This window comes from Enhydra lutris, unplaced genomic scaffold (assembly GCF_002288905.1).
Source record: "Enhydra lutris kenyoni isolate GAN:26980312 unplaced genomic scaffold, ASM228890v2 scaffoldscaffold22, whole genome shotgun sequence".
Lineage (NCBI taxonomy): Eukaryota > Metazoa > Chordata > Mammalia > Carnivora > Mustelidae > Enhydra > Enhydra lutris.
Genome location: NW_019154106.1, coordinates 6965237 through 7034846, shown reverse-complemented (window position 1 = coordinate 7034846; position 69610 = coordinate 6965237). Strand labels below are relative to the sequence as shown.

Here is a 69610-nt window from a genome sequence, read left to right as displayed (position 1 = left end):
ATGGGGTGGCAGTCAGGGCTCCTCTCATCAAGATCTGTCATGAGGTCCCCTGTAGGTGTCTGGTTTGACCTCCATGCGAGGCTCCTTCTGAACCACCACCATTTGGAGTTCGATGATCTTTATTCTGGAAGATCTAAAGTGGGTCAGAGCACTTAGGAGACAAGGCCCAATGAATAATGCAAGACCGAGTACAGCCAGGGGTCCGGCGAGAAATAGAGCATGTATTTGTGAGGCGACGGCAGGCAAAAGGAAAAAGACTTATCTGTTTCTTGTGCCTCCAAGACAAGTTTGAGGTCCTCTCTGGGTTCCCAGAAGGATTTCGGGGACCCAGGCTTGAACTTTAGGCACATTGCTGTTGGGAGTTGTCCCTGTGTGCGGGTCTTCCCAGACTGGCTCTAACAAGCACTTGGCCCCCAGGGTGAAGTGGGAGAGGTTGGTTATTTGGGGGCTGGGATTTGGGAAGCTTCTTGCAAGAGGGATGAGATGATTTATTAAATCAAAGACTTCCTTGTCTGTCAGCAGGTCATTGACAAGGAAGGGTCTCCCATATAAGGCGATAGGGAGTAGAGACACCCAATTTTTACTTGTCTCTTGTGCCATTTCATTCTTCCAAGGATTGACATCTTCAGACATAGTGTGATAGAGCCCCAAACCTTGGCTACTCCCTCTGCAGGGCCTGGGGGAGTCCAAGCCAAGGGATCTTCTGGGGCTTTTTTGGTTCTAGAGGGAAAGACCTTAACCCAGTAGGCAAGGGTGTCTACCCAAACCAGAGGATACCTGTCCCTTTGCCCGTCTTCCTCAGGGTAACTTCCTACTCGCTGTTTGCCTCTGGGGACTTGTGAATGGGGGAACTGGTCATTCTTCACGTTTTTCCTGTCCCAGAATCAGTTTCATAGACTCGGGAATCAAGGGAGCCGGCAGCTATGGCTGCCCCTAAGGCACGCCGGCCAGCCCCCAGCCCCCAGATGCAGCTCTTTGCTGAAGTGGCCCACTCGCTGTTGAACTGGGACCCGGCACCTGGATTAGGATGCCCGAGGCCATTCCCTTTCTGTCACATCCTTCACAGTGGAAAGACTTAGAGCTGGGCACTGAGCAAGGCCCTCTTGAGATTCTTAAAAGCTTTCTCTGACTCTGGATCCCACATTAATAGGTGGGTACTGGCTTGTCTGGGTGTCTTTGATCAACCAATAGAAGGGACCTGCCCTTTCTCCGTGACCATGTCCTATCATGTCCTGATAACCTTTCCAACAAGGGAAAGCAGTGGGGTCCTTAAGGTATATGGGGACAGGCACTGCTTATGTTAAGTCCCAACCCACCTTGGCCTGAGATGCCCAGACCTGGGAATTAATATCAGCCTCCATTACAGGGAGGCCATTGCCAGCCTGCCCAGGGGCCATCACTATGAGAGTTTCTCTTTAACTAAGAGAAGTTTGGGGCTTCCGGGCCTTAAGAAAGAGTGAGAGAGGCAGCTCTTCCTGCCCACAGGTCCTGTCCCTGTGCTTCAAAAAAAATCTTTTTGCACCAAAGCTTCTCAAGAATTCTTTCTTGGCTGTTGGCTTCAAACCCTAACATCTTTCCTACATCCCTGTGATGCAACAGCATTCGGGGACTTCACCAGCTGGACCCCAGGGCCTGATGCTCACTGCCTACCTGCTTGTACTCCCTGACCTTTGTCTTACATTTCTCCTTCAGCTCTTCTTTCCAGCTGACCTCAACTGCAGCAAATGAAACCTGAAAACACCCCTTAGGTGATGGGTGATGTGGGAAACAAAGGCAGAAGAAAAATTATTAAATTTCCTCACTACCCCACTGACAGTCCTGGAAACAGGCAGAGGACCTTCTTCCTCTAAGGACTCAATTGCCTCGATGATGCTACTTTCCTAAGGGCAAAAGCCAATCTTAGCCCCACACCCCCACCCCCCAAGATCCTGTAAGTCCACTTTAACATATAAAAATTCCTTTAGAAGATTCCTTTATCTCTAAACCCCACCAAGATCCATGTTAGCGATCACCTCCCCTCCAAGCTTATGGCCCACCGATATACATCTGAAGGGTCTCATGACTAAGGTTTTATTAGACGGTAATAAATCACATTTTGACAACAATAGCTAGCCTCCTCAAGGTCCTGGAAACCTTGCTTCCAAAATTCTTTAGAGACTTACACTCTCCCTAACCCCCACCCGACTTGAATGTATGTGATGGGCCACTTCTGACCCCACTGCAGCTCCTTCTGTCTATGGTCCTGTCCCCATGCTTTAATAAAATCACTTTTTTGCACCAAAAAAAAAAAAAAAAGAAAGAAAAGAAAAGAAAAGAAACGAGTGAAAGAAAGAAAGGAAGGAAGGGAGGGAGGAAGGAAGGAAGGATGGAAGGAAGAATGGAAGAAAGAAAATCAGATCACCCCAGGTGCATCCCAGAAGATGAGAAAAAAATCTGGCTAATGGGTCGCCCAGTGATACCCTTAACGACAACATCGCAATTGAATAGTTGGCCCAGGGCAGAGAGAACAGAAAGGGTGTCTCCTGTATCAAGAAGGAAATGGACTGGTTTTCCCCGTGTTTCCAAAACGGCCTGGGGCTCTGGGTTCCCTAGGGTGAGCTGTTGGGGAGGAGCCCCCATGGAGAGCCCCAGGACCCAGCAGTCCCAATCAGGGCTCTGGCCACCTGAGCCCTTAAGGATTAAGGTCCCCGAGGGCCTTCAGATTTCCAGTGTCCTCCTTGGTTTTTGTCACTGGGGGCATTCTCACTTCCAGTGTCCTGGGCAGCCATAGATAGGGCATTTGGTGCCAGAGCCTTCGGAACCTGGCAACGGCATGCAAGACCCCGACCAAAGTCGCAGACTTCCTCTGTAGCTTCTCCTCCTCACTCTCCTCTTGGTCTAAAGACCCACCAGCAGCTCGTCAGAGCTCTCCCAGGGCCCCCTTGGGGCCAGCAGCCAACTTGTGCACTTTTTCCTCACTATCTGGAGCTGATTGGGTCTTTAAGAATGACCTCGGCATGGGGAGCACCAGGAGAGACGGCTGTGTATTCAATGAGAGCCTCTCTCAATCTAAGAAAATTGTTGGGTTTTCTTCCCAAGTTTGGGTTGACGCTTAACTTACCAGATACCCTTACCAGAGACTTTGAAAGCCACCTCCTTAACAATTTCCCTAGAAAACTTTGAGACAAACAAGATTAACCACCAATTTTTTACCAATAGACCCAGATATCCTTTAAAAGCACAAACCTAAGTCAGGTAATCAATGCTTTAGCACTTTATCCTATTTGGAAAAGACCTAGATGTAATCTCATTTAACATCCAAGCAGAACTTCCTTAACAATTACCCAGGAAGACTCTGAGACAAGATTAGCCGCCATTTTAACGCGAGCTTATTTGACCTTCAGCAAACCTAGATGGAATCACTCCCAGTTCTAAACCTTACCAGCTTGGACAGACGAGGAGATGCTGTGTTTTTTCCCACCAAAGTGGAAATATGCAGTCCGTGTCAGGCCAGAGAAGACAGTGAATTTCCCCAAAACAGAGTTTTGGCAGGGGCTTGGGAATATTCCTTAAAAGTCTCCATCCTGAGGCAGGCCAACCACAATTGGCTCCAATTATAGCCATTAACCCGGGAAATGAATGAGGGATAGAAACCCCTAGGTTTCAATCCCTCTATGATGCAGGCTTGGAAGGGCCGGTGATATCAATTTCCAAAGGGATCATTAGGATCCTCATTGAGGTCTTGAGAGGGTCCCCAGTTGGGGTCTTGAGGAGGAATAGCAAGCATCCATCAGGAGATGGGTGAGCCATCCATGGGCTCACCCATCTCCTGATCCCCGTATCCTTCAGCAGTGGCCAGGACACCCCATTTTTCTGCTTCAGAGAGAGTCTGATTTAACAGAAGCCTTACATCCGAGTTTGGAAAACTTTGAGGTCCCGCCTCATCTCAGGTCTTGTGGCAGCCCCTCCCTTTGGTCCCCCTTGGAGCACTACCTGTTCTCGAAGAGGGTCAAGCCCTCGAGCACCAGCAGGGGTTCCAAGATAGGGCGGGACGGGTTCGGGGACCTGATCTTACCCCAGGAAGGATGAAGCCAGGCGGGATTCCCCTGCAGACTCCGTGTGCCAATCAACTTTTGATGTGGATGTGATGTTCCTTGGTTCCTCCCTACCCCCACTGCGGGGGTGGAGGTCCAAAAGAAAGCAGCAGGAGGCTGGGATCAATCCTACATGGCGAAGATCAGAACAAAAGAAAATGAGCCACCTTTTTCCCAGTTAACTCCCAGAAGGCAAAGTCACTCAGGTGGCCAAGTCTCGTCCTCCAACTTGTATTGTGGCCGTGCCCCAGAGCAAAAGCAAATGAGTTGCCTTTGTCCAGTTAAAACCAGGAAGGCATCCGAGTGAAGGATATTGAGTGATTTACGGGTCCGATACCCTTCCTGTAAACTATAATGCCAGGGAGAGATTCTGAAGGAAGAAGGGTGTTGGTCGGGGAATTAATTACTCATCTACAAGGAGAGAGGAAAAGGCATCCCTTACTTCAATTTCTTAAAGTTGATTAGGGAGACTTGGGAAGAGGGGACAAGGCATTCCCCACCTCCTCAGTTCTCCTCATCTTTTCCTGATGTGTGGCCCTACTCGCACCTCTGATGGCCAGAGCCCTGCCAACCCCCCCATCCCCACCCCCTAGCCCATCCTCTCTGAAAGGTTCTGGGAGAAGTCACACTTACCCAGGCTTGGCCCTACCTCCAGAGAGCAACCCTGGCTTCCCCACCCTTAAGACTCCTTTAGAAGTCAGTGGATACTCCAGACTTCTTTAAGTAGAGTTGTTCTTTCTGGCATAGCCACCAGGAGGGGCAAGATGGGGCACCCAGGGAGGGGAAATCCACCTGGGATAAGCCCTGATGGAACCGAAAAGTTGGGAGATCCCTTAGATCTTAGTTTTTTTGCCCTGCTTGGCCATTCCTTCACATAAGTGGTGTAACCAGTTCAAAGGGCATCCCAGTAATGCTCAGGAGAGGAGGAGTCAGAAACAGGAGACTGTTCCTTACCGGAACAGGGAACTGCGAGTAAGGGCCCTTGAAGGCCACCCAAGCTACTCACAAGAGAATGTCCAGAGGCCCATCCTGGACTTTCCCCTCATTCTCCTATGGGAGGAATCAGCTAAGAAAAAAGTAGTAGAGGGGATCTTTCTGGATGCGTGGATGGGCAAGTAAGGAACCAGGTCCCCTGAAGAGCTTTCAGGGGTCCAAAAGGTGGCCTTGATCAGGCCCCTCAGTGGCTGCTTGCTTTTCTCTAGGTCCCTCTCATCCAGTGATCTGCCCCGAAAGGAGTTCTGAGTCCTCGCCAAACTGACACTCCCAACTTCTTTTGTGGGGATCAGTTGGAAAGGAGCTCAGAGAGCCTGTCACCCAAGACAAGAATGGCGTCCGGGCTAATCGTTCTTACATGGCTGACGGGTGCCCATTTTATGTTATGTCTATTTCACCAAAATGTTTAGAATAAATAATTAAAAACAAAACAAAGCTAAAGGACAAAGTAGGTTTTTCGTACTCGGTAGCTTCGTGTGGTTGTTTTAATAACAGTTTTATTGAGCTATAATGCACATACCATAACATTTAACCTTCTAAAGTTCATAATTCTGTGGTTTTTAGTATATTCACGAATTTATGCAACTGTCACCACTGGGTAATTTTAGAGCATATTCAACACCCTGTACTAGGACCCCCGTATCTATCAGCAGTCACTGCTCATACCTCTTTTCCCCCAATACCTGGAGTACACAGATCTACTTCCTGCCTCTACAGACTTGCCTATTTTGGATATTTCATATGAATGAGAACGTATAATATGTGGTCGTTTGTGTCTGCTTTCTTTCACGCAGCGTAATGCTATCAAGGGTCAACCACACCATAGCACGTGTCAGTGATTCACTCCTTTTTATGCCCAATAACATTCCATGTCAGGGATCTACCGACCTGTTCATCCATTCATCAACTCTTGGTCATACGAGTTGTTTCCACTTTGGGGCGACTGTGATTTGTGTTGCTATGAACGTTGGTGTACAAGTAGTTGTTTGAATGCCTGTTTTTAGTTCTTCGGGTCGTACATCTACACAAGGAATCATTAGGCCATATGGTAACTTTTGGAGGGATGGCCAGACTGTTTTCCACTGAGATGGCACCGTTTTATGTTCCCCCCAGCAAGGCAATGTCTGAGGGCTCCAATTTCTCCACATCCTTGCCAAAACCTGTTATTTTCCTTTTTTTTTTTTTTTTTTAATTAGAGTCAGTGGGTATAGCGTCATCTCACTGTAGTTTTGGTGGGCATTTTGCTAATGACTAATCTGTGGAGCATCTGTTACAAGCCTCTTGATTAATTTTGATTCGTTTTCAGAGTTCTGAATAAAGTTGATTTTTATATCTTTTTTAAGTGTTCACATTGTTTTCGGGGGCAGAGATATTTGAAGGTCCTCACTCCACCATTTCTGAAGTGCCACAGTCCCAGGGACGCATGGGTGGCTCAGTCGTTGGGTGTCGGCCTTCAGCTGGGGTCATGATCTTGGGGCTGGATGGGGTCCTGGGATCGAGCCCCGCATGGGGCTCCCTGCTCAGCAGGAAGCCTGCTTCTCCCTCTCCCACTCTCACACTCTCACACTCTCACTCCCCCTGATTGTATTCCCTCTCTTGCTGTCTCTCTGTCTGTGTCAAGTAAATAAATACAATCTTTAAAAAAAAAAAAAAAGTGCCATGGTCCTGGGTAACTTCCCAGTGGAAAACTCTCATCACATCACCATCATCATCCCATCCTAGGGGCATTTCTACAACAGACAGAGTCTAACAACATCATCAGAAAAGGACGAAGTAAGCTTGAGTTCTCATCAGCTCATAGATTCTCTAATTCTTAGTTATTGTTCCCCATGTTGTCTCCTACAAGAGTCCAGCAGCAGGAAGGGTGGGAGGCTCGGCAGCCCTCCCTATGGTTCCCAGCACTGCGCTTTGCCTGCCCTAGAAGATTAAAAGTTGTTTGAAGATACGGTGTCTCCATCTGGTCTGGGGCTTTAGTCTGTGCTGTCCACTGTGGTTGCTATCGGCCACAGGTGGTTACCAAGATTGAAACCAAAACTGATTAAAATTAAATGAAATTTAAAATTCATTTCCTCGGTTTCACTAGCCACAATTCAAGCATCCAGCAACCATATGCGGCTGCTGTAGGGGACAGCACAGATCTAGAACATTTCCACCATCGCACTGCTTCTGATACTTCCTCTCCAGCTGTCTCTGAGCACGTGACCAGTGCTGGAGTCCAATGGCTGAAGAGGACCTGAGCATGAAGTCTCCTTCATTTGCAAACAGGCACCATCCCTGATGGGTGCTGATTTCTTTTTTTAAAAGTTTTATTTATTTGTTGGGGAGGAGGGGCAGAAAGAGAATCTTAAAGCAGACTCCCTCCTGAGCACAGAGCCCAACGTGGGGCTCCATCTCATGACCCATAAGATCTAGACCTGAGCTGAAATTAAGAGTCAGATGCTCAACCAACTGAGCCACCCAGGCACCCTGGCTGCAGATTACTTTGAATAGACAAGGTAATGTATGAAAAATGTGACTTTTCTGGGTCATTTCTTACTATTTGCTTTGTTCCAGCACAGTTCTGTGCCAGAGAGGATGTCTACAGAAAATACCCCCAGTGCTACTATTGTGATTGGCTCCTAGGCCCCAGGGCCATTTCTCTCTTTAGCAAGCACTCACTCGAGGGCAACCTAAAATCATTTGTCTTATAATCCTCTCCAGATCTCCTGGTTCTCCAGCCAGGGCTGTTACTAGCATTCCCTTTGCCTCTCATAGACCAGCAGCTGGTCTCAGGAAGATTTAGTAAGGATTATAATATAGACCCATTGCGCAGAAAGAGAGCAAATGAGAAGCCCAAGTTGAGAGAAGGGCAGCCAACCACTCACTCGGTCGTGGCCCAGGGCTGGCTTCAAGCAAAGGGACCCTCTGGCATTAGCTGAGAATGACTGAACACCGACTTCAAGCCATCGTCAAGCCAACGTCAACACCAACTGTCCTCACACTTGGGAGGGTCCCACATTTGGTTTAATGCTCTGCTGCCGCCATCTTGAAATTCTTAATCGTTTCTGAATAGGGAGACTTGCATTTTCATTTCCCCCTAAGCCCTTTAAATTATGTCGCTGGTCCCATCTGCATAAAGCCAGGCCTTTTCCATGGAAGGTGTTCATCTGCGAGCAAGAGACGGAACAGGCCAGAGAAGGGACATGGGGAGAAGCTGAGTAGGGCAGAGTCAAGAGCGGAAGCCAAGCATGACGGGCGGGGAGCCACGGAGCCTCCCAGGGAAAGGGGGCACTGGAGTTCAGGCATTAAAGGGGTAAATGCTTGCTTGCTGCAAGAATGTGACTCTTCAGGGAAACTCTGGGGACATATGACAAGGGTCTCTGTCTTATAACTTTGTTTTACCATAATATGGACAGTTTATTCTCTTCCCCAACTTTTGCCTAACTTCATGTAAGCAGGTAAAAACGAAGAATTGACAAGACTCCTTAATGTCCATTTGAAGCAAAATTTTCAATGTTTGAAAGTAAATTCAATCAGCAAACTTGCAATGATCACTTTTCATTCAATATACCTAACAAGATATTGTCTCTTATCAGCAAGCCATCCAATATATTTCTGATGTTTAGGGGCACCTGGGTGGCTCAGTTTAGCATCTGTCTTTGGCTCAGATCATGATCACAGGGTCCTGGGATCACCTGCTTGGCTCCCTGCTCATCGGGGAGTCTGCTTCTCCCTCTGCCTCTCCCCCTGCTCTTGGCATGCTCTCCTTCTCTCTCGAATAAATAAAATCTTTAAAATATATGTAGAGAGATGGATAGATGCTTAAAAGAGCAACCAAGTGACAATAGAACATAAAGGGAGACTTAAATCTTACACACAAAAGTGGAAATAGCTAAACATCACCTTTTATTTTAAAAGGGCTCAAAATTCTAGACTTTTTTGGGTTTGGTTAGGAAAGGAGGTATAACTGTTGAAATACTTTCATGAGAAGAAAACAAGATAAAGAATTGTAGGAAAACAGAGTGCCAGAGTCAGCCTGATAATTATGAACAATAAGATGTCAGAGTAAGCTCATTTTAACTGCGGGAAGAAATTGAATATTTGTTGTTTAGCAAGATAAGATGATGCACAAAACTTGAAGCTTTGATTCCTTGTAAATGGAGCTGAAAATGCACTCGGCTTTCTGGCCACTTGCTAGCTATCTGCATACCTTCAAGGTATTTGCTTTGTTCAGTACTAAAAAAAATCAGCTAATTCTACAAAACAAAATAAAACCAAAAGATGGGTGTCCTTGATAGCTCCTTCTTTCGGGCCCGCCTGACACACCATCACGTCTCCCCCAAAATTTATGCTATTCCCAGGACAAGCCAGAAGAATATTTAGAATATTTGAATTTATTAAACTGGCCAGTCCGTTCAGCCTGAGAAAGCTAGATTGTCTGAGCCAACAGCACTCCTCTGACAGGGCTCTAAGGGGGAGCACCTCAGATGGGGAAAGGCACCCCACCTCGGCCACCATCGCCACTCAATCACCAGGCTTGAGGGAGATGAACCTGGGAGAAGTCGCTCTTCTTTGGAGGGGGGGAGGGGAGAACACGGTGAAAACAGTCACTTCGGGACGCCTGGGTGGCTCAGTCAGTTAAGCGTCTGCCTTGGACTCAGGTCATGATCCTAGAGTCCTGAGATCGAGTCCCATATGGGGCTCCCTGCTCAGCACGGAGCTTGCTGCTCCCTCTGCCTGTTGCTCCCCCTGCTTGTGCTCTCTCTCTGACAAATAAAAAAAATAAAACCTTGGAGCACCTGGTTGGCTCAGTGGGTTAAAGCCTCTGCCTTCAGCTTGGGTCATGATCTTGGGGTCCTGGGATCAAGCCCCGCCTTGGGCTCTCTGCTGGGCAAGGAGCCTGCTTCCCTCCCCGCCCCTCTGCCTGCCTCTCTGCCTACTTGTGATCTCTCTTTCTCTCTGTCAAATAAATAAATAAATAAAATCTTTTTAAAAAATAAAATAAAAGCTTAAAAAAAACAAAACAAGGGGCGCCTGGGTGGCTCAGTGGGTTAAGCCTCTGCCTTCGGCTTAGGTCATGATCTCAGGGTCCTGGGATCGAGCCCTGAATCAGGCTCTCTGCTCAGCAGGGAGCCTGCTTCCCCCCTCTCTCTCTGCCTGCCTCTCTGCCTACTTGTGATCTCTCCCTTTCTGTCAAATAAATAAATAAAATCTTTAAAACAAAACAAAACCAGTGTCCTCGAGCTGCCCTTCAAGTGAGTGTTTGCTACCGAGAAATGAAGTTCATCCTGCCCATTCACATGATCCTTGGACACCCAGGCCAACTCCCACAACATCACCTTCAAGGACAAGAGAGAAAAACTGGGGCCCAGTTCAGTTTAGCCCTGGTTCTAGGACAGTTAACATTGTGCCCTATGGAAGATTGTCCAACAGATGAGCCACCAGACCTGAAAGTGGAGCTGGGACAGAGAATGGCTAATGTCATTCCCACCTTTTCCTGTTCATACATGATAGTCCCCAAATACGCAAGGCCCCTTTTCTTCCAAAATTGCTACAGCAGAGAAAGCTCGATTCAATTAAAACGTGTAAGTGGGCGGACCATAAACCCCGGGCCACCTAGCCCATATACCACCCTTGAGTGAACTTGAGAAAGGCACTCCCCTCCGGGCAGAGGTGGCCTCCTGAGCCCCCAGCTTGGGGAGTGAGGGGGACCTTTGCACATGCTGGAAAGAGTCCCAACCCCCACCACACCCTGGGGAGATACGGCTTCACATCACAGCTCAGCCAGCAAAATGTGGATTCGATTTCACCATCGCTTCCCCACCCATTTGATGGGCACCCTTGCTCAGTGAACAGCCTGCGCAGCTGCACAGTTCTGCTTAATCACCAAACATTTAGCTGTTCTACAAAAGGGGAAAGCAATTCACCTGGCCTGATTCTAATCATGTGCAATTTACTGACAATTCTTAAAACATCATGGCAATAACAACTTTTTTTTTTAAGAGGAGGACTATTGGGGCACCTGGGTGGCTCAGTGGGTTAGGGCCTCTGCCTTCGGCTCAGGTCATGATCCCAGAGTTCTGGGATCGAGCCCCACATTGGGTTCTTTGCTCAGCAGGGAGCCTGCTTCCTCCTCTCTCTCTGCCTACTTGTGATCTCTGTCTGTCAAATAAATACATAAAATCTTAAAAAAAAAAAAAAAAAGAGGAGGACTATTGATTCAAGAGCTTCTCAGGAAATTTTCAGGTTATATAAAAGGAAGTGAAAAAAACTTAGATAAAACTCAGAAAGACATCTGGGCCTTGGCCCAACAGCAGAGAAACAGCTGATATGGTCTGTACACTCAGCTGGAGGTGAGTTCAGCTTCTGCCTGCATGATCTTGGGCAGGTCATTTAACCTCAGGCTCCCCATCTGGAAAATGGAGATAAAAATGTGAACCTCAGGGCACCTGGGTGGCTTAGTCGGTTATGTGTCTGACTCTTGATTTCGACTCAGGTCATGATCTCAGTCAGGATCAGGAGATCGATCCCTACATGAGGTTCCACACACAGCAGGGTGTGTGTGTGGGGGTCTGCTCAAGAGTCTCTGTCCCGGGACGCCTGGGTGGCTCAGTTGGTTAAGCAGCTGCCTTCGGCTCAGGTCATGATCCCGGCGTCCTGGGATCGAGTCCCACATCGGGCTCCTTGCTCGTCAGGGAGCCTGCTTCTCCCTCTGCCTCTGCCTGCCATTCTGTCTGCCTGTGCTCGCTCTCTCTCCCTCTCTCTCTGACAAATAAATAAATAAAATCTTAAAAAAAAAAAAAAAGAGTCTCTGTCCCTCTCCCCCTCCTCTCTAAATAAATAAATAAATAGATAATTTTTATTAAAAATAGTGACCTCACAGGGCTATTCTGAAGATAACAGAAAGTAACATTCATTCAGCTAATACTTACTGAACATTTCTCACATCCAGGCACTGAAACAAAACTGTGAGTTTATAGCCAGGTTCCCTACCATTTGGTATGGGGTCAAAAATAATATAACATTTCCATTAGGATAAGAGTTATGAGATGGAGGGTGTGGATTGACCTGGTCAGGTGGGTTGGGGATAGTTCCTACTTAGTCTGTGATGTGAAAAAAGAATGGCAGCTACAAAGCAATGAGAGGGGTAAAGACCGACCCAATCAGAGGAGAAGGGCATGTGCAAGAGTCCTGTGGCAGGAAGAAGTTTGGCTCCATCATGGAAGCAAGGCCACTGGGGCTGGAGCGCAGTAATATCAGAGGAGGCTGGAGGGAGGTAGCTGGGGCCAAACTGGGCAGAGTCTTGAGGCCACGGTAAGGATATGGCTCATCATCCTATGAGCAACAGGAAGTGAAAGTTGAGTCTTAATGCAAGATGGGGCAAGAGGTGAGAGGAGGCAAGTGTGATAGGATTACATTGCCTTTTGAAAAAAATCACGCTGGTTGTGGAGTAGAAAATAGATGAGAAGGGAGCCAGAGTGGTGTGGAGACCAAATGGTAGGTCACTGCAGATGTGCAGGGGAGATGGGGTGTCGCCTGGACTTGAATGGTGGTGATGGGGAGAGGAAAAGGGGTTTCACTGGGGAAGAAGAGAGAAACAATGTGGTGGGAGGGGCCAAGAGCTTCATCCAGGTGACTCCCAGACTTGAGACACATGGTTCTAGATGGACATTGGTGTCTTTCGCTAGGACAGGCAATGCCAGAAGAGGACCATGTTGTAGGGGAAGGTCCTAATTTAGTTCAGGGAATACTGAACTTAAGATGTTTTCCCTCCAAAAGAAAGCAGTTGTGCCTGCACCTCTGACCTCAAAGGAAAAATCCACTACGATCCACTACAGGTAAAAATCCATGAGCCATCTGTGTAGGGGGGCCCCTGAAGCCACAGCTGTGGAGAGGGCCACCTCAACACCGCTTGGATCATTTGCAAACTTAATTAAATTGCTTATTCTTGTATTGTGTATTCTCGTTCTGCATTCAAGTCAACAAATAAATATTTTATTTTATTTTATTTTATTTATTTAAAGTCATCTCTACACCCAATATGGGTCTTGAACTCATGACCCTGAGATCAAGAGCCACACACTCTTCTGACTGAGCCAGCCAGGTGCCCCCTCAACAGATAAATATTTTAAAGTTTTTATGCTGTTCCTGAAGATTTTATATCTCTGAAAATATGGCAAGAAGTCATCTGGGCACCGAGGGCATGTGTCCAAGAGAAGCTTCCACCCAGAGAAATCTCTGGAAACCTGAATGTATTAGTTATACATGGCTGTGTAACAAATTAGTCAGAAAGTTAGCAGCTCAGAACAACAAATGTCTTACCCCACAGTCTCTGCAGGTGAGGAATTCGGGAGCCACTGAGCCGGGTGCTTCTGGGTTTGGGTTCCTCGTAAGGTGACAGTCAGGAGGCTGGCTGGGGCTATGTCGCCTGAAGGAGCTGTTGCCAAAAGATGCTCATTGACAGGTGGTGGCGGGAGGCCTCGTTCTCTGCCACGTTAACCCATCCACAGAGCTGCTGGAGTGTCCCCACAACATGGCACCTGGGTTCCTCAGAGCAAGGGATCCGAGAGAGAGACTGGAGCCACAACGGCTTTTCTGTCCCAATTTCAGATGTCACACATGGGCTTTTCCCACCACATTCTAGTCACAAAAAAAAAAAATGAGGGCCTAAGTCCCAGCCATGCATGACAGGAGGGCAATTAGGCTTCACCTATGGGAGGGAAGAATATCAAATACTTTGTGGAGATTTTTTTTAAACCTCTTGCTGAAATTACCTAGTTAAGGTCTTTTTTTTTTTTAAAGATTTTATTTATTTATTTGAGGGAGAATGAGTGAGAGAGAGCATGAGAAAGGAGAAGGTCACAGGGAGAAGCAGGCTCCCCAAGGAGCTGGGAGCCCGATGCGGGACTCGATCCTGGAAGTCCGGGATCATGACCTGAGTCGAAGGCAGTTGCTCAACCAACTGAGCCACCCAGGCGCCCCCTAGTTAAGGTCTTTGACACGAAACAGCTCCCTCCCTCTGGGCTTCTCCACGGCCTTTCACATTCAGAGGGAGTGGGCACTGGACCCACGTCAGCTGATTTCCCCGGCTTTTACACCCACCTGTTGTTAAGCCCAGAGCTCTCACTGCATCCTTCTGAGAAGACAAAGGGTGAGGTTCAAGTTGAGAAGTGAGGCCAATGAGGAGCTGGTTGTCTACACTGAGGTCTCCATGGCTTCCTTCACCTTCCTCCTCCTCAGAGAGGCCCAGGTGATGTCGTCCCCACTGAATTCATTTTTGAAAGTCTAGCTTATAAACACCTAGACTAGTTTTTAAACCAGAATACCAATGCACTTGTGGCCGCCCCAGGAATCCTCAGGCCTGAGGAATGCAGGTCCATTCAGAGCTCTACACTCTGGGCAGCTCCAAGGGGTGAGTTGCACACAAATACCCAAGGGCTCCTTCCTTGGGAAACAGGACAAAGGAGTAAAGGTGAAGGCCTTTGGAGAAGCCAGGATGTCCACTCCTGGCTTCCTCCAGCTACACTGAGGGCCTCAACACACAAGGTCAGTCCTGCCTGGTCCTGGACCAATCTGGACCAAGGCAAGTAGAATATTTATACCCTTCAGGGTCTGGAACTCAGCTACTCATGGGAATCCTGGTATCCCAGGTGCTGGCTTGGACAGTCTCTGTACACCAGAGCTGTACGCATTAGAGTGCACAGACAAAAGAATAGTGGTTTTTATACTGGTTCTATGCCCAGCATGGAGCCCAGCGTGGGGCTTGAACTCACGACCCTGAGATCAAGACCTGAGCTGAGATCAAGAGTCAGACGCTTAACCGCCTGAGCCATCCAGGTGCCCCCACGGTGGTTTTTAAAAAATCAATTTCACTCTCCTGTTATAGGTCAGACATAAGGCATCCAGGCTGGAAGGAATGTGTCTCCACAGCATCAGAGACCTAAGAGCATTCTTTCCTTAGCTCTGTCATCCTTTGGGCTTTCCTTTTGTCCTCACAATCCAAGACCGCTGCCGTCATGTCCCATTCCAGCCACTGGGAGATGGGGGCCTGTTGCTTCTTTCCCTTCAGGACACAGCCCAGAGAGTACCCACTTCTCTGTGACTCACATCCTTTGGCCAGAACCTGGTAAATGGCCACACGAGGCTGCAAGGGAGGCTAGGAGATGGAGGCTTGATTCTGGGTAGCCACTGGCCCAGCTAAGAAGCTGGTGTGTCTTGGTAGAAGAAAGGAAACACGGGTATAGGACAGCCAGCAGTTTCCACCATCAGAATGTAGTCTACTCCTTGCCACGATCACAATAAGGATAATTTATGTTTATCAAGGATATTCCAAGCACCAGGCACCAAGCACTGTGCAAGGGGCTGACCAGCTTTATACCCCAGTATAAAAAGGCACCACATGCCTGTGACTTTTCCTGCTTACACAGGAGGAAACTGAGATTCAGAAATATCAGCAACTCTTTCCAGTTCACCCAACAGGGCAGGTCAAAGCCTGCATTTAGACCACCCAGCTAATTCCACATTGAAACCGCGACCTAGAGCAGCGGTTGTCTGCTAGAAACAGAATCCAAGTCACATACATAATTTTAAATTTCCTAGTGGCCACATTTTTTAGAAGTTTCAAAAAACTGATTTATGGTATACATTATAATAAAAGATATTTTATTTAACCCAAGGTATTTTGGATATTATTCATTTCAACATGTAATCAATATAGAACATTATTAACGAGGGGCGCCTGGGTGGCTCAGTGGGTTAAAGTCTCTGCCTTCAGCTTGGGTCATGATTCTGGGGTCCTGGGATTGAGCCCTGCATCAAGCTCCCTGCTCAGTGGGAAGGCTGCATCTCTCTCTCTGCCCCACCCCCACCGCTCATGCTCTCTCTCTCTCTCTATCTCAAACCAATAAATAAGATCTTTAAATAGTAATAATAATAAAAACATTACTAATGAGATCATTTACGTTCTTCTGTGGGTCTCTGCCCCACACCCTAGTACCTAAATGCTTTGGATGTATCAACTCATTTCACTGTCACAGCTGACCTGGGGTCCAACAGTCCTTCCGCATGGTTTTCTTCCTTTTTTTTTTTTTAAAGAGTATTTATTTGAAAGAGAGAGAGAGAGCAAGCAAGTTGAGGGAGAGGCTCTCAAGCAGACCCCTCACTGAGCTCAATGCAACCCCGGGACTCAGGACCCTGAGATCACAACCTGAGCTAAAATCAAGGGTCAGACACTCAACAGACTGAGCCATCCAGGCACCGCTGGCAGGGTTTTATGCTCATTTGACAAATTAGGAAACTGAAGTGCAGAAATCAGTTAACCTCCCCAAGGTCACAAAGGGCTCAAAGCCAACTTGAGAGGACAGAGTGCAAATCTGCAGCCCCTCTAGGTCGGAATCTGTACTGGCGGCAGGACCCTACGCAAATGCCTTGTTTCCTTTGTTCCTTCAGTAAGCAGCGGGCTGAGAGCCTGCCATGTGTCAGGCACCAGGATCTAAAAACACACATGCCACATGCCCAGTGGAGCTTAGGGTAAAATGGGCTGGAGAGATATTGACTAACCCAAAATATTAACTAACACAAGAAATAAACATGAAATTAAAATTGTAATTAGGGAGGCGCCTGGGTGGCTGAGTGGGTTAAGCCTCTGCCTTCGGCTCAGGTCATGATCCCAGGGTCCTGGCATGGAGCCCCATGTCGGGCTCTCTGCTCAGCGGGGAGCCTGCTTCCCCCTCTCTCTCTGCCTGCTTCTCTGCCTACTTGTGATCTCTCTTTCTCTCTGTCAAATAAATAAATAAAATCTGTTTTAAAAAATGGTAATTAGGATCCCAAAAGAGAGATCCTGGAGGTCAGAGAAGACAGCCCCAAGATGAAACAGGAAAGAATTGGAGTTAGCTCTGGGAAGAGGGGACTGGTCCAGGTGGGGGCCCCAGTGGCGATGAAAAGCCTGGTGACAAAGGACCAGTGTGGCCACAGAAAGGAGAACAAAGGGTGAGTAAAGGTGGGGATGACAATGGCAGGTTGAGCAGCTTAAGGAACCCAGTGAAAGTGTTCTAAGCAGGAGGTGGGAACAGCAGGACCGTGTTTGAATTTCAAACAGATCTGGGCTGAGATGGGGAGGACCATGTGGGGAGCGGAGGCGGGGAGCAATAACGCCACACAAGGTTGCTTTAAGGAGTGAGGATAAGACAGAAGAAGCCCCAGCATGGTGCCCAGCCCCTTTGGTGCGGATCCAGCTGCTCTCATTACGCTCTTATTATTAGACTTTCCCAGGGTTTACTGTCCTTGTAACCCAGATCCCTTTCCGCCACAGAGAGAATCCAGTGCCTCAGACGTGATAGTAACTCAGTAAACAGTAGTTAATTGGCTCAAGGTTCATGGCTTTGTTTTCATTCTGTCCCCCACGCCCTAACCCCCCATCCAAAGAGCCCGGGTTTCACCTAGCAACCGACAGGGGATCCGGGAAGGACAGCTGGAGTAACAGTTCTGGACTGCGACACTCTGCCGCCACCTGGTGGCAATATGCCTACAGCGTAGAGCAATGGCTCCCGGCAGCATGAGCGACAAAGATAAATGAGGAGATAACACTAACAGTACACTGAAAGATGGCTAAGGTGGTAAATTTTATGTTGTGTCTTTATCATGATAAGCAAATAATTAAGGTATAAAATGAATTTAAAGAGTAAAATTAGGGGCCCCTGGGTGGCTCAGTGGGTTAAGCCTCTGCCTTTGGCTCCGGTCTTGATCTCAGGGTCCTGGGATCGAGCCCCGCATCCGGCTCTCTGCTCAGCGGGGAGCCTGCTTCTCCCTCTGTCTCTGCCTGCCTCTCTGCCTACTTGTGATCTCTCTCTCTCTCTGTCAAATAAATAAATAAAATCTTTTTTAAAAAAGTAAAATTAGTCCTTTCTCACTTAGGATATCGCATTGCTTGTCTTGGGATTCTGTTGCAACGCTCTCAAATTTTATTTCTCACTTAATACAAATGACGTTATCACATGACGGTTCAAAGTATTTCCATCCTAGCTCTGCACTTCCCTCAAGTCCTTTAAAATTTCTCTTTGGTGTCCTTGGACGGGGGATGGATGTGATGGTTTACTCTTATGATATATGTTAATTATTATGTTATGGATTATGAATATTACATATTACATTTATATACTGCTGCTGCAATTTGACTCAATTCTCTCAAAGCCACACTTTAGTCAGTTTGCAGTTTCCAAACACAATTATCTCAACCCCACGTTCCATCTGATTTGCGTCCACCCCTGCGAGGGAACGGATATGTGTGACCTACCCGCCCCGGTGTGTTACTAGCGGCAGTGTACGACAGGCCCTGACCTTCACCCTTTCTAACATTTCTAATAAATGTGAGATCCTCGAGGTCCCCCGTTTGCAATCCAAGTCCTGGAAAGCAATGACAGGAGCTGGTTTGAAGTCTCCCCTCACTGTTTCCTGAGGGCTCCCACAGTGGTTTCTTTACACCCACTCAAGGCTACAGCAAAAAAGACCCAGTCCACAGTCTACTCCGCTCTTACCAGCTGTGTGGCCTCCAGCCACTTACCTAACCTCGCTGCATTTATGGAATCGCTATCAGGAAGCTGGGATTAACAAGGTCTTCCTCACAAGAATATGCTAAAAACAAAATGACAACGGGCAGAAAAAGCATTGTCGCTTGTACAACACTCTGCAAATACTGCATGGCCACATCGAGACAATGATTGACTGTTTCTGCGGCAATTAAAGCATGGACGTGGGGTGGAGACCTGGGCTAGGCTGGGATCCACCGTCGCCAGAACTTTCTCTGGACTCCTCCTCCCTTTCAGAGCTTCTGTATTCCCATTTAGGAAGTAGAAGTAACTATTTCATGAACTCGGGGATCATACTATCATCACACGACATAGCAAAGGTCAAAGAAACGGCTGTCCCAGAGCAAGGGTGCAGTGAGTGGGACCCAAGAGCTCGCTCAGAACACAGGCTGTTCTGGAACCTCCCTGGGAAGCGGCCCATTCCTGACCTACCTTGGCCACATGGACCAGGAGGTGCCCTTCCTTGCACCACAAGCAGCCTGGGTTTTCACCCACAGATTTTCGCATGTTGCTGCTTGGGACTCTGCATTTTATTCTCTGACTATACAGTTCCTTAGAGATGACAAGCCACTCAAAAAAGTAGTGACAGGCACTCCCACTACCCCCCCCAAGCCCTTCAGGATAATAAGGTTTATTCCACAGCTTAACAGGAATTATATTAATTATATAGTATCTCAGATTAAATAAAATTTTGGACATTTATAGTAGACTATATTGCTTAGAACACACATAACCTTGTTTAAAATAAAAGTTTTATTGGGATAACTCACCCTATAAAGTGGTACAATTCAGCGGTTTTTATTATATTCACAATGTCATATATTTACACATTGGGCAACCATCACCACTATCGAATTTTAGAACATTTTCATTACTCCAAAAAGAAACACTATACCCATTAGCAGTCACTCCCCATTTCTTCCCTCCCCCAGCTCCTGGCAACCACTAATCCATTCTCCATCTCTATGGATTTGTCTCTTCTGGACATTTTATATAAATGGAATTATATATTATGTGGCCTTCTATTCCTATGTTCGTTCGTTCTTTCTTTCATTTAATATTTTATTTATTTGTCAGAAAGAGGGAGAGAGCACAAGCAGGGGGAACAGCAGGCTGAGCAAGGAGCCTGATGCAGGAGTCGATCCCAGAACCCTGGGATACTTAACCGACTGAGCCACCCAGGCATCCCTCTTTCTTTCCTTTTTTGAGAGAGAAGGAGAGCACACGCGGGAGCGCGCGAGTGGTGGGGGCTGGGAGGGAAGGGGCAGAGAGAGAATCCCAAGCAGAGAATCCCAAGAGCTCTATGCAGGGCTTGGGCTCAATCTCGCAACTCTGAGATCATGAAGGGAGCCAAAACCAAGAGTCAAGACAGTCAACTGACTGAGCCACCCAGGCGCCCTGCTGATCTCTTTTATTATAGCCTTCTTAGTGGGTGCGAAGCGACAAGATTTGCTTTATTACATTTGTGAGTTAAAAGAGAAAATCGTTGTCTTGTGGTTGTGTACAATTCAGCAGCCATTCCTAATAAACTCTGAGTAAAAGAGAATTGGAAGAAAACAACCAACCCTGATTATGCATTCTTAACAAAACCAGTAGCAATCACCAAACCACACGAGGCCATGCCAAAGCCACTACTCTTAGAAACAGCCAAAGGGCAAGATGCCCGTTCTGATTCAACTGTGATCTTTTTTTCTAAGATTTATTTTATTATCTGAGAGAGAGTGAAAGCGAGAGAGATCACAGAGGAAGAGGGAGAAGCAGACTCGCCGCTAAGCGGGGAACCTGATGCGGGACTTGATCCCAGGACCCTGAGATCACAACCTGAGCCGAAGGCAGACACTTCACTGACTCAGCCACCCAGGCGCCTTCAACTGTGACTTCAAGGTTTGGATCAATGCGCTGATGCAGGAAAATAGAAGGATTAGTATCAATATTGGAAAAGAAGGGGAAACAGATACCTTTATTTATAGCAATATAATCTAGAAAATCTGAGGCTCTTCTAAAACATTAAAATGAAGGGATTTGGCAAAAATGACTGGCTTCAAGAAATATGTACCAAAATACAATAGCTGGGGCGCCTGAGTGGTTCAGTCGGTTGAGAGTCTGACTCTTGGTTTCAGCTCAGGTCATGATCTCAAGGTCGTGAGATCGAGTCCCACGTTGGGCTCCGTGCTCAGCAGGGAGTCTGCTTCAGATTCTCTCTCTCTCTCCCTCTGCTCCTCCCCACCCTCAAATAAATTAAAAAAACAAAAAACAAAAAACACCCAATAGCTTTTCTTTGAACTGGCAATAACCAAGTAGAAATCAGTGTGGAAAAAATATTCCATTCACAAGACCAAGAAAAAATATTGCATCAATAATTTGAACAAAACCAGGATCTATATGGAAAAAGCTGGAAAGTTGTATTTAAGGACATAAACACAAGGCCTAGAAAAATGAAGAGATATCAAGATCCTGCTTGATATCATTTAAGTACCAATTCTTGGGGCACCTGGCTGGCTGGGTCAGTGGAGCATGCGGCTCTTGATCTCAGGGTTGTGAGTTCAAGCTCCATGTTGAGTGTGATTACTTAAAAATAAAATCTTTAAAAAAAAATCTTTTTATAAAAAATGTATCAATTCTTCCCAAGTAAATAAAAAATTTAAATACCTCCAATCAGAATGGCCTGGGATGGGCTGGAAAACATAAAAGGATTTTAAAGTTTAAAATCATCTCTTAGGGGCGCTTGGGTGGCTCAGTGGGTTAAAGCCTTTGCCTTCAGCTCAGGTTATGATCCCAGAGTCCTGGGATCGAGCCCTGCATTGGGCTCTCTGCTGGGCGGGGAGCCTGCTTCCCTTCCTCTCTCTCTGCCTGCCTCTCTGCCTGCTTGTGATCTCTGTCTGTCAAATAAATAAATAAAATCTTTAAAAAATAATAAAATAAAAATTAAAATAATCTCTTAAAAATTCTTTTAAAAATAGCAAAATGTCAGGATGCCTGGGTGGCTCAGTTGGTTAAGAGTCTGCCTTCGGCTTGGGTCGTGATTTTGGGGTCCTGGGAACGAGCCCCACATCGGGCTCTCTGCTCAGCAGGGAGCCTGCTTCCCTTCCTCTCTATCTCTGCCCACCTCTCTGCCTACTTGTGATCTCTGCCTGTCAAATAAATAAATAAAATCTTTAAAAAAAAACTTATAAACTTGCATATCCTGGCCTCCTTTAAAGATATGGCTTGGTGACTAAAATCTAAAAGTTGTCAGAAGGGTTTACAGAATGACTTCTTCAGAGAGGAATAGATGAAGGTTTGGAAGGTTTGGAAAAGTCTCCCCCCACCCCTCCTACTTAGAAAGTGATGTGATGCCTGGCATTCCAGAAGCCATCTTGGACTCTGAGCTGACCTTAAGTATGGATGCTAACACAAGCATAGTTGAACAGAAAGGTGGAAGGAATCCAGCCCGTGATGAACATGAAGCCACCACATCAGTCCCAGGCTGCCTATTTCTGGAATTCTTTTATCTGACAGAGAAATAAACTTCTGTTTATGCCCAAGTCACTGTTATTTTAGGACTTGAAGATATGTTCCTGATCCAAAACCTATCTGATGCACTACTATAATCAAAAAATTCTTATAATGACACAGAAAAGGCAACGAATAAATCAACAGAATGGGGAGAAAACATCCAAGAAATAGATCCAAGTATTTATAGGGACTTGATACATGAAAAGATCACAGTTCCTTTCACTTGGAGAACAATGTTTCATTTACTAAGTTTACCTGACATACTGGCTGTTTGCCTGAAAGAAAACAAAGATAAATCATTCCTCACAATATAAATAAAATTAATTACAGAGGAGTAGAGATCAAAAGATGATATGTAAAACAAATTAATCAAAGAGAAGTTAGAAGGAAACTTGCATAAATAAGCTTTGTTTAGGGAGACTTTATCAAGCAGAACAGGAAACCAAAAAGCCACAAAGGAAACAACGGTCATAAAAATGGGAGGGGCACCTGGCTGGCTCAGTTGGTGGAGTTATTGACTCCTGATCTCAGGGTTGTGAGTTCAAACCCCACACTGCCTGTAGAGATTACTTAAAAATAAAATCTTTAAACAAAATTCTAAAACTTTGGTAGAAGAAATGACAAAGTTAAAATACAGATTGGAAAAAGTCTGGGTGCAACACACTTGCTAGACAGTGGTTATCGTCTTTGACAGGTCTGCATTTTCTGTAAATGACAGAGGGTAGATATTTGAGGTTTGAGGGTCATAAGTTCTCTGTCACAACTACTCGAGTCTGTCTCTGTAGCACAAACTCAGCCATAGACCGTAAACAAATGAACACCGTTTCATTCCAATAAAATTTTATGCATATTGAAATTTGGATTTCATATCATTTCCATACATCTCAAAAAATTCTTTTTTAAATTTTTTTCAATCACTTAAAAATGTAAAAAATACTCTTAACTAGAAGGCCTTACAGAAACAGGCACCTGGCCAGTTTTGGTCTAAGGGCCGTAATTTGCGACCTTTGGTCTATGATATACAAAGAGCTCCTGCTACTTGGTCATAAAAGGCAAATGACAAAGGATGTAGACATGCCAACTGCAGAAAAGGAAATCCAAATGACCACTAAGCATTTGTAACAGGATGTGGAATGAGATTTTTCCTGTTATCTGAGCACAACATACGACAAATAATCGCACATTCTAGGGAAAGAGTATTGACATGCTCTTGAAAGCTTTCTATAAAACACGAGCATCAGCCTTTTGACAACTGGCCCCCATCACCCACCTCCAGACAGTAACAGGCAACTAATTCAGGAAAGGATTGACAGGGAGGAGAGCTGGGGTCAGACCTAGTCTGTTTGACCCTGAGAGCAGATGATTTAAATCTTCCTCTTCTCTACTACATTATTTTTAGCATTTATTTTTATCATGAAAGGAAACTATACCCAACATGGAAGGCCTTACATATTTCAGAATAGTTCCAGACATTCAATGACTTCCTCTTTTGCTTTTAATTTTTCTTTTTCATGCTCTACCGAGTCTGTCTTTTTATGTAAGGACAGTGCCCTCTTCACACTAAGTGAACACTATGTAAAGGTATTTCGTGGATGTAATTTATAGTCCCAAATCATCTGGCCTTACGAAAGGGCAATGATCTGGGTGGACCTGACCTAATAACAAGAGCCTTTTAAAAACAGAGTTCCTCTGGCAGGTTGAAGAAACCCCTAGAAAGGAATCCAGCTTGGCAACACCTTGATTTCAGCCTCACTGAGCAGAGAATGGAGACATGAAGACATGCTTTGCCCAGACAGCTGACCTATAGAACGTTGCTTGGGCTAATGCGTGGATTAAGCCACTAAATTCGTGATAAATCATTACATAACAATAGAAAATGATTACACCCTTTATTGCTTGCACCCAGGAGAACCACTCCTACCCTCCGGCCTCTGTACCTACCAGTAGAGGCCTTAGGGGAGAGTGAGGATTTTCCCTCTCCACCCACCCTTGAATGGGGAAGCAGACTCCGGTCAGCTCCACCTTGCCTGGCTGAAGCTGAGACAGGGTGCTCTGGCCCTGCCTGGCCCCTGTCCCTCATCTCATTCCCCGAGGTGTCCCCCAGAAGTCTTTGATCTCTGGTGCAGTCTTGGGAATCACCGCTTTGGTAAAACCCCATACTTTCCTTAGTTAGTCCCTATCTTTGGTTGTTGGAACAGTGTCCATTTTAATGTTGTCAATGAAGCTACTGCAAACATCTTTGTACCCAAAACTTTGCCTGGATTTTGGCGGGTTTCCTTAGGATAAGAAATGCTGAGTCAAGAGCAAATAAACATCTTCCAGGCTCCTCATATATACTGGCAAACTTTTCTAGAAAGATCCTACCAGTATACCACCTATTAGGGGAACACGATGTCTAAGGTTATTTTCCCAAGCTGAACCAACAGCTCAAAGACTTAAGAGAAACTTCAAGGGGAAGGCCACCTTTTCATTTTACTTCCACTCTCTCCCTCTTAGTGAACCATTTTCACTCCCAAGTTTCCAGTCGCCCACCGGGAACTGGGATTTCTACCGGGAAATCCCAAAGGCACCCAAACCTAACGTACGCCGAACAAAGGCATAACCTCACCTTTCCACCAAAATGCCCCAAGTTTAGAAAACAGACCTATCCCTGTGGCCTGGCCCAAGCTGATAATCATTGAAGATAATCAACCGGATTCCCTAACAAAGCCACTCTTTTAAGAGTAAGTGAGGGGGGCACCTGGGTGGCTCAGTGGGTTAAGCCTCTGCCTTTGACTCAGGTCATGATCTCAGAGTCCTAGGATCGAGTCCCACATTGGGCTCTGCTCTGCGGAGAGCCTGCTTCCTCCTCTCTCTCTCTGCCTCTCTGACTACTTGTGATCTCTCTGTCAACTAAATAAATAAATTCTTTAAAAAAAAAAAAAAAAGAGTAAGTGACGGCAGGCCGAGTGCAGACGCGGACAGAGACGGAACGACAGGCGCCGGGCACAGAGGCTCTGGGAGGTTTGCGGGTGTGTACACAACAGCGCCTGCGCACCAACGCGCAGGACAAAAAGATGACGAGCCTTGGTCACGGAGCTTGGCCCAGCAGGCGGTGCCAAAATATAGGCAACCACGGCTGGCACCCAGACGCGATTTAAGGGATGCGGGCCAAGGACAATGCGCGCCAGAGCCCAACTTTGGCGCCCTATGAGACACAACTGCGCAGCCGCCATGATGTAGGCGGACCACTGGGCGCACGAGCGGGCGTGTCGGCGTTTGTGCGCACGCGCCCTTGGACGCACGGGGGCGCGCGACGACTGGGAACAAGAAGGAAGCGGAAGGGAAGGGGCGGGGTTTAACCCGTCTCGCTCATGCGCGCGCCGTGCAAATATTTGGCGGGTTTTCGCTGGTTACGCTGTTCTGTTCCAGTCCTGGAGGTGCTCCGCGGTAGCTTTTAGGGAGCAGGACGTTCTCCCCAGAAGTGCGAGTTAACGAGCTTTCTGCTTCCTTCCTTCGGGCGCTTGGGGGCTCCTCCCACATTAAAAAGAAGTGTTTCTCCGTGGCTGAGGCCGGGGCCTTCCGACCGCCGGAGGGCTTGGGCCATTTGGTCCTCTTCCGTCTCGCTCTCTGAGAGGGTACCAGGATTCGAGGAACCTCGTCCTGCCCATCAGTCTCCACGCCGTGGGTTCCTGGAGCTCAGGTCGGCGCTCGTTGGGCCGGGCCCCCGGCTTCCCTGCTGGGTCACCATGAGCGTGTCCGCCCAGCGCCTGGTGGAAGAGTTGCAGATCTTCGACGTAGAATGCGAGGCGGCTCTGACCGAGAAATGTGAGTCCCTCGGCCCCGCGCCGCCCCCAGCCGAGGTCCGCGCTCCTGCTCGGTGTTCCCAGTCGCCTAGAACCCCACAGGGAACGCAGCCAAGTTTCTCCCCTCCGCTAGATCAGACCTCTTGGTGTTTGGGAGACGAAGAATTAAGCCGTCTTGCGATATGGGATGTAGGGACTTGGCAGCGTTTGTAGTGTCCTGCTTGGATCCCAGCTCAAGAGTAAGAATATGGAGCACGACTTTAAACCCGCGCAGTTTCGGAAAGGTGGAATTGGGCCGTGCCAGGATCACACTAGGCCCGGTGGCGCGAGTTGTGAAATTCTTTAAGCCTCCAAAACAGAACAAGAGACGTGGGGGTTTTGAAATGTAACTTTTTATTCGTGGCTCCTCCCTTTACAGCCTGGCTGTAAACTTCTGATCCATCACTTCTCATCAAAGCTGTCGGTGGTCTGTGCAGATAGGAACCCTTAAGGTGGGTTCCCCAAATTGAATTTTAGCTCTGATAAGCTGGGGAGCTTGTCATCTGTTTACAGAAGCAGAAACAGACCAGGAGACCGCTAGTCTGTGAACCCCAGTCTCCTCTCCTCGAGTGTGGGTGCTCCCTTTTACTGGTCAGTCTCTGGGGCGGAGATGTCAGAAGCAGTGTCTTGGGAGGTGTAGAGTTCTCAGTTTCAGAATCGTGATGAATGTGCCCCTGCCCTAACCATTCGTCAACACTTAGAACTTCTTTTTTAATGTGTAAAACCGAAATGCAAACATGTTAACTTACCGTGAGATACCAAAATTCTCCAAGGTCTTATGCCCAGTGCATTCTTTTCCAAAATGCTGTTGCCTTCATCTCACAGAACTACTTTGGCAGTGGTGTTAGAATTCTAGGCTTTGAATTCATAATTACTAACCTCAGTGGGACTTTTAAGTTTGCCACCGTCTCCTTTAAGGTAAATCCTTCCGTCCCACTCAAAGCTCATGAACTTCTTGTGTCACCAAAAAAGTAGAAACAAAACTTCCACCATTACATCTTCACACCTACCTCTCCTGCTGCCTTATTCCAATGAATAAATTCTCCCTATTCCTAGCAAAATCCAGACCCCCCACTTGAGTCCTAAATCCCATTCCTTCTCAAACCTTCTTATAAACATTGCTCCGGTAATTCTAACCTCTTACATGTTTTCTATTTTTCTCGCTATAAGAGTTTTTCTCCTGATAGCACAGTAGTGTGGTTCTTGCTCCGCTTTTAAAATACTCTGTTGAGGGGCACCTGGGTGGCTCAGTGGGTTAAAGCCTCTGCCTGCAGCTCAGGTCATGATCTCAGGGTTCTGGGATCAAGCCCTGCATCGGGCTCCCTGCTCAGCAGGGAGCCTGCTACCACCCCCTCTCTGCCTGCCTCTCTGCCTACTTGTGATCTCTCTCTCTCTCTCTCTGTCAATAAATAAATAAAATCTTTAAAAAATAAAATACTCTGTTGAACCCATTCCCTCTTCCAGTTCTTTCCTCCCCAATTACAGCAAACCTCTTCAAAAGGGTTGTCTATTGTCTGTATTTGCTGTCTTCAGATTTGTCCTCCTTAAGCCCATTTCAGTAATCTTTTTCATCCCCAGGGCTTCTCTGAAATTGCTTCTCTCAAGGTCACCAGTGACCTTAACCTAGCTAAACTCGGGGTGACTTTTCAGCTCCCATCCGGAATTAGCATTTGACGCCGTTCGTCATGTCTTTGAAACACGTTTGTCTCTTAGCTTCTCAGACACTACACCTGCTTGTTCTCTTATCTTGCTTGTCACCGCTTCTCAGGCTCATCCTGAGACCCAGATGCACACACTTCCTTAGGGAATCTCATGTGGTCTCTCGGCTTTTCATCCCATGTGTTGCTAATGATCCCCAGGTGCCTGTCTTAGCCTGGACCACTTGCTGAACTGCCAACTCCCCTGTCCAGCTGCTAGCTGGGTGTGTAATGGGCACCTCGAACTCCATGTATCTAAAAACCAAGCTCCTGTGTGTCTTCCCTTTCCTCATAGGACTTCCTCCTGCTCTCTTCCCCACCCTTTGAGGTGCTCAGCCTGAAAACCGCATCATCTTTGATTCTGTTTTTTCTTCACCATCAGGAAATCCCATTGGCTTTACCCTCACGAAGCTTCCTGTGTGAAGTCCAACCACTTCTCCCCACGCATCACTGCCCCCACCTTGATCCAAGCCGCCGCCATTGCTCACTTGCACTTTGCCACGGTTCTCTTAATTGGTTCCCCTGATGCTGCCCTTGCCCCCTTCGCTCTCTGCTTAACATGGCATCCAGAGTGACCCTGTTCACGGGAAGCTGGGTCATGTTACCGCCCTGTCCGAACCCTCTGGTGATTTTCTAAGTTGCTCGGAGTACTAACCAGGGTAATTATAGTGGCCAACAATCTGCACCCCCTTGAACTCCTCGTCTGTCTCCTTCCTCACTGTGTTCTAACCATAGTGGCCTTGCTGATCTCGCTTCTGCCTCAGGATCTTTGCTTGAGAGCTCTTTCCCTAAATACGGCGTGGCTCGCTTTCCACCTTCTCAGCGAAGCCTTCCCTAATCCCTGTATTGAAAATTACCAATCCCTGCTCCCAAACCCTTGATCCCTTCCCCAGCTTTCTTTTTCTTTTTAATCTTACTTATCTATTTATTTTTTTAAGATTTTATTTATTTGAGAGGGGGAGAGAGAGAGAGAGCAAGGGAGGGAGGGGCGCCTGGGTGGCTCAGTCAGTTAAGTGTCTGCCTTAGGCTTGGGTCATTATCCCAGGGTCCTGGGGTCAAACCCACATCGGGCTCCCTGCTCAGCGGGGACTCTGCTTCTCCCTCTGACCCTTCCCCCTCTCGTGCTCTCTCTCTCTCACAATCTCTCTCCCTCAAATAAATAAATAAAATCTTAGAAAAGAGAGAGTGCACAGGAGGAGGGAGAATTGGACTCCCCGCTGAGCAAGGAGCCCGACCTGGGGTTCCGTCCCAGGACACTGGGATCATGACCTGAGCTGAAGACAGCCACTTACCGGACCGAGCCACCCGGGTGCCCCCAGCTTTCTTTTTCTACACAGCACATTGAACCATCTAACATAGCACAGATTTTACTTTCTTGTTTTCTGTCTCCAAGACTAAGCTTTGTGGAGATAAGGATTCTGCTCTGTTGTTCACTGCTCTATTCTCATGCTTGGAACCGGGCCTGGCACCAGCGGGTGCTGAGGAAACACTGACTAAAGAAATCAAAGACTGTTTTCACTTTTCCCGGGGGGGAAGCTGCAAGAAACGAACCGTGGTCTCACCTGCCCACTTTCCCTTCCCACAGTGGTGGAGCTGTGCCTCCTGTACGGACAGAACGAGGAGGGCATGGCAGCCGAGCTGATAGCCTTCTGCACCAGAACAGGGAAAGTTGGCCTTACCCCAGAGATCCTGAACTCTTTTGAGCATGAGGTAAGAACAAGATGTAAGAAAACTAATAATGAAATTCTCCATTCCTCCTCTTTGCGGGGAGGTGGTGTGAGACGAGTGTGGGCTTCAGAAACACAGCTCAACTCTGGTCCCAGTGTGCACGGGGGCAGCCAACATAACGTCTGTCCCTGAGTGTCCGTTTCCTCTTCTGTTACTGGTTCTAATAACCCGTTTTTTTTTTTTTTTATGGTTATTGTAAGAATTAGACGAGAGTGGGTCAGAATCACCTAAAACGGTATGTTGGGTGGTATGTAGGCCTTCAGCAAATCGTTGGTGGTGGTGTTAGCTTTGAGCAGTTTTGCAAACAGTCCCAGGAGAACTCTTCTTTGCTAGCCTGCCGTGCATTGTCTTGACTTAACTATTACTTGGAGGAATTTTATATATTAGATTGTATTTTGAATGCCTATTATTACCTCACAGCTGTGGAGCGCACCTCCTCTGTTACTTGACTATGGAATAATACATTCATTATCTTTTATTCCTCAGTGTCTGAGCAAAAAATCGTCCAGAGCGCCCAGGGATGGTGGGCACGCTGGAGCCAGAGACATTGTTTCCATCCAAGAGCTGTATCCTTTCCTGCTGCTGGTCTTTATAGAAAGCCGGGTGCTGTATCTTGTAATTTGCGTAATTTAAAAACAAATAATAATAAGAGTACCTACTAATCGGCTTTCTTGTTTAATCGACCCTTGCCTTCGATTTTGGTGGAAATCTGTTTTTCCTGAGCACTGTTTGTAGAATCGAAGTGGAGGAAGAAGAAGAGAGCCTCTTGGACTCCTACACCACACCCTCTAAGGTCAGTCTATGTTGGAGATCGCTTCCCACGAGTAGCCTTTTTTTCTTTATTCTAAAAACAGTGATGTTCTAAGGGAGAAAAGGAGCCACCCATACAGTTCCTGCTGCCTTGCCACTTACACGTTGTCCTTTCCCATCACAGGCATAGCCGTGTTTACGTAATGGCAGTCCTTGGAGCCATAGAGCTATCCTGCCTTTTTTCAACTAGCATAAGCATCATAAAATGTTCATAAATACAGTTTCTCCATTATTACTCTTCGTAAAAGTTGCAGAGCGTTGTATCTGGTGGAGGTGCTGTAACTGAATGATTCATTTCCAGTGTTGGATCCCAGCGTGAGGGGCAGGCTAGGGTAGTGGAATATGGAATAGTATTGGCGTCAAAGCCTGTGTCAGAAGACCTAGGGGACCTTGGGTGAGTTGTTTTATCCCTCCGAGCTGCAGCTTCCTTATCTCTAAGATACCGATGCTTCCGTTCATTTACCAAGCGGCTGCTGTGCGCCAGGCTCTGTACCAGACGCCGGGAGAACAATGGTGGAGAGAACAGGCACAGCTGGGCTCTGTCCTCAAGAAGCTCAAAATAAATTTGTAGAAATCCATAAACACGGAGGAAGCCTTAATTTTTCAAAGTCAAGTTGCATCGTGAGGAAGAAGGCAAGTAGTTTAGATGTGCCTGTGGAGAGCAAGAAAGCCGAAATCATGCCCTGTGAGGTTGCTGACACAAGACAGGCACACGGAACCTATTACTTGGACACGCTGCAATTTTCCTTAGCTTAAAACTGAAGAGATAATATGGTCAGTGCTTGATTTTCCCCGTAGAGATGGTCCTGTCTTAGAACCCATGTCTATTTTTTTTTTTTTTTTTTTTTTTTTTGACAGAGAGTGAGATTACAAGTAGGCAGAGAGACAGGCAGAAAGAGTGGGGGAAGCAGGCTCCCTGCTGAGCAGAGAGCCTGATGTGGGCCTCAATCCCAGGACCCTGGGATCATGACCTGAGCTGAATGCAGAGGCCTTAACCCACTGAGCCACCCAGGCGCCCCTAGAACCCATGTCTTACTAAAAAGCGCTTTCATTCTTGGGTTTGTTCAGGCCAGGAACCTTGGAGACCTCCCTGAGTCTTCCGTCTCTCTCACGCCCTCCTCCCAGCTCATTCACCAGCCCTCTCCCCTTGTGCACCAGGACCTGTTGCCACCAGGTCCTTGGCACTGTCCTCTCCTGGATGAGCAGGACAGTTCCCTGTCCTGGCTGCTTTCTGCTGTGTCCACCTCTGAGCCGTTCACACAGCAGCCACCGTGTGCCGTGCTTCTTTCAAAAGCAAGTCGGGCCAGGTTTTGCTGCTCACCGCCCTCCGCCGGCTCCCCCATCTTACCCGACAACATTCAGAAGGTGTGTGAGGGTCTGTCTGAGTTCGCCCCACTCCCTGTCCACTTCCCTCTCCTCCTCATTCTCGCGGTCTCTCTGCTCTTCAAACACACCAGACATGTGTCCGCCTCATCTGTCCCCTGTCTAAGGGAACAAACCCACCGCCAAGAGCAAGCCCCTCCTCTTTCCCGCCTTTGTTTCCTTCTCTTGCTTTACTTTTCTCCGTGGCACTTACTAACATGAGGCAGGTTGTGTATTTACTGCTCTGTTTCAGTCTGCCTCCCTGTGTTAGAACAGAAGCTCCCTGAGGGCAGAAACGCGGCTGTGTTTGCTGCTGTTTTCCCAGAGCCTGGCGTGTTAATCGTTGTTGAAGGACAGACCTGAGTAAGGACGGTTGCTTGGCTCCCTAAGGAGCACCAGCCAGGATTGCGGACCCTGGTGAGGCTGCTTCATGTGACGGCCTCACAGCTCCAGCATGTGTGATCTGTCTGTATGTCCAGAGCTGAGCGTGCTCTTGGGGACTGACTCGTGGTCACCCAGTGCTCCGTGGACTGACGTGTAGGTCAGATGCAAATTTACTTGGTTTCCCAGGGGAGTATATGCCCTTCCAGGAACAGAAATGCCGTTCTAGGGGTGCCCATTCCTGCCACAGACGCTGAGTTAGGAGTCACAGCCGGTGACCACGGAATCAGAGTTAAGTGGGTTGGACTGAAATGAGCAAACAAGATGAAAGACGTGTGGAAAGCCCAGAGGAGATGCCACGTGGGTCTGGCCCAGAGGAATGTGAAATACCTAGAATCGTACCTATCCTGGGGAAACTGCTCAGCCATCGTTAGGCCATACATCAGTGGCCTCCTCACTGCGTAGTCATGGGGCCAAACATTGGCCTTTCCCCTCACAAACAGTGCACAGCGAGCTTGCCAGACCCTTGTTGGGTCTCCGAGGCAGGCATGCCCGTGGTATAGAGCCGAGTGTCCCAGTGGCCTTCTCCGATCATCATTAAATGTTTGACTTGTGCAGTTAACAACTATTCTGCCTCTGCGCTCGCCATAAATCCCCTGGTGATCATTCGGCTTTCCACATGTCCTGCCTGATCGGAGGGAATGGGTTAGCCTGCGGATGTGAAGTTCCCGTGCCACCAGCATCGGCTTTCTAGTAAATGAATAAATTGGCAACCTGGGCTATAATTTGGGTTTCTGTGTGGTATGAGAATGTGCTTGCCCCAGGATATGAGAATTTGATCTCGGTCCCGGCATTTCTCCCTGCAAAATGCCTAGACGTGCAGCATTAAAAGCAAATCTCTTGAGTGTGGTTAGAGTGAGCACGTCCCTGAGAAGTCCGACTGGAGTTGGTCTGTTGACGCCATCGGGTTTGGCTGCAAGCGCTGAGGACAAAGGCCATGAAACTGCCCTGTCTCCCATCCTCTTGCCATGTCCTGGGAGACGGACTGTCCTTCTCTTGAAATACCCCCTCTCAACCTTGGACCTAGAGTTCCACAGCCCTTGTGGATTACAGGAGTCATTTAGGATATTAGTTTGAGGGGCGCCTGGGTGGCTCAGTGGGTTCAAGCCTCTGCCTCCAGCTCACGTCATGATACCAGGGTCCTGGGATAGAGTCCTGCATCGGGATCTCTGCTCAGCAGGGAGCCTGCTTCTCTGTCTCTCTCTGCCTGCCTCTCTGCCTACTTATGATCTCCGTCTATCAAATAAATAAATAAAATCTTAAAAAAAAAAAGATATTAGTTTGAGGAAACACACCAAAACCGTAAAATCTTACCCATCCTTTGGCCCAGTAATTGTCCCTAGTCAGAATCTCTCCTAAGGAAGTAATCTGAATTATGGGGAAAGCCATCTGTGTGAAGATGGGCATCAGCATTATTTAGGATCAGCCAAAGGTACAAGCACCCATTCACCCAGCAGTATAGAAGTATTCACGTCAACTCTTGTGTGTATCAGTTTAATCACAGCTACTAAAAAAGGACAAAGTTGGCGGGAAAATGTTCATAGTTAATATAGTGTGGAAAAAATCAGTATAGGTAATATTCAAATAAAGGTTTATATTTAAACTAAGATTGTAAATATTAGAATTCATATATTTTTTAAATTGGAAAAATACGAAAGTAGCAGAGAGGAGTATTAAAAATTGGTTATTGTACAAGAGTGGTAGCATCAGGGTCTTTTTAAAACCTAATTTCTGTCCCAGCTACTTGATAATGGCCTTGCGTCTGTTCTCCAGTGTTTGACCCCAGTTGTCGCCAGCAGGCGGCTGTGGTGACATGATTTTGGTGCGCAGCCAGGAGGAGCCCAAGGGCAGGGAATCCTCTGCAGAGTAGCCGGCCTCCTGGTTGTGGTCCGGGCGAAGAGTTTACCCCTGCTCTGCCCCAGTCAGCTGTCCTAGACTCCAGGAAGCAGCAGACCTCGGAGCCGCGGGTCTCATCCTCCATCCTGGGTTTATTTTGGATTCCTGTAGATGAGCAAAAGCCCGAAAACAGAAGTGACCATCAGTGAGGCGTTTGCTAAACACTCAGACTACGAGCTCAACCATACTATCTTCCCGGAGTCATTTCCCTTCTCTAATTGTGAAAACGTGCAGGAGATTTTGCCAAAATGAGTAGTAATGTGGTCCCACCCCTTGTCAGGAAAATGTGTCTGTGCAGATTAAAATTTCTAGCTGTTCCAGAGCAAAGGGGCGGGGAAAGAAAGTGACCACATGAACAGTTTGACAGGACAGATTGCCGGTCTGGCAGTCCTTTCTGGGAAATGTTGATCCTTTTTCATAATTGCCTTTAAAGTGGGTACAGGATTCCGATGGATTTGGTGATGGCTGCTGAAGATTTCTATGTGGGATTTTGCTTGGAGATGGGGCCTTGAGAAGGGAACCAGCCCAGCCCTACCTTGTGCCCTTCACTTAGGCACCGACCGTGCTTTTCTTCCAAAGTGACCTTACCCTCGGGTAGCAACTTGGGTCTTTGGTGACTGGGATCTCGTTTTCTCTTTTGTTCCTAGGGTTCTCAGAAGCGAGCTATCACCACCCCAGAAACCCCCCTAACAAAAAGGACTGTGTCTACTCGGAGCCCCCATCAACTCCTTTCGCCGTCGAGTTTCTCTCCAAGGTACAGATCAGAATGAATCCAGCTGCCCAACAGCGGGCCGGCTCTCCCCTTTCTGTGGTGGTCGGGGGACTGACCCTCCGGAGTGAGGGAGTCTGTGCAGGTGAACGTGTGGCTCTGTGGTGTCTGGCTCCAGGGCTTACTGCTGTCTGCCCTCCCTGCCTTCCCTTCCTGTGTGGAAAATTACTGCGTCTTCCAGTCGTTAAGGAAACTCACTTTCCACCCACTTTTCTGGGGCTCATTTTCCAGATCAGGAACAGATACCTTCTCCGGAAAACAACCTGTCTATTCAGAAGCCCTTGAGTCTTGGGAGTCTTGCCAGGGGAGACAGATAGGTTTCCATCTGCCTCTGTTAGTTCTGTTGTTGTTGGGTTTCTTCTCCTTGTTCTTCTTCTTCTTCTTTTCATCTATAGTATCAACTTTTTCTTTAAGATTTTATTTATTTGTCAGAGAGCACAAGCAGGGGGAGCGGCAGGCAGAGGGAGAGGGAGAAGCAGGCTCCCCGCGGAGCAGAGAGCCCGATACGGGGCTCCGTCCCAGGACCCTGGGATCATGACCTGCCTGAGCCAAAGGCAGACGCTTAACTTACTGAGCCATCCGGGCGCCCCCACAGTGTCTATTTTTTGAAAAGAAAAGCACATTATCTGTGTTCATCTTGTTGGAAAACCTGCTTATTGTTCCTCTCCCAGGTTACAGCTAGTTTCTGAGAGTTTGCATGTCACTGTGCGTCTCCGCGGACTTCATTGGCATTTTTCTCCCTGCCGCCACCTCTGCACGTAAATCCACAAAGATCACATGTGATCTTTTTGAAATCCGTAAATGACATGTCTCCCGTTAGCGCATTGCACAGGCGATGGCCCTGCCTGGTGGAAGAGAGGCTTGGTGCTGCCGCGTCGGGCCAAGGACCCGTCAGGTTAACCGTTTAGGGAAATTCGAACTGCCTGTGCCGTGGTCCCCTTGCCTACAGAGCAGAGCTGGAGATTGTCCAGCTCTGCCTCTCGAGAAAGGAGGTGACAGCGGTCACTCCAGAAGAGCGGCCACGGGACTCGGAAGGACAGTTTCCCTAGCATGATCCACTGCTGCTTTCGGGAGTTCTCAAACGGGTTTGGGAAGTGAGCTTTCTAGACGTACAAGGGCATCTTTGAAACTTGCTGGGTAGAGACAGTTCTCATCAGCCGAGCCAGCACGGTGACAGCAGCAGTCCCTTGAAGTGTCCTGGCACTAAGGGGCCAGCAGTGATGGCTGTCCCACGGGCCGCTTGGGGAGGAGCTCAGAGAAGGCGGCCCTGCGCTGCCTCGGCATTTTTTAATGCACGCTAATAAAGCTGACATCAGAAACTGGTTTTGTAATTTATGGAAGTAACCTGTAAATTATTCAGGTAGAGGCAGCGCAGGGCCCGAGCTCATTAACCAAGCTCCTCTCCCGTAGCCTCTGTGGGAAGCAGGAACCATGGCTCCAGTTTCGGTATTGCCCGTGAAACTGGTGCCTGCAGAGCTCGGGTCCTGAGGGGCAGACCGTCCGAAAGCGAGCTTGCTGCCAGCTGCGCTCCCAGCCAGGCGGTGGGAGGCCCGCATGGCCTTCCGGGGAGCTCATGACCTCCGTGTTCTTGTTTACCAGGCGGGCCGTGGAAATACGAGAGCTTGTCAGCTGGGCCTTGGAGAGTGGGAACGGTTGTCCACCAGCTGGCTGAACTCAGTACAGCCCCATCTGCACACATGGGGGAGCTGATTAAGTCCTTTGACCTTCATTTCACTGTGGTGTCTACCTTGAGCTATGTTGTGCCGTGTTAGACATGCACAGCAACTCTGGGCTTATCCACAGCCGAGCTCTAGGGTATTCTAGTAAGTGCGGGGGAAAAAAAATCATAAGAGAGGCCCTTGAGTGGCTCAGTTGGTTGAGTGTCTGCCTTCAGCTCAGGTCATGATCTCAGGAACCTGGGATTGAGCCCTGCATCAGGCTCCCTGCTCAGCAGGGGGTCTGCCTCTGTCTCTGTCCCTCCCCTGCCTGTTCCCTCTCTTTCTCTCTCTCTCTAATAAAAAAAAGTCTTTTAAAAAATTGTAAGAGAGAAAAGAAAGTGGTACTTCAAACTCGCTTTTTAATCAATCCAGAGTTCGGTTTGGTTTTCCTTTGTTTAGCTGTAATCCAGGAGAAAACCTTTTGAAATATGTCTCTGTCTCTAAACTTACCCTCATTCCTGAAATTCCTTAAAGGTCTGGGTATATCCAACCCCATTAAGCTGATAAGATTTATAAAATGTGAGGCTAGCTTGACGTTTCTCCGGTCCCCCTTTCCAAAAGGTTACCTCATTTTATTCACCTCACTCTTTAAATAGGAATTCAGTAATGCATATCTGTTTTTCTTCCAATCAGTGCTACTCCCTCTCAGAAATACAATTCAAGAAATAACCGAGGAGAAGTGGTTACCTCCTTTGGCTCAACACAGGGAGTGTCTTGGTCTGGAAGAGGAGGGGCCGGTAACCTCAGCCTGAAGGTCTTAGGGGGTCCAGAGTCACTCACCGGGAGCTACAAATCAATGTTCCAGAAGCTTCCAGATATTCGAGACGGTAATTGTTTATCTCTTTGCGATTCTGGAGAATATAAAACCACCTGGAGAGGTGTAGAGTAAGTAACACAGCTTTAGCTAGGCCAGTAGAACAAGTTCCAAGGTCGCCTTTGAATACAGAAGTTCGTAGATGTCCTCAGGATGCCCCTAGCAGTGGAGGGACAGGACATGACCCTCTCAGCAATTCTCCCAAGTCACTCCGCTTCCCTAAAGAGAAAGCACATAACCATTTCCCGGTGACAACCATTTGAACTGTGTAGAAGCCAATGAAAATCAAAGACATTTATGGTGTCTTCCTTGTAAAGAATGGAAGATTCTCCAGGTTGGACTTGACTTGCCCTAAACCTCACCGATGACCAGAAGGAAAGGAAGGCTGGGTTGTGGGCATCCATGCTGACTCTCGGGGAGTGTGCCACGTGATCTGTGGCCAAATTTCAGCCAGCAGATACTGGGAGATTGGCTAGGGCTTTAGAAGGAAGTCCTGGGCACCTCCTACTTCTGTAAATTGACTGACTTCAGTATTTTACAATGCGCTGTATCTTCTCCCCTTACAAGTGAAATGTCCTAAACACAATACTTTTTCCCCTCTGGGCTTTCAGTTCTGACCTGTAAGATAGAGGAACTTGGCAGTGAACTCAAGGAACATTACAAGATTGAGGCTTTTGCTCCTGTTCTGGTCCCAGCTCAAGTAAGAATCGTTCTAATAGTCCTTCCTAAATAATACTGTAATTTTTAAAAAAGATTTTATTTATTTGACAGAGAGAAAGAGATCACAATCAGGCAGGGGTGGGGGGGAGGTGAGCAGGCTCCCTGCTGAGCAGAGAGCCCAATGTGGGGCTCGATCCCAGGACCCTGAGATCATGACCTGAGCTGAAGGCAGAGGCTTTAACCCACTGAGCCACCCAGCTCCCTAATATTGTATTTTTAAACTGATGGTAAAAAGGCATCCCTGCTCCCTTTTTTACTTCTTGTCTACGTGCTAGTTAGAACATCTGTCTTGGTCGAATTTGATAACATTTTTTTTGCACTTGGATTAGGGTCTTCTACATAAGCAAAGACTGAGGCCTTCTCCTTTTTAGTGTGAGGCAGGTAGCCCCCTGGAGATTTCCCACAGATGGAAGTGTTCAGTGATCAGGTTATGAGGACAACAGCAAGGGTAGGGTTTCCAGGAGCAGTGACCCATAGTCGCTCCCCTAGTTTGGTGTCTGTCCTTGCAGATCAACCATTGCCAGTAATATCTTTAATTGTGGTTTACTCTGGCGTATGTTCCAGTGCTTTCTCTCTGAAACTTTTTTTTTAAGATTTTATTTATTTATCAGACAGAGATCACAAGTAGGCAGAGAGGCAGGCAGAGAGAGGAGGGAAGCAGGCTCCCCGCTGAGCAGAGAGCCCGAGGCGGGGCTCCATCCCAGGACCCTGGGATCATGACCTGAGCCGAAGGCAGAGGCTCAACCCATTGAGCCACCCAGGAGCCCCCCTGAAACATTTTTTAACCTAAGGGGAAATGTGTTCTAGAGGATTCCTTAAGGCACTTCTGTCATTGTTTGCATTCAGAGAAGATTGACCACTTGGGGATGATACACAAAACCATGTCATATAAGGAAGTTTGGGAGGAAGCAGTGGAGGGCAGGCAGCAATGCACCGTCTTGTGGGGAAAGATTGGACTTCCTCAGTCCGCCCCCAGGAATGGGAACAAGACAAAGGAAGCCAGAGAGAGACATTTCAGCTCAATTTGAAGAAGAATTTCCTGTTAAGAGACAATACGGTGTGTGGTTAAGGATATGGCTCTGGAGCCACACTTCAAACCCAGACTTGACCCACACTTTGACCTTAACTAAATTATGTAACCTGTGGCTGATTTCTCTCTTTTGTAAAGTGGATCCAGAAATAGTGTCCACTTCACCATCATTGCGGGGAATAAACAAGTTAATACACTTCAGCCTTTAGAACGTGCCTGGTATTCAGTAAGCTCAACAGATGTGAGCTGTTAAAGTTTGAAACTCCACAGATGCAGTGGGCTGCCTTGGGCGCGGAACCAAGTTCGTCTTCACTAGAGATGCCCAAACTTAGGTGACCGCTTAGAGGGCCTCGAGCATGGGTGGGTGGGCAGACCAGATGCCCTGAGAGTCACTGGTGATGCTTGTCAGTAGGGTGGCCCGGCCAAAAAAATCCTCCGCTGTCCGTTCTGGTGACCCCAGATTTTGAGCTCCTGCCCCCAAGACTGTCACGCGTATGTTACATCTTCGGTAGGAGCCCATTACTCTGCTGGGCCAGATCGGCTGTGACACCAATGGGAAGCTGAACAGCAAGTCCGTGATCCTCGAGGGGGACCGGGAACATTCCTTGGGGGCTCAGATTCCAGTGGATTTATCTGAGCTCAAAGAATATTCTCTGTTTCCCGGACAGGTGAGATGGGACGCATGCGTGCTGTATACTCTGTAGTGTGTATGGGGGCGGAGGTAGGATGAACATTGCGTCCCGGGGCTGCCTCACATTCTCATGAGGTGTGGCGGGAGCACTGGCCCGAGGGCAGACACCAGTGTACGGATTCCAGATTTCCCCGAATGCTCTGACCTCAGCCCTGGGACCTGCTGCCGGGTTCAGCCTCCAGCTCCGCCCCAGCACGGCCTGTCATTGTGGCCAAGCTCCTTATCATCTCGAAGCTGAGTGTCTTCATCTCTAACATGGAAATAATACTTCTTACCTCATAGAATTGTTAAAAAAATTAGATCATCCGTATGGAACATAATTATTATTACTGGTACAACCCTCTTAATTTGTTTTCCAGAAAAATACCCCCAAGTTTCTAATTATAAAATGAGATAGGTGCACTTAGTACTTAATAGATGGTTTTTTTAAGTGAAATACCCCAAACGTGGGGCTCAAACTCATGACCCCAAGACCAAGAGTCGCATGTCCTCCCTACTGACCTGGTCAGGCGCCCCAGTACCTTCATACTTTTTAATTTTATCAAAATAGTTTTATTGCCGATCTCTTGTTTATCTCCCATTCTACTTCTTCTTCTTCAGGTTGTAATTATGGAAGGAATCAACTCGACTGGTAGAAAATTTATTGCCACCAAACTCTACGAGGTACGAGGGTGACTGCCCCACCTTCCCTCCTCCTCTGCTGCAGACACAGTATGGGCCGTTCTGTCCGTCCTGGCAACGGGAGAACCTATTTATTTGCTTCTCAATCCTCTAGCTATAGAATGGGAAGCTACCTCCGGGCCTCCTGCAGACCATTTCTGCAAAGGGCCGTACGGTAAATATCTGAAGCGTTACAGGTCTTACGGTCTCTGTCACAATGACGGCTTTGGTGGCTTAGAAGTGCCACAGAAGCCTGCAGACCAGCGAGTGCGCCTAGCTTCGTGAAAGCGGGCGGTAGCCGGATGGGCCCCAAAGCCCCTAGTTTGCCAACCCCTGCTCTAGGCAGTAGTCCTCCACGGATTTGCAAATAACTCGAGCAAAAGTGGCAGATTCCCTGCTCTTGGGTTTTGCCTAGAATACTGGGACTCCGGGCACCTGTGCTCTCCCACTTCTTCTGGGTGTTAACGAGTGTCGCCGTGACCTCCCATTACCTGGGTTTCGTTGCCGCTCTGTGCCATATACGAAAACGGCGGGAACCGTCAGTTCTGTGAGCTTTGAGCTCCAGGGAGCAAGACTGAGGCCCTTTCTTCCTTCCGCACCTCGGCCCTCCCTCCCCACCTGCCCGTGCCGCGGTTCCCCACCCACATTCAGGGCCCACTCCCTCCCTTTTTTTTTTGTTCGACCAGGAACTCAGTTCAGCTTTTCTCCTGTTTTTAAGGGTCTGCCACTTCCATTTTATCAGCCCACGGAAGAGGATGGAGGTGCGTTTGGGTTCAAACGTTGTTCTGCTGACCGCGTGGGTGGAGGGGGCGGATCCGGGTTCCTCAGGCCCCGAGAAAGCTGCAAACCAAGCCTGGCAGTACCTGGGGGAGGCTGGGAAGGACAGCGGGTGGGTGGCTTCCCGGGCCCTTCGGAAGGCCGGGGTCTGAGCCCAGCGAGCCTGACCACCTGGGTTCTGGCTACACGAGGCATGCCGTCTGTCTGGAAGTTACTTTGTAAAAGACCAAATAGGAATGGTTTTAAAAGGAATTTCTTTCAATGTGCTGTGGGATCCTGGTTGGGATCCTGGAAGAGAAAAGGGACATTATGGAAAACCTAGTGACCCCCAAATAGTCAGGAGTTAACGATAATAAGCCAGCGCGAATTCCTTCATTTTGTTTTGTTTTTTTTTAGAGCTTTATTTGTTTATTTGAGAGAGAGAGAGTGAAGGCATGCACGCAGTCCGTAGGGATTGGGCGGGAGGGGGCGGAAGGCACGGCTCACACAGCGTGATCTCACCATCATGACCTGAGCTGAAATCAAGAGTCAGATGCTTTTTTTTTTTTTTTTTTTTTTTTTTTTAAGATTTTTATTTATATATTTGACAGAGATCACAAGTAGGCAGAGAGTCAGGTAGAGAGAGGCGGGGAAGCAGGCTCTCCGCTGAGCAGAGAGCCCGATGCAGGGCTCGATCCCAGGACCCTGCGATCATGCCCGAGCCAAAGGCAGAGGCTTAACCTACTGAGCCACCCAGGCGCCCCAAGAGTCAGATGCTTAACTGACCGAGCCACCCAAGTGCCCCCGGGTTCATTTTGACAGATGCACCCAGTCAGGCAGGGTGCCGGCGTTCGGGACATGGGGGGAGGGTATATATACAAGAACTTGGTATTATCTTTGCAACTTTCCTATTCTTCTAAAGTTATTCCAAAATTGAAAGTTTATTAAAAAGTTAGACAAATTTCTGGGGCATCTGGGTGGCTCAGTCAGTTAAGTGTCTGCCTTCAGCTTGGGTCATGATCTTGGGCTCGCCTCTCAGCAGGAGTCTGCTTCTCCCACTCCAGCTGGCACTGCCACTTCCCCGCTGCGCTCATGCTCTCTTTCTCTTAAATAAAGAAATAAAATCTTTTTAAAAAAAAAGACAAATTTTATCTTTTAAAGGATTTTATTTACTTATTTGACAGAGATCACAAGCAGGCAGAGAGGCAGGCAGAGAGAGAGCAGGAAGCAGGCTCCCCGCCGAGCAGAGAGCCCGATGCGGGGCTGGATCCCAGGACCCTGGGATCACGACCTGAGTCGAAGGCAGAGGCTTTAACCCACTGAGCCACCCAGGCGCGCCCCCCAAAAAAGACAAATTTCTAAGGAGGCCTGGAGTTATTTGGTAACCAATCTGGATGGGAAAAGACGAAAAGAAATTCTAACAGACTGCTTCAGAATCATTCAGAGCATTTTTGGAAGGAAAGCAGAAGACTGTTGAGAACTCTTAGTGAGACAGCCAACTCAAGGGTATTGTCAGCACCCCGTGCCCAGTAACGGGGCGTGATGAGGGCGTTCTTGGCGATGACCTAGAATCAGGAATGAAATTTCAGGGTTTATGACATTGCACATTGTATCAGAAGACCCATGTTTTTGGCAACGAACCAATGAACGTGGTGGTATTAGATCCACTGTGCATGGCAAGATGAAACTGACGTGGCTGAGATGCCCGGATTCTGAGCCGTGTGCCAGGGAAGCCTCTGGAAGCAGTGGAATTAGTTATGAACAAACAGTTTTAACCAAGGTACTGAGATACATACGCACTTGGAGACGCAGAATAAGACGTGGGCCCTGGTCTGCTGGCATTTGCTCTCCTCCAGGGTTTACATCTCCTGTAGGCTCCTCAGAACCAGATTTAACTTTGTCCCCTATCCTAGCACAGGGTGAAACAGACTCTTCTCCCTGAACCCTCAATCCTGCTTCACGGCTTTCCCGCTCTGGTAGACAAGTAACGGCCTACTTCCTCGGACAGGGACTGTGTTTCTCTCTACGGCAGAAGGGACTTCACAGGTGTCCTTTACTTAAGAATCCTGAGATTATCCTGGATTGTCTGGGTGGGCCCAGTGTCATCACAAGGGTCTTTGTAAGGGGGAGGGCAGAACGATCCACATCAAAAGTAGGAAAGGTGGGCTGCTGGCTGGGAAGATGGAAAAGGGGTCCTGAGCCAAGAAATGCAGGTGGCTTCTAGAAGCTGGAAAAGGCAAGGAAACCTCTCGCCTGGAGCCTCCAGAAGGGGTACAGCCCTGCCAGAACCTTGATTGTGGGACTCCTGACCCCCAGAACCGTAATCATAAATACGTGTTTGATTTCAGCCACTAAGGTTGTGATAATTTGTCACAGCAGCCATAGGAAACTAACACAACTCCATGTTAAGTCCGAGATCTTTGGGTTTCGTTGGTGTAAGCTACAGAAACCGGTTCAGACTAACCTAAGAAAAGGAGAATTTGTTAGGGGAAATCCAGCTACCTGTAGCGAGGACGGGGAGCTAGAAATGCAGACTTTGGAGCAGCTCTAGGTGTCCAGCCAGCAGGAGTTCCCCAGCTCTCATCCAGTTACCTCTGGCCAGAATAGGTCAGCTCCGCCCTTTCTTCTCTCTTTGAATGATTCACCTCTTTTGAGATTCCAGAACCAGAGAGGAGAGTATGGAGAGCTCAGACTGATCACACACCTGGCTCTTGGCTAGGGGACAACATTACACCTAATTTACAGTCCCCCGGACTGCCTGGTGGAGGAGAGAGAGGGCTGGCTCTCCCAAAGGAAGGCCAGTGCTGTGGGGAAAGGGTCATGTGAGACAAGTAGCCAAATGTCACACCTCTGTACCCCACATGGGAATCCCAGGCCAAACCTCACACCCAGCCCATCTTTCTCGACTCCTCACCGGACCACATTCTCCAGCCACACTGGACCACAGATGTTCCCTCAAACTGCACACTCTCCAGGACCCTGTCCTGCCCTTGCTCCCGGAAAATTCTACTTACAAGCATAAGCAAAGTGAAATAAGCCAGTCACAAAAAGATAAATAGTGTATGGTTTCACTTACATGAGATGTTTAGAGTAGCCAGAATCCTGGAGACAGACAGTAGAATGGTGGGAGAGCGGGAGTTCGTGTTTAATGGAGACAAGAGTTTCGGTTTCACGAGATGAAAGAGTTCTGGGAATGAGTGGCGATGATGATTGCACAGCATTCTGCATTTATTTAATGCCACTGAAATGTATACTTAAAAATGGTGATGATGGCAAATTTTATGTTATTTGTGTTTTATCATAATAAAAAAATAGGGGAAAGGCATGAGCAAATCTCACCTTGATCAGGTCTTTCCTGATTGCCACTTCCTCCCATCGCTCACGTGTGCTGCTGGCAAGCTGCCTGTCACTCCCTAGTTATTCGCATACTTCCCTGTTTCTAGCAGCTGGCAGAGCATTCTTTGTGGTTGGGGATGAGATCTTGGATTCCCAGAGTTGTACACATAGGGAGACTCAATTAATTGAGTCCTGTGGCATTTTTCCCTAATTGTCCTTTCTTCCACCATCCCATTATCTTCTAATCAATACCTTATGATCCTTTCTGTCTTAGATTTTGAGCAAAACATGGTCCTGGTGGCCTGTGGCCCATACACCACATCCGACAGCATCACGTACGACCCCCTGCTCGATCTGATCGCTGTCATCAACCATGATCTGCCAGACGTCTGCATCCTGGTAGGACAGCCTCCTGGGACAGCTTCGCTGGGGGAGGCACCAAGGGGAAACTGGGGAGGAGACCTTGGAAAAAGGCCCAGGGGCGTCTGAGTGGCTCAGTCAGTCAAGTGTCTGATGCTTGGTTCCAGCTCAGGTCATGATCTCATGATTGTGAGATCAAGTCCCCATTCGGGCTCTGCACTGAGCATGGATCCTGCTTCCGATTCTCTCTCCCTCCCTCTCAGCTCCTCCTCCTTTCTCTCTCTCTGTCTCTCAAATAAAGTCTTTTTTTTTTTTTTTTTTTAAAGAAAGACCCCCTAGGGGCGCCTGGGTGGCTCAGTGCATTAAGTCTCTGCCTTCGGCTCAGGTCATGATCAGGGTCCTGGGATCGTGCCCCACACAGCAGGGAGCCTGCTTCCTCCTCTCTCTCTCTGCCTGCCTCTCTGTCTATTTGTGATCTCTGTCAAATAAATAAATATTTAAAAAAAAAAAAAAAAGGCCCCCTGTTGTAGGAGGCAGCACACCTGGTTAGGGGGCCCTGGCGGCCTCCAGGCATCCAGGGTCATGGCCTTTGCCTGTGATGTTGGCTGGGCACCCCATCCCCGTCTGCTGTCCAGAGGGACAGATGGACCCTGGGCAGAGAGCCACTAGGAGAGGGTGTGTGAAGGTGCTCCTGGACACGTGTGGTTCTGATACTTTGTTTCTCTTATCTGCAGCTTGGACCTTTCCTGGACGCAAAGCACGAACAGGTTGAGGTAAGTCGAGGCTGGAAGGGGACGTGCCAGATACTTCCCTCCCGTTGAGCCCTCACTCTTGTTTCCATATTTTGGTTTATGCAGCATTTGTCACAAACTTAATCCCTGTGGCTAATCAGAAAAGCACTGTAGCAGGGCATTTTTATAAAGATGCTGCATTGGAAGGCTTCGTGTCACCAAAATGCAAGGCCCGTTTGGAAGCTGGGGAAGGAAATGCACGTCTGTGAGTCTGGGGTCCTGGTGTGATGCTCAGGGGTGCCAAGACCTGAACGCGCTTGCACAGACACAGGGGTCTGTGGCTCACTAAACTGCTACCCTTGGCTCAGGACCCCCGTCTTGCCATCCTTTGATGCAGAAAACACAAAAGGCCCTTCCCGGGACATCTCTGTGGCCGAGAGTCGGCGCCTCCTGCCCTTTGTCTCAGGATGTCACACCTTCCACAGGAAGGATTTCAGAACACTCTTGCTTCTCGTGTTGCAGCTTATGTTCTAGAGGATGAACTCCTCCCCCACCTGCTTTCCTGCCCCCAGAGAGACTGCTCTTGAGGACAGAGACCACGAGCGTGTGTCTTTCATGGTCGTCTGTCCTTCAGCTCCTCGCTAGGCGGGTCAGTGAAGGCCGGCATCTGCCCTCTGAATCGTCTCCTTCCTTCTCTTGCAGAGCTGTCTGCTCACAAGTCCGTTTGAAGATATTTTCAAGCAGTGTCTGCGGACAATTATCGAAGGGACGCGCAGGTCAGAATTGAGACTGTTGGACAGAGCCTCACTCTGCCCGGGTTCCCCGTGGCAGGAAGTAACGGTAGCTCCTGTCCCTTCATCCTTTTGAACTCCAGAGATCAGATCCTCCTCTTGACTCCCAAGTGCACAGACGCCGGGCTTAGAGGCATCTCTAAAACACAAAGATAAACACACTTAACAGGAAGAGGCTGCGCAGACTTTCGCTCTTCCCTTGCTTGCCCTTTGCTTCCTTCCTTTTCTCACTCCCTTTTGTGTAAACTCCTATTTCCTGGGAACCTTCCCAGCTGATTCTGAGAAGTGTTTGATGAGTTCCCCAACGAAATCCCCAGGGGCCCCAAGCATCTCGCTGCATGAGTGATTGTTTTGGGGTGAGTCCAAGTCCTTACCCCCCCGCAGAGTCCGAGCTGCCCCACGCTTCATGGGGCACTGCTGACGGCCAAGCAGGCCATGGGGGGTGAGGGGGATCTTAGAGCCTCGCTGTAGACCAAGGGGCAGGAACTGAGGAGAGACATGCGATTCTAATTTGAGAGAAAAGGCACTATTCCAGGAAAAGTCCCAAACTACAAGTAGGAAGTTACTCGGGAAGCAGATGTCCTCACTTCCTGCCCTCTTCCTCCAGGGCCTGGGTTTGAAGGGATCTGGTACAGGTGATGGATCTTCTCCTCTAGGGATCTGCCTGCCTATGGCTGAGCTCAGAGAAAATAAACATTCCTGAGGCTAAGCTTTTAAAAACAAGTCTGTAACAAAGCTGGTTTTTAAAACAAGATGTATAATCTTCCGCCCATTCGCTGTGAGAACTGATCCCAGAGTCCATTAGTCGTAATACTACCTTCTTGTATCGGCGGCAAGGCCAGTGTGGCAGGCCTCGGGGACTGAGGAGAAGCCCCCCTAGCTTACCTGGGGCTCAGGGGACTGGGCCTGCATCTGGGTCTGCCCCTTCCTCACTCCCTCCCTCAAATGAAGTTAATACAAGTGCCTCCCCTCTTGCCGTTTGTCCTGACGCAGGCCAGACCTGGGGAGCACCTGGTGCTCCTCAGAGATACCCCTCCCCGCCCCAGCTGCCAGGAGCAGGGCTGGTGTCCTTGTTCAGTGGGGTCCCCCAGGGATGGTCAGGGACCGCGTAGCCGTGCCCCAGCAGGCCGGGTGCTCTCAGTGCGACATCGGGTCCTGTTTTTGGTTCCTCGCCCCGTGTGGTGGTGACAGCAGTGGAACAAACAAAGAACAGACCGGGCATTGTGACTGTGGGGCTAGCGCCCAGCGCGGCCAGGCACTTTGATCTGCAGCCAGCGTGCGCCCCGGGGCAGGGGGCAGCTGCCCCGCCCTCCCCAAAACAGTATATAAGCGCTCCATGCTGGGGGAATTTATTTTTATCCCTGAGAGATCAGACGTACAGAGCTGATTTATCAGTAAAAGCCAGAGCTCGCGGAAGTGCCCCCTGCACGGAGCGCCGCGCTGCCGCCTAGCAGCAGCCCCGCAGAGGGAGCGGCTGTGGGGACCCTCCCACCGCCATGCACGAGGTTGTGCAATGCTCAGCATAGTTGGAATTTTCTGTCTGATCCCTCCCCCTACAGCCACTTCACAACCCTGAGCAGGAGGGCCGTTTCCTCCTTAACCATTCCTCTTCCAGCACCTTCCCTAAAGCAGCAACTCCACCCCTTTAAACGGGCCAGTGGCATCTCCACCCTCTGTGTCCCTAGCAGACCGAGCCCCGGCCCTGGAGCTCAGCTAGTCCTGGGATGGTCAGCCCTGGCTTCGGGTGACTTGATCGTGTACTTCTCCATGTCACAAGGACAGTACCTGGTGGCCAAAGTGGTCTTAAGGTCCTGGGTTCTGTTGCACACGTCTCAGTTCACACTCTGAGCCGGTATGACGGTTGACAGATGTGCCAACAGTCACCAATACCTTTCTCCCATAGGACAGGCAGCTACGGAGCTGTACCTGTGTCTGGGAAGGCCGTAGAGTTTAAGCAAGAGAGGGAGCTGGCAGTGGGCACTGTTGGAGGGGTTTAAACATGCCCTCAAAGTGACACTTCGTGGCTGTGTGGTTTGTAGTAGGCCCCCTGCCAAGCACAGCTGAGGGAACCAAGGAAACGGGATTTTTTTTTTTTTTCCTTTCCTCTTTTGTGTGGCTGAGGATCAATAGTTGGGTCCTAGAGTTGAAGGTTTTTCTTCGCTCACATGTTGAACCCTAGAGATCCCCCTTCTGCTTCCATCGAAGGAAATCTCTGTTTGCCGTTGCTGTTAAATAGTCCCGTCACTCTGGCTAGACAGTCTGCTGAGAGAAACTTGGAGCATCGCTTCCCTGTGCGAGAGGGAAGGGCCTTGGGGAAAGGCCACATGTGTTCTTCCCCATCCCTTGGGAGGTGTGTCTGTCCATTGTTGTAATTAGGACCCAGTGTTCTGGTAGGAGGCTGTGGTTTGACCCTCCATGTGTGAAGCAGTGTGGGGGTCTGGCCGGCATGGCTGGTCTCTCCCTGGGCAAGAGTCCCTGCGCCCCACCGGGTCAGGGAGACTCCCGCCTATACGCCACGTGTGTGTGCACAGTGTGGAGTCAGAGGTTTGGTTTCCTATCTGGCTGCAAGGCCCTGATTCTTTGGTCAAAACCTTGTCTTTCTAGATCTTCTCTATCCCAATTTTGGCTCCTGCTTTCTTTCCCACCAAACGTGCCCTTGCCCCAGCGGCACACTACACAGAGCCGGGAGAAAGTGTGTCCTGAGTGACCCGAGCCTCACTGAGGTAGATGCACGGGAGTGGGAACAAGGTGCCTTGTGCTCACAGTGTCCCGTGGGAAACGGCCTCTCTCCTGCTAGAGTTCAGCTCGGAAATTCCTCCCTGGACGGGGGCCCTTGTCCCGAGCGCGACGTTTGCCGTCTGTCGTCCAGCTGTTCTAACTCGACTGCAATCGCTTTTCTTCCTCTCCTGACGGTTTTCTGACAAAGCAGCTCTGGCTCCCGCCTCGTCTTTGTCCCGTCCGTGAGGGACGTGCACCGCGAGCCCGTGTACCCGCAGCCGCCCTTCAGCTACTCCGACCTGCTTCGAGACGACAGAAAGGTAGCAGCGCCCCCACTCTGGCCCCTGAGTGGAGGGTAGATGGGCCTGACTCTTGAGCATCTTTCTTTAACAGACAGATGTATTTGTGATTTACTGTCCATCGGTTTGGCCCCCCTTTTGGTGGTCTCCCCACCCCTGGGAGACCCCCCACTGTCCCCCCAACATGGGCAGGACATTTCTAAGTTGGGTGCACAAATGCTCGTCTCGCCCCCTCTCGTTTCAGCGAGTGCAGTTCGTGTCTGAGCCCTGCAGCCTCGCCGTCAATGGAGTGATCCTTGGCCTGACGTCCACGGATCTGCTGTTCCACATGGGAGCCGAGGAGATCAGTAGGTGGGGAGCACTTCTGGCCCGGCAGGCAGGACGCTCGTGGCTCTCTGGGCCCCCGGCCTTTCTTCCACCAAGAAAACCAAGGGGCTGCTTGGCAGAGCCTTGACTGGGAAGTCCTCAGAGTCATGCTTTGTGCCAGACCCTTAGGCCATTCACGTTTATCTGTTCCCAGAGGGAGCGACGGGGTCTGTCTCTGCTCGCACTTCTCTGTGGTGTTGGAGACCCCGTAGAGCCATGGCCACGTGCCTTTGCACTCCGTTTCTCATCGTAGAAGTTCATCTCCTTTTCTTCACCTCCCACTCTTGTGACCTAAGCAGGAGGGCGTGTCCCTGCTCGTGCAAGTGAGCTGCAAAGCCGGTCAGCCGGGTGTTGGTCTGCAGAAACTCAGACCTAGCCTGCCTGCTGGCGGCCGTCTGGCGGTTCCGCCGTCACTGGAGGGCGTGTGAAGCCGTGCGTGTGTTAGGCGAGAGGGGTGTGTGCTTGCTGGCTGGGGTCCGAGGTGCAAAGGTCACCCTGACTTCACGCTCACCGCACTCTGTGCGCTTCTAACACATTCTCGCACATTCTTGCACACTGCGGTTTTAGCCAGCGGCTTGCGTGGTCTTGATCACCTAGGATGCCTGCTCTTTGCCTTTACAGCCCGGTGGCCTGCTCCCCTTCTCGGGGGGAACAGACCCAACTCTTTGTTGGGGGGGGGCGTCTTTCGACTTCCCCAGAGGTACCCTCTCATCACTGCCTATGGGCCATGGAGCTTCTCCCCGGTTTATCGAGTCCTCAGGTCCTCCCCAAAGAGACACGGACGCTGAGAAGCGAGGCTCTGCATTCCATTTCTTGCTTCTCTTGCTTCCCCAGTGCTTCTGGACCTTCGGACAGACTCAGCCGAATCCTCAAGCACATCCTGACCCAGAGGAGGTGAGCTCGCTCGTGGGGCTCTCTGACCAGGACAAGTGTGCTTTGGGGTCCGGAGCTTTGACAGATTTGATTGCGAGCACCTTCCTTGGGCCACTACCTGGGAACTCTCCCCCCGCCTCTGTGATGACAAGCCGACCTTCTGTCCCCCAAACACAGGGAGGAGTGGAGAGACGATGTGGGAAGAGGGGCCCCCAGCCCAGCCACTGCTGACTGCTTCTCTCCGTCTCTGTAGCTACTACCCGCTCTACCCTCCCCAGGAAGACATGGCCATTGACTATGAGAATTTCTACACCTATGCACAGCTGCCCGTCACCCCGGACGTCTTCATTATCCCATCAGAGCTGAAATACTTTGTGAAGGTAGGTTTGAACTCTGCTTTTTCCCCAGAAACACCAGGACCCATCTGACTTTCCCTTCTAGACCGCTGGTCCCCACTCCTCATGCTGGGGACGGTGCTCCTTTCTTTGGGAGAGGTGATAAAAGGACTAGAAAATGAATCTTTTAATAAAATGTTTGAGTGAAAGCCGTCTCCCTGCTCCTATGTAACCCCCCCCCCCCGGGCGTTCAGCTAGCCAGCCTGGGAGCCCCGGGGCAGGTAGGAAGGCCCTCACGCGGTGGTTGTCATGTGGGGCCACATCCGGGAGACCTGGGAATGTTTCGCGCGCCTGCCCCACTTCCCAGAACTCGGATGTGACCTCCGGAAAGGTCTCCGCCACCAGAACTTCAAAGAAGCCCTTGGGTCATTCTCATCTCTGCCACCGGCGGCCCTGGCTCCCGCCCCGGGGGTGGGTCCTCGGGATCCGCCCGAGCCGTAGCTCTCTTGCCAAATCAGCTAATGGGACCTCAAGAGGTAGAAATGTGTTCCTCTGCTGGGAACAGTAACCAGGTCAGGTTTGTCTCCCAAGTTGGGGAGCTGATTGTTACCCTTTTTTATTCTGGTTCAGAGGCTCAAAAGGAACTCAGGGCTTTCCAGTAAGAAGTTAACAGATTGGACTTGAGATGTGTTCCGTTGCCTTCCACTCCTCTCTGGGGTCTGTTAGGTGGTTCCAGCTTTCTCACGTCTGCCCCTTTCCTTTCCCCAGGACGTCCTCGGCTGCGTCTGTGTGAATCCCGGGCGCCTCACCAAGGGGCAGGTGGGGGGCACCTTTGGCCGCCTCTTCCTCAGGAGGCAGCCGGCAGCGGGCGGGGAGGGGAGGCGGAGTCCGTGCGTGGCCGCCCAGGTGGTCAGGATCTGAGGCCTGAGCACTTCCTCGTCCCCCGTCGTGTGGCGCTCACGGATGTCTGAGAGCCCAGGAGCGGCCCTCCGCCGGGAGCCCAGCCACTGGAAGGTGGAGGACAGCGGACAGTCACCTAGCGCAGGGAGGCTGCGGGGCGCGGGCCAGGCGAAGCTGGACCCTGACCCTGACCTGGAGTCGAGCTGCTCTGGAAGAAAGCTCTTGCTTCTTCGTGGACACACAGAGCCCAGGGCAAACTGGCTGTGGACGCAGCATGCTCGGAAAAGGCCAGAAGGCTTGGTGATCTCTTGGCGGGAATCAGACACGGAAACAACTTTTGGAGAAATAAAAGTAAATTCCGAGGGTGACTCCTGAGTGGAGTTCTTTTTCTTTTTCCTTTTTCCTGGAACAAAGAACGTTGCCTCCTTAACCTGTGCCCAGTGAAGCCAGCACATCTGTCACACTGGGTGTCTGTCCGTCAGCAGCCCTGACCCTCCCCAGCCGCCCCCCGCCCCGGTGGCCTCCGTGCTGGGGAGCGGGGTGGGGGAGGGGGCCGAGGAGTGAGGGGGTTTGCAGAGTGAGGAGCTGGTGGCGCGCCTGTCCCTCCCCGCGCAGCCCTGTTCTGCGGGCGGTGGTCCCAGCCTGACCACTCCATCTGGAGGGGGCGGCCTCCCGAAGCCCTGCCAAAGCTGGATTCCCCCGCGCCGGCCCTGCCAAAGTTGCACAACGAATGGGGCTTGCCCAGAGCCTGGAGCTCTTGGCCGGGTGGGGCCCTCTAGGGTCCCCAAACACCCCGTGTGTCCTGGCATTTGGGGAAAAGCCCTCACTGGCTAAACGTGAGCTGAGTTTCTGCCCAAAGCCCGCGGGCTCTCCCGCCTCCTCTGCCAAAGCCAAGCGGGAGGAGCTTGACTGCTGGGCTGAGGGAAGTGTGCAAGGGTGCGGCAGGCGTGATGCCTGTGGCCTGAGTCAGAGACAGACAGGTGACCGAGCAGGGTCCCACCTTTGCCTCCTGCCCCAGATGGCGAGGGGGAGTCCACGGCAGGTCCCACCGGCTTTGGGAGAAACTGGCCTCCCTTTGAAAACTAGCAGCCACGGTTTCGTCTCGTTCATTTTATAGGCTCCTCGTCTGAACACGAGAACAGAGACAAGCCCCAGCATGGGGAGCTGAGTTTCCCTCCTCCTTAAGATCCCGGAGCACCCAGCCACTTCGTCTCTAGATGTGGCATTTAGGAGGCCGGGGCCCTCTTCCACAACCTCAAACAGTTCCAGAACAGCCTTCATATTTGCACCAACCCAATGTCCGCCAAAACCCTGCACCCCGCCCCCGCCCTTTGGGAAACCCTGGCCCGGGAAGATTAAGCAGCCCGCCCTGGGCCACGATAAACCAGGCTCTGGGCCCTTATCGCATGAGTCCCTGCGTGGCTCAGAGGGAGCCCCGCTCTAGCCAATTATGCTCAAGCCACTGAAGTAGCTTTGTGGGGAATTGTATCGTAGTCCCCTTGGAGGGTACAAAGCCTCCTCTCCCCTTATGACAGGCTCCGCAAGATCCAGAGCCCCCCTGCGATGGGGCGGTTGGAAAGGGAGGAAGATTCTGCGTCCCAGTGGGGGGAGGCGTGTGCCGGGCAGAGGCGGAAAGCTGGAGCTCAGCATGAATGGGAGCGCGAGCCCGTTGCCTGGAAACGGGTCACGTGACTGTTGGAAGTGCTCCTGGAGGCCCGTGGAGGCATTTAACACACAGAAAACCCCAGATTGCAGACCGCTCTGCGGGCGAGCACCTCTCTGCCACCAGACGGTTCCCTTTTGCTGGTGTCAGGAAGCTGGTGCCCAGCGACTGCCAAGGGGCCATTCCCAGACCTCTTTTCAGCTGGGACACTAATGTCCTGCCGGTCCCTCTTGCTCCTGCCTGTGCCAGGCACCGCCCTCTGGAGTAAGGCTCGGGGAAGGGTGTCAGGGAGGGAGGGTGGAGGAAGCCAAGGAACCAGGGCTGGGCCAGGACTCCTGGGACCCTTCTGCTTCAGAACCCCCGTGTTGCTGGGTGGCATCTCCCCTGGTCCTCCTGCCCGTGCCCTTGAGACACAAGCCTAAGGGTGGAACAGATGGTTCTGAGCAAAGTCCCTGTGCTTTTCTCAAGTTCCACGTCTCCGTGTCCCAGCCCTTGTGCCGCACCCCCCCGCCACGCCCAGGGTGACTCTGCTCCTGGGGGCCTCCATCCTGCTTTGCCTCTGCAGCTACTTCGGTCTTAGTGTTTCCTTTCCCTTGACCTGGGGTCACCCAGCCTGGCTCAGCCCATCTTGCAGCTTCCCCTGGTGCTGGGAGTAGCCTTCTGGACTGATTTTTCACTTCTGTTTGGTACACGTTTCCTTTCCCCTGACCTTGGGGCTCCTGGCTGAGCACGCCCCCGCCCCCCCGAGAGCCAGTCCTGTTTGGCCACACAGAGCGTCTTCCTCCACACTTGACCTTCCTAACTAGCCTTGAAGGGCCTTGACTGACTGGGGCGGGGGTGGGGGTAGTTTTTATTTTCTGTTTTTTTTAACATTTTAAAAATTAGCGAGATACACGACCAGCATCAACTTTACCATCTGACCATGTACCATTTGGTGGTTTTTAGTACATTCACAATGTCATATGAACAGCATAACTATCGAATTCCACATTTTCCTCACCTCTAAAAGAAACCGCATCCCCATTAGCAGTCACTCCCCACCCCTTCCCCTGGAAAACACAGACCTACTTTCCACCTCGACACATTTGTCTGTTCTGGGCACATCACACAAACGGGATCACAGCACACGTGGTCCTCTGCGTCTGGCTTCTTTCTCAAGGGCCGTCCACACTCTAGCAGGCGTCAGACTTTCATTTCCTTTCTCCCCTTGTTTGAGTCGTGGTCCCTTGTGCAGATGGACAGTGTTGTCCTTCCTTCATCAGGTGACGGACGGGGCTGTTCCCATATTGTGGCTGTCACGAGTGATGCTCCAGTGTTGGGACATCTGTCTTCAGTGCGCTTGTTACCCACAAGAAAGAGAATGCCTGGAAAGAGGAGGAAGAAGAGGGGCAGAGAGGGACAAAAAGAAGGGACGGGCCAGGAACAGAGCTCTGGAGCCACACTGTGAAGTCAGGAATGTCTTGCAAAGGAGTTTGGACCTGATTCACCCCAGGGAACCTTCAGAAGCTTCCGTGTGGAGCAGGAGGGCAGTACGGAACCTGCATCTTTTTTTTTTTTTTTTGAAGATTTTATTTATTTATTTCACAGAGATCACAAGCAGGCAGGGAGGCAGGCAGAGAGAGAGGGGGGAAGCAGGATCCCCGCCGAGCAGAGAGCCCGACACAGGGCTCGATCCTAGGACCCCGAGACCATGACCCGAGCCAAAGGCAGAGGCTCTAACCCACTGAGCCACCCAGGCGCCCCTGAAACCTGCATGTTAGGAAGGCCTGGCAGTGCCGCGAAGGGCAGAGTGAAGCCGGGGGAGTCTGGAGGCCAGAGATACTCTAAGAGCTACCGGAAGACAGAGCCTCCTGGTACCCATCTCTGTTCCCATAGAAACAGCACCCTGGTTTCCCTGTGGGGAACACCCCTCCTCCACACTCCTCCCTTGCCTAAACCAAGCAGCACATTGCTCCTTCCTGCCCTTGGTGAATGGTCTGGGAGAGAAGCATGACCGAAGATAGTCCAAACACCATGACTCCAGGACTTCTGCAGGAGCAGTAGAAAAGACTCGGCTGCAAGGGCAGAGCTGCTGCAGCCATCTTGCCACAATGAGGGGAAACCCGTCCTGAACAGGCACTAAACCAAAGGACATATTGCCAGAAGTTAGGGAGGGAGAGGTCAGCACCAGGCCACATCATCTGAGCTCTGATGACAGTAGCCCCACCCCCTCAAAACCTAAGCCACAAATACACCCCCTTCTTTTTTTCTTAAACTAGTTGGAATTGAATTTTCTGTCATTCGCCACCAAAAAGATGGGGGCCTGATCCAGGACAGCAGGATCGGGATGACTGCCAGGGGATGGATGGAGAAAACAGCTCAGGTAGGAGGGCAAGGGAGCTAACATTTCTGAGGATGCACTGTGTGAACTCTGACATAGAAATCACACCTAACTCCCAACAAGCCCGGCTGGCAGATGCTGAGAGCTGGATGTCACCGGCCTAAGTAAGTGATAGAACTGGGATTTAAACTCCAAACCTTCTGTCTCTCCACCCTGCCACACTGACCAACTTGGTACATGACAAGGACAGGCTTAGAAGGACTTGCAGGTAACAGCCCAGGTGCCTGGGATTGGGGTGGGGGCGCAGTTTGGGGAGGTGTCTGGGACTGTCGGAGACAGGTTGGGACCAAGGGGGGACACCCAAATGGTTATTGGGTTGGGCTAGTGGGTGATAGGAGCCACACTCTGGTGAGGGGTGGGGACTGGACTGGTGGATCTGGGAGGGGCCTACAAAAAGCTGGAGAACAGGGAGGTCCTGGGGATCTGGCGGAGGAGGGGGGTGCTGGAGTGGAGCTGACCCTCCTGGCCTCCCAGTCTGGAGGTCACTGAGGTGGGATTCTGTCACCCCTCCGTTCCTGAGCAGCCAGACCTATTTGCTCCCTCCAGGTCTGCCCTAGAAATGCCCAGGCCCCCAGGCCCAGCCTGCCCTCGGACCCACCTGGGCCCACAGCCAGTTCCCGATTCCCCCACCCAACCTACCCTCCTCCTCATGTTCCAGGCTCCCTGCCTTCCCGGGGGCCACATGACAGCTGAGAGGCCAGGCCGGCAGCTGCCTGGGCCACAGGGGCCCTCAGAGGTCTCTGGGACAGCGGCTGCCCCATGTCCCTGCTGACCCCAATCCCTGCATCCTGCTGCCTGAAGGCCCCGCTGAGCCCCGTCTCCTCTGCCCACTCCGTCACTCCCAGATCTTCCCAGGGTCTGAAGCATCTGGTCCAGGGTCAAGTCAGCAGCCCCGCCCCTTGCCAAGAATGGGAAGGGGGAGCTGCCGGGCTGGCAGAGGCAGCCCCTCTGGGCGGTGGCTCTCCCTGGAAGCCAGCAGCAGTGCCCTCCTGGCTTCTTCTCTCCAGGAGCAGGAGGAGAACTGGGCCAGGGTCTAGAAGGCACGGCCAGTCCTGATTCCCACAGGTCCTTCCCAAGGCTCACATTCCCCTTGAAGCCTCCGTCCCCTTCAAATGCTCTGCCCCTTTGAACACATCTAGGAACAGTGGTTTGCTTCCGGGGCAGGTATGGAAGGGCTCGGGGTCAGGGGCAGGAGGACTCAGAGAATTAATTTTCATGTCCACGCTCATAGTGCATTTGAAATCTTTCGCTGTGGGCATGTTTGTTTTGAAAGAAATACGCCCACAGCGATCTGGCCCCTCCACTCTGTTCTCCATGTCCCGTCCCGTGGGTAACCTCCTCCCTGTGAATCCAGCAGGATGCCTGCCTCCCGAGAGTAGGAGCTGGTCCCATCCCTACAAAGCATCGCAGGCAGTAGGCCCACGGGAGGTACCTGCAGGAGTGGCTTCCCTTCCACCTTCCCAGACAAGCACCTGGAAAGGAGGAGGCAGGAGTGCCTCTGCCTCTGGTGTGCAGACCTGGAGACCGAGCCCATCACTTCCCACATTCTCTCCTGTTGCCAAACACTCATTGTGGTCCCATGCTGTGTTGCTGTGTCGGGATGGGATCTGGATGCAGAGGGGAGCTGAACAGACGATGCCTGCTTCCTCCAGAGCTCCGCTCCGGGGCAGAAACCGAAAACAAGCGAACTCCAGGCACAGGGGCAGGCATATGCTGTGGCAAAAACCAAAACCGGGTGGGCGTGCAGAGAAGTCCTTGGCGCCAGGCTCTTACTTCCTAAACCCCTGTCCCGGACATGCCCTCTTCCTGCTGTCCCCCGCACCGACATGCCCCCTTCCTGCTGTCCCCATCCCTGACATCCCCCCGTCCTGCTGTCCCCAGCATCGTGGCGTTCATTCGCTGACCCATTCCTTTGCTTGTTGGTCAGGTGCCTGCTATGCTGCACGCACTCTGGGGAGACGCTGGTGGCTACCGTCCAGAGGGGGATGGATGTGAATCTGTTGACAGTGGCATAGAGGAGACAGCGACCCAGTTTCTCCAAGGGTTTCACAAGGGGACATGACATTGGCTGGGGTGCAGAAGCCTTCCCTAGGGAAGAGACACCGCAGCTGAGAGCAGCAGGATGCCCTGGGGAGGTGGCTGGGTGAGCTGAGGACGAGAGCATGTGCAAGGGGGCTGCCCCAGCGGCAGAGGGAGGGGGCAGCAGGCAATCCCTGCCCAGGGATTGTGGACCTGGAAGCATGTAAGCTGGGGTGTGGGGGTGGGGTGGAGAATGGGCAGGTGGCACATCAGCTTCGTCCCCAGAATCCTACACTCCCTCAGTGACCCCACCGTCCTCCCTTCCCTCCTCCACCCATTCCACCCTGAGTCATCATCCTGGATCGGGCTCGACCACCCCCCTTCTCCTCCCTCCATGGGCCCCGTAGCCGGTCTGTCACCAAATTCCAATCTTCCTACTTTATTATCTCCAACTCTGGCTTTTACCCCACAGCTCAGAGCCAGGCTCTGTCTCTTTCTTGAACCAACGGTCCCCAGAGCGGCCCCTGCCTGTGGTCAGGCCTCGCTCTAGGTCCCCATCTCTGAAGCGACCTTCCTAAGTGAGCAGCCAGAGAAGGAAGGAACGAGGATTGGGCCCCAAAGCCAAGGAAAAGGCGGCCAAACACTTCGCTTAGGGGAGACACACACTAAAGCCACCCGGAGCCTCCTTCCGCTAGGTCTCGTTCTCCCTTGCAGACGAGCAGAGAACAAAGAGCTGGAGAAGCAGGCACTCGGGGAGGCTGAGGAGAGAGGGGCCCGCGGTCTGGGCAGGGGCCTGGTGCCGGGCACACCCCTTGGAAGGACCAGCACAGAGCTGACCGAATGACAGCTGCGCATGTCCCCACCCCTCACCCCTCGCGTAGCAATGATTCCGCAGCTGTGCTCACGTGTGTGTGAATGGGCAACTGTATGAGGTGACTCACAGCAGCCCTGCTTGTCATAGGAAAGGGCTGGCAATGACCGAAAGGGCCACCGGCTGAGAACGACTTAGGTACACCAGGACAGCCTGGAACGCTAGGCAGCAGCAAAAGAGGGACACCAAGGACAATTTAATGTTAACTGGAAAAAGCAAGGGGCAGAGGAATGGGAAGGGCAGAGGCTCAGTGAGATGCCCTGTGGGGTCCCTTCCCCTGCCTCTGACAGTAGAGCCTGTTCTCCCCCCACCACGGCCACCAGGACCTGCGGGACCTGGGGGGGCCCTACTCGCCTAGATATTGCCATTTGTGTAGAAAGGATGGGAGGGGCTTTGCTTGCACAGGCCAAGAGTATCTCCAGAAGTGTTTACAAGAAGCTGATAATGCTGGTTGTCTGCAGGGAGAATGGACGCCTGGGGGGCAGGAGTAAGGGGGAGGCTTTTGCCTTGGGGGTGGGGTTAGTCATGCTGGAGACTCTGGAAAACTGAGCGGTGGTCCCCAGAGTAAGAGGGATGGATGCTGGGCAAGGAAGACTGTGTTCACCCACTACCCTCTTACCCTTTCCCTCTGTCCTGTGCCACGATCTTCTGGATAGCTCTTGTTCCCCCAATCACATGAGGCATCCACTTGTACTCCTCCTGACCTTTGCCTCGGCCTTTGCCTGCTCCCCCTGGAACGCCCTTCCCTTTCCCTGTCCGGCGAACTCCTATTCACCCGTTAATACCCTGCTCGAGTATCACCTCCTCCTTGAAGTTTTCTTAACACTCCCATCTGCTTCCTCACCTCTAGCAAAACAAACCCTTCTCTTTTCTGATCTTTCTAGTTCTTCTTTCAATCCACAGTCACTAACTGAGCCTCATCCAGGCTGGCCTGGGATAGATGGAGTGGAATCAGAGCCAGCCTCTACCCTGGAGGACCTCCTTTATGGCACAGAATGTGCTGTTTTAGGATTGGTTATTAGTTTCATTTGGGGTTATCTGTTCCCTGCAAGCCAGGGACCAGTCTTGGCCATCTGTGTCTTCCCTGGTCCAGCACAGCCATAGACAAGAAGTAGAATCAAATACGAGTTTTCAAAATGAATGGTGACAGGGTGTCTTGAGGAGGTGGGAAGTGTTGAAGACTGCCCCTGCTGACTCTGTGTTCCCCAGGCCAAAGGACAGCCATGGGCTTGGGTGCTCACAGAGACGTCTGGGGGAAATGCCTGGGCTGGTCCCTCCTAGGACAGAGCTGTCACCACTCTGGAAACCCCCATGGCTCTGGGCCTGGAGCCAAAATCCAGACCCAGAGGAAAGTCCTCCCCACAAGGCCCTGATACCCAGCTCCCCAGGAGGGGTTCAAGACAGAGGCAGAAGCAGGGGGCAGCTCCAAAAGGACTCCCATCTCGAGTCTCAGGCTCTGGCTGAACAGACTTCTCTAAAGGAGGGTGAAGAGCGAGGAGGGCAGGGCCGGAGCTGGCAGGAGCCCAGGGGAGGAAGGAAACAAGAAACAATCAAGGAAAAATCCAACCCAGGCCTGGGGTTGGCTGAGGCCATGGGGCCCTGCAGGCTGAGCTCGGGCTGGGGTGGAGGAGGCTTCCAGGGGCGGACGGAGCTTCTGCCCAGCTCCCTGCTGCTCCACGGCCCTGGAAGGGTGCTAATGCCCCTTCCAGATACTTTGTCTCTTTTCACTGGCCCTCTAGATTGCCCGCAAGATTATTGCCACGCTTCCCTTGTGACTCTCTGCTCTCAGTCCTGCCCCCCGACTCCTGGTCCCCATCCTCCCGCCTGCCTCCCAGGGCCCTAGCTTCCCAGATAGGTGGGGCTGTGGTGAGCTGGCTCCACCCTGGGGGGGGTCCTTCCCTGCCAGCCCCCCCATCCTCCCCACTTAACCATGAAGAAGGGGCTTCCGATTCTGTCCACAGGGGTTGGGGCTGCTGACGTAGATGATTTCCAGGAAGAAGGGGCTGGGAGGGGAAGGATGGGCTGAGTCAGTCACTGTGTGGTGATTACAGGGCCCTATGGGGGAGGGGGGAGCAGCCATGGGGTGGGAGAAACCAGCAGGACCCATCTCAGGGCCAGAGAGAGCTCCCAGTGGAGGAGAAGGAAGTTCAATAGCCCATTCCAGGCATTTCTCCATCCGTAGCTTTCCTCGTGCCTGACCCTACCCAAACGCCCTTCAGGTCCTGCCCCCTCAGCCCCCAGGGCGCCCAGGAGCCCTTCCAGGGAGAACAGTCCAGGCCTTGGCTGAGGTATTAGACCCTGGACACGGGGTGCAGGCAGGGCAGGGGGCAGGACACTTGACCTGAATGTCTGTTGAGTCAGAAAAGCAGGACACCCTGGCGCTATCCCCTGGCCCGGGATCCCAGCCTCCCCGCCCACACTCAGGCCCTTACACACAGCCTGAGAAGTTGCGTAAAAAAGCGCCAATTTTAGCAAAAGAAGTCCCGGTTCATAAGCGCGCGCTGATGGCTGGGCTTCCACAGCAGCCCGTGTGTGTGTGCAAAGATCCTGCCCATTCAGCAAAAGCTCGAGGAGAGGAGCTGTCAGCGGGCACCTCGGGGCATTCCTTTGGCCCCAGCGGAGTGACCCAACCTCATCTGTGCGGAGAGGATGGAGCGCTCTCCCGAGTGCTTGCAAAGCCGCGAACCCCCCACCAGGCCGCAATCATGCCTCCGGTGTAGGCTTTCTGCAGGCGGCCGCCCTGAGCTCGAGCTCGGATTGATGACGGGTACACTGAGCCACATGGGGAGCCACCACTGAACTGGAAGCTTGTCACATCCAGGGGACCTAAGACAGTCCCCAGAGCACAGATGGTGTGCTCTGGGCTCTGGGCCCCGGTTAGGAGTCCTGGCCTGACAGGCTGCAGAGAAGGCTCATCAGTCGCTAAGTGGGGGGGGATCAGGGGCTAGGGCCTGGCTGATGTGGCCAAATGCCCTGCTCTCTACCCATCCCCTAATGGTCCCCAACAGCCTCCCCACCCCCAAACCTCTCCAAAGAGCTCTGGAACTGGTTCCCAGGGTCATGTGGCTTCTGATGAGTGCCTTTGCCTGTCTGAACTTCCATCCCTGAAACTTTCTATTTTGTCACCAGCTCTGAATGGCGCTCTCGACCCTTCCCAACCTCCTTCCCCCAAAGGAGGACTCTCAGCAGATGGGCAGAGGGTAGGGGGCTGTGCCTCAGCCACATTCCTGCAGGCTCAGGAGGTCTCATCAGTGGAGTCATTCTAGGTCAGGGGGCGAGGCCAGCTTGCTGTCCCCCAAAGCAACTGTCCTAATGTTTGTATAAAAGTGACCGTTGTGGGGCCTGTGTTCCCATCCAGAAAGCACAGACAAGTTTCTTATCTTGTTGGGGACTCATGTAACTTTCCTTTTACAGGCAAAGAGGCTCAGAAAGGGACCATCCTTTGCCTATGGCCACAGAGCAAGGGGGCAGCAGAGTCAGCACGCCACCCGGATCCACAGCTCAGAGACAGCACTAAAGTCTTGACACAGAGCTGCTGTCCCCTCCCAGGGCTGTGCTGTGGGAGGGAGGGCAGGGCAGAAGGGACAGTGGCTGGATGACAAGCCTGAGGCAAGAAGAAGCCCCAAAGACCACAGGTCTGGCCTTTTGGCTGAGCAGGTCACCATCAGGTCCCTGAGCTTCAGTTTTCCGTCTTTCCTGGGGCCCCGAATTCCCAGCGACAAGAACAGCAGCTGGTCCCTGTTAGATGCTCAACTCTCTGTTGAATCACTGGAGGAAGGGCAGGTTCCTTCCGCCTATGTCCACAGCCCTGAGCAGGGCCTGCCCTTCAATAAAGGTTTCTAGTACCGAATGAATGAATGAATGAATGGATGGATGAATGAATGAATGAATGAAACGAAGTTAGAATGAGACTACGAATGGGTTCCACCCCCGGGCCCGGAAGCCACCTAGACTGAGGGCAAACGGGCGTGCCCAGGCCACTCTGCCCACACACCCTCAGTGCTCTCTTTTCTAGGGGGCGGTAAACTTAAAGCTCTCGCAAGTTTGTTAATATTTTAACTCGGCTGCCTCCGAGGTCTCAGTCATTCCTTTAGTGGCCACCACATACACTTGATGGGCGGCTCCCCAGACCCAGCCCTCCACCGAGCAACGGGTCCAAGGACGCTCGGTGAATTCTGAAGAACTATAATTCGGTCTTCCGGCGGCCGCCCCCTCGGCCCTTCGAACACCGAGAGCTCTGGTTCCGACAGGCGCAGCCGAAGTCCGCAGAGTCCAGCCGGGGCACCCGACACCGCCCGGCCCGCAGCCACCCGAGCCTGCCCTGGACCCCGCGCCCGCGCGGCTGCGGGACCCGGGCTCCGCGCCACTGAAGGGGGAGCACAGGCGAGGCCCCTAGTGGGGCGGGGATGTGGGCGGGGCCTGGCTGGGGGCGGCCCGGGCATTGGCTCCGCGGGCCGGGGCGGGGCTTCAGGGGCCACGGACCTTGCTGTGAGTTCACAGCCGGGATCGCCTCCCAGAGCCGCGCGGTCCAGCTCCCGAGCTTTCGCAGCCGGCGGGTCCGCCGCCTGCGCGCGTCAAGGTGAGTTCGGGCCGGGACTCTGCAGCCCGTCCCTGACTCCCAGGGGCCCCCCTGAGAGGCCCATCCCCGTGGCTCCCAGTCCCGGCTCGCGCCCCGGCCCCTGTGTCACCCCCGCGCATGTCCTTTCCCGGGAGCCTCGGGCTCCACGGTGTTTCCCGCCCGCGTGTCGGTCCCAGCGGCCACGCCCGCGCCCCCTCCGCCTGCAAGGGGCAGCGCATCCCGAACCCTAACTCGTGGTCCCGCCCTTCACCCTGAGCCCTGGCCTCCGCCCCACACCCGGGACGTGGGAGCGCCCTACCGCCGCCCAGCGTCCCCGCCCCGGCTGGGGGTCGTATTTTTAGTCGATGGTGATGTGTCCTCCTATGTTTAGCCGCGGCCGCGAGTGTCCTGAAACGGATCCGGGCTGGGTGCTCGGGCAGAGGGCGGGGAGGGGTCGGCGCCGGAACCCGAGCTGGGGCTGAGGAACCCGACTCGCGGGAGCCGGAGTTGGGGGCCTGCTCGCCCGAGCTCTGGCCCTGCGCCGAGCGGACACTCGGACATCGCCCAGGCCGGAAAGCACGCGGGAGGCTCCTCCCAGAGCTTGGAGACCCTGGCAAGATCCCCGATCGTCCCTTTCCCCACCTACTGTCTGGTCGTGAGACCAGAACACCCCAAGAAAAGAAGATCCCTCAGACGATCCGCATCTGATAAGCGAACATGCCACTCCTTGGGGTGCCCCTGACTCCTCTGAGATGCGGGGCGACAGAGCGAGCGCGCGCGCGCCACCTAGCGGCCGTGGAGCCGAGCGCCGCCCCGCACAGGGACCCGGAGGACCCGGGGAGACTCCCGCCCGCGAGCGGGACTCGCAGGCTGCCTCCAGGGCAGGAGGGAGAAGGCTGTCGCTTGGAGGGTGGAAGTATTCGGTTTTTCGGAGCACTGTCCCCGGATAACCAAATTGCTTGAGGAAGGCCCTACAGCTATTTGTCGAATGAATGACAGGGCTGACAGGGATCCCCAGCCCTATCTGTCCTACATCTCTCATTTGCAACTGTGGCAGTATGGTCTTCCAGTAGCCCTCTGGTGATGGCTTTGTCAGCCCATTTTATTGATTGGGAAGGTGAGGGCCAGAAAGGAGACGTGTCTTGCCCAAGGTCACAGAGAGTCCCAGATGGAGATGGATTCAATTTCTGGCTCCTGATTTCGAGGTCAGGGGGTGGCTCTTTGAACACCCGTTGATGGGGAGTGGACCAGTATTCCTAGCCAAGGTAAGGGGCTGTGCGTCCCGCAAGTCATTCTCTCTGAAGGAGGCCCAGGGCTCCTGTCCAGGGCAAGCTCCCATCTGCTCCTCCCACTTCTGGGGAAAGCCACCCCTTCCCAGCCCCCCATAGCCTTGTCCTGATGGAGAGCTCATTCTCATATCTCTGGATCCTTGCGAATTAGGGGAGAGGGGCAGCCAAATGGACTTAAATGGAGGCGGTCTGGGGACCGAGTGGCCCCAGCCTAGCTGGGAGCCTGTTTTTTTCTTCCTGCTCCCCGGCTTTCAGAGGTTGGGTGGCCCACTGCATCAGAGCTACAGGGTCCTGGCTGGGTACTGGGGCCCACTTTTCCTCTTCCCAGCTGGGCGACCTCAGCAACGTTAAGGTCTCTGAAGTTCAGCTTCTGCCTCTGTAGAAGGTGGTGGTGACACCCACCGTGCTGTGCCTGGGAACTTTCAAATGGGAACCGTGTGAGGGCAGCTGGAGACTGGGGTCTCACGCTTGCCAAATCCGAATCCTTAGGGCTTGATGATTGCAATTCCCAGCTCTCCCCTGGGTGGCTGATGCTGGCCCAACCCTTCCCCCCAGCCCCAGTTCTCCCCACATCTGGAACTGGGCGGGTACATCTGGCTTAGAGCGAGACAGCTGTCAGGGACGCCCAATTTGTTGTGGAAACACTCAGGCTCTCTTGGCGCACTCTGTGATGGGGTTGGGGGGGGATGACAAATCCCACCAGTCTGCCCCACTCTTCATGAGTGCAAAGGAGGGAAAAGCTGCCCCAGGACTGCTTGCCTGCCAAGGACACAGGTCGGGTGGGTGTTGGCATGCCCCCAGGTCTGGCACGGTGATCACAGGTAAATGTCCGCTCCATGAGTGAGGGGTGGGATCCCAGGACCTCGAGGCATCCACCGCCTCCCCCACCCTCCACCCTCCGCCAGCTCCTTCCAAGCTTAGCTGGAATTCTGCCACTGGAGAGTCACTCCTTTGTTTCCTGTTAAACTGCAGGTGCTCAGGGAGGGGCAAGATGTCCGGTCCCTCTGGCTCAGTGTGACTGACGTGGAGTGTCCGGTCCTGGGGTGGGGTTTCCTGAGTGAGGGCCTGGGCTGGGAGTTGGGACTCTGCCTCTCCTGCATCCTCCTTCCTCCTTCCTGCTCCCTCCTGCCAGCCCCTCATTCTTTCTTCACCCTGCCCAGGACAGAGATTGGGGCCTAGGACCAGGCCAGGCCTCCGAGCTGCTGCTCCGCCCCTCCCTGGCCCATTTCCTACCTTCTCAGCCCCTTGGCAGCCTTCGGAGGGGGCAGTGGGGGAGGGGGGCTCATCTGGTTACCCTCTGGACGACCTTGGACACATTTCTTTGCCTTTTGTGTTCCAATTCCACATCTGGGCTCTCATATCCATGTTCAAGGCCAATCCCCAACCGTGGGAACACCAAGGAGGGCCTGCCATGCTTCCTTCTTCTGTTAAGCCAGCATGACACCCCACCACAGTGCACTTATTTTTTCCACATTAAAAATAGCTTTATTTTTTTCTGACTACACAAATTATATGTGCACCTAAGTAACGCATGCTTATTATTCAGATTTGGAGCTTATAAAAGTATGAAGAAGAAAGGCAAAATCATCTGAAATCTGCCACCTGGAGAGAACCGTCATCAGCATTTTGCCAACCATCCTTTTTTCAGTTACATATATCACTTTCTAGTAACAATACCAACTATTACAGGTAATTTTTATCTAGGACACTCCTCTCCTCCCATATCACTGACTCCAAGCCTCTTCTCTGCCTTCCCCCTCCCGCGGTCTACACAGCCCATATAACAACCCACTGCTGGCCTTCCAGGTTCTCTCTCTCTCTTTTTTTTTTTTTTAAGATTTTATTTATTTATTTGACAGACAGAGATCACACGTAGGCAGACAGGCAGGCAGAGAGAGAGGGGGAAGCAGCCTCCCTGCAGAGCAGAGAGCCCGATGCGGGACTCAATCCCAGGACCCTGAGATCATGACCTGAGCTGAAGGCAGAGGATTAACCCACTGAACCACCCAGGCACCCAGGTTCTCTCTTTTTATATAGGGTATAATCCTACTCGGATCGTATCTGTAGGTACACATACCTGCGTGCATACACGGGGAAGGGACAGAGCAGAGGGGAGTTGGTCACTGCTGTCAGAAATAGAATCTTTTTTTTTTTTAAGATTTTATTTATTTGAGTGAGGCAGAGGGAGAGAGAGAGAGTCTCAGGCAGACTCACTGCTGAGGGTGGAGCTCGACACAGGGCTCGATCTCATGACCCTGAGATCGTGACCTGAGCCAAACCAGGAGTCAGGCGCTTAACCAACTGAGCCCCCCAGGTGCCCCAGAAATGGAATCTTCCATACTACCCTTTTGCATTCTGCTTCTCTCCCTCGTCAATGCCTTGTGCAAATCCCTGCAACATGTGTTCTGGGTCGGGTGTTTAAACGGGGATGAGAGGAGAGTGATGGCAACGATTAAATGAGACGCGTTTGCAAGGAACTCGGCAAAATGCCAGGCACAGCTCAGAGCCCCGCAAAATATTTGTACCCTCCACTGCATCTTCCCCTCAGGCGCTGGGCAGGGTGGAGGGACAGTAACTATGGCAGACTCCGTCCCGGAGCTGGGAACTGCCAACCTGGAGGAAAGAAGGGGCACTCTGGCATGGCCTCACTTCTGGGTGGGATGAGATTGGGCCCAACCAAGGCATCTGTCATTCGGCCCTGTTGGCCGAACACCTGCCACGTGTCCAGGCCTGGCACGGGCAGGTGGCCGAGACAGGGTTCACAAAATCTCTCTCGTTGGTCCAGTAGGGGACCAAGACAGGTCTGAGAGACCTCCCCACATGAACTTGACAGTTGCTATGTCTTGGGGCACAGCTGATGCAGAACCCAGGCAAAAGCGATAAGCAGAGCCAGAGACCCAGGGCGAGAGACCAAAGCCAGGACTTTGGATATGACTCTGGGCCTGTCACCCAGGTTCCCAGGCCTCAACTTCCCTCTTGGATCAGGAGAGGGGCTCAGTGCTGGTGATCCAGGCTCCCAGGGGCAGTGAGTCCGCAAGCGAACGTGCTTCCTCCAACGTGGCTTCTCGCAGAGGAGTGGCCCCACCTGGGCTCCTGGGGCCGACACAGGGGCCTCAGAAATGACACCAACGCCTCTGCCTTGTGTCCTTCTGTCCCTGACTTGCACCTTTGGTGTTTCAGCTCTTCAGCCCCCCCGGGAGACCCTCGTGAGAACAAGACGGGAGAGCGCGGCTGTCTCCAAGAGTTCCACTTCGGTGCTGCTAGTTTTCCAGAGCATTTTCAACTCTTTTGGGGAGAAACTGATTTTTGTTGTCTCAGCCTTCTGACTTCTTTCTTTTTCTCATCCCTTGGGACATCTTCGGTCACATCCCACACATCAGTCTTCGCCCTTCACCAAGGTTTTGGTGTCTGTGGCTGAGGCCGTGAGAGGAGGCCACGGTCCCCACTGTCCCCAGTGCCAGGAGCCAAGCCTGGGTGCTGAGGTCACGATGTCCACCAAGGTGCCCATCTACCTGAAGCGTGGCAGCCGCAAGGGCAAGAAGGAGAAGCTGAGGGACCTGCTGTCGTCGGACATGATCAGCCCGCCGCTGGGGGACTTCCGCCACACCATCCATATTGGCAGCGGCGGGGGCAGCGACATGTTCGGCGACATCTCCTTCCTGCAGGGCAAGTTCCACCTCCTGCCAGGGACTGCAGTCGAGGGACCTGAGGAGGATGGCGCCTTCGACCTCCCCTTCCAGTTCACCCGCACCACCACGCTGTGCGGGCGGGAGCTCCCCGAGGGGCCATCCCCTCTGCTCAAGAATGCCATCTCCCTCCCTGTCATCGGTGGGCCCCAGGCCCTCACCTTGCCCACAAGCCAGGCCCCACCCAAACCCCCTCGCCTGCACCTGGAGACCCCGCAGCCTTCCCCACAGCCTTCCCTGCAGGAGGCAGGCAACGTGGACATCTGGAGAATTCCAGAGGCTGACTCTGCCCACAATGGGCTGACCCCTGAGTCAGGGGCCGAGGAGCCCTTCCTGTCCCATGCCAGCTCCCTGCTCTCCCTGCACGTGGACCTGGGGCCTTCCATCCTGGATGACGTCCTCCAGATCATGGACCAGGACCTGGGCCACATGCAGATCCCCACGTAGGACCAAGGTTGGCCAGGCCGGGTGCTCAGGATGGAGTGAATGCTGGGAGGCAGGGGGCAATGCAGCCCGGGCCTAGAAGTCAGGATTCCCAAGGTCCCACTGTGTGGTCGCTGGCCAGTGATTTCTTTCTCTGAGCCTTTGTTTCCCTCCCTCCCAGGCTCTTCCTAGGGGCAGAGTGTGCCTCATTGCTTTCCCCTAAAACACACTAAGGACACCTGCAGAAGTCAGCCCAAAGGGCCCTGAGCATCTTGGGCCAGCTGGACCCCCACCGCCGACTGCTCCTCCTTCCCTCACCTCCCTTGGATGAAGGCTCTGCCAAGACGGACTCCCCTTTCCACCTGCCTTCTGTCTCAGCCCCGGGGGATGCCGTGATTGGGGGCGGGACAGGGTGGGGGGAGGCACAGCATAGCCAGCCAGACCTTCGGCTCCATGTCCTGGACTGGAAACATGGCATCGATGACCGAATGTCCCTCAGCCCCACCCCCCTCCCATGACCAGGAGATTCTGGTCGCAATAAAACTTGCTGCCGCTGGTAGCTGTGCTCTCTGCACCCTTGACCTAGCTTTCCTCCGGAAGGCGGACTGATCTCTGTGACCTGGGCTGACCTAGGGAGGCAGGGGGAGGACCCCGCTCCCAGAAGGCTTGGTCCCCTTTGAAAGCTTCTGCCTGGGAGCGGGAACCAACCAAATGCCAACCGGGGATATTGCAATGTTGCTTCTGGTGTTTACAAGAGGCGGCTGAGCACTGGGGTAAGCCAGGCGCCGTGCCCAGGCTGCTGGGGTCTATGGGGGAGACCCAAGAATGAAAAAATAAGCCCTGGTGCAAGGGCCAGCAGGTGCACCGGCATCAGAGGACTGAGGGCGCATGCGGGAGGGAGGGCCAGACCTGGGGCCGGGAGGGATCAAACGGAGCTCATCAGCGCTATATTGAGCAGCCAGGGGGCACTCAA

The 69610-nt window shown here is 51.5% G+C and overlaps 2 protein-coding genes across 5 annotated transcripts; both read left to right on the top strand.

The window, feature by feature from the left end:
- Positions 1-25438: 25438 nt before the first annotated feature.
- Positions 25439-52116, top strand: LOC111149618 (DNA polymerase alpha 2, accessory subunit). Of its 3 annotated transcripts, XM_022506776.1 has the most exons (18): positions 25441-25930; positions 29230-29354; positions 29859-29938; positions 30108-30165; positions 34529-34635; positions 37002-37195; positions 37794-37882; positions 39445-39600; positions 40224-40286; positions 41002-41044; positions 44650-44774; positions 45470-45508; positions 46169-46242; positions 49187-49295; positions 49519-49625; positions 50475-50534; positions 50767-50893; positions 51617-52116. In XM_022506776.1, exons 1-18 carry the CDS (start codon positions 25852-25854, stop codon positions 51767-51769), a joined length of 1788 nt encoding a protein of 595 aa, XP_022362484.1. In that variant the 5' UTR covers positions 25441-25851; the 3' UTR covers positions 51770-52116. The 3 variants fall into 3 exon arrangements, with proteins under 3 accessions (XP_022362485.1, XP_022362486.1, XP_022362484.1); XM_022506777.1 differs by lacking the exon at positions 50475-50534 and having other exon boundaries at positions 25439-25930; XM_022506778.1 differs by lacking the exon at positions 39445-39600 and having other exon boundaries at positions 25440-25930.
- Positions 52117-63210: 11094 nt separating this feature from the next.
- LOC111149980 (CDC42 effector protein 2) lies at positions 63211-69135 on the top strand. Of its 2 annotated transcripts, XM_022507266.1 has the most exons (3): positions 63211-63260; positions 67709-68668; positions 68819-69135. In XM_022507266.1, the coding sequence occupies exon 2, from the start codon at positions 68017-68019 to the stop codon at positions 68659-68661; it is 645 nt and encodes a 214-aa protein (XP_022362974.1). In that variant the 5' UTR covers positions 63211-63260; positions 67709-68016; the 3' UTR covers positions 68662-68668; positions 68819-69135. The 2 variants fall into 2 exon arrangements, with proteins under 2 accessions (XP_022362974.1, XP_022362973.1); XM_022507265.1 differs by having other exon boundaries at positions 67709-69135.
- The last annotated feature ends 475 nt before the right edge of the window (positions 69136-69610 follow it).

Excerpts from the sequence above, each read along its gene's own strand:
- LOC111149618 (XM_022506776.1), top strand. The coding sequence starts at position 25,852 with ATGAGCGTGTCCGCCCAGCGCCTGGTGGAAGAGTTGCAGATCTTCGAC. Across the intron at positions 29,355-29,858 it reads TGAACTCTTTTGAGCATGAG|TGTCTGAGCAAAAAATCGTC; the intron begins GTAAGAACAAGA and ends TTTATTCCTCAG. Across the intron at positions 37,196-37,793 it reads GCTTCCAGATATTCGAGACG|TTCTGACCTGTAAGATAGAG; the intron begins GTAATTGTTTAT and ends CTGGGCTTTCAG.
- LOC111149980 (XM_022507266.1), top strand. The coding sequence starts at position 68,017 with ATGTCCACCAAGGTGCCCATCTACCTGAAGCGTGGCAGCCGCAAGGGC.